Genomic DNA, 72,089 nt, shown 5'->3' on the forward strand with positions numbered 1-72,089 from the left:
TTCCAAATCATTTGAAACCGCGGCAGCAAGTTCTAGTCTCCCCTTCCATCAAGTGTATATGTTTTGGGGATATATCGGTAGATCTGTTGACTATCAACGTGATGGTTCTAGGTTCAATCCTCGGCTTGGGAGAGGTGCTAGTCTAGTGGCACTGATGAGTTGTGATACAACGAAACAGGACTGCATATCGATGACTACAAATATATTTTAAGCCCCCCCTCTTTGGGTAGAGCACTGTCGTAAATAATCTCACCCGCTACATAATTGGCTGAAAATCCGAGGCTCACTGTTTGTTTATAAATAAGCGGTTTGAGCACTATAAAAGTGGTGAACGGATGTTTGTTTAAAATAGACATTTGGCGAGGGTTTTTCGCGGGCACCGCTCCCGTGGGTCGATCGGTAGAACTGCTGACCATCAACACGATGATTCTAGGTTCAACCCAAGGACAATATGTCGATTATATATATATATATATATATATATATATATATATATATATATATATATAGTCATCCACATACAGTACTGTTTCGTTGTATCAAAACTCATTAGTGCGGCTATACAAACACCTTTCTCCGGCCGTGGATTGACAGTCGGCAGCTCTCACCATTCGGCTACGAATCAGTGCCGTAAATATTTCTCATAGAGTGTGTATTAAATCCACACCCTCCCGTCGCAAAGTTCTCGAACCATTAGCTTGTTTACACACAAATTAATAGTGGGCTTCGCTTAATCGCTTTTAAATACGCGTCGGCTGAAAATATATTTACAAAGTGCTCAACCCAAAGAGTGGGGCTTTAATTGTCATCCACATACAGTACTGTTTCGTTGTATCACAACTCATCAGTGCGGCTAGACAAACACCTTTCCCCAGCCGTGGATTGAAGTCATAAGTATGAGTAACTTATAATCATATTCTTATTATTTCCCGTAGTGAGGATCGAACCTTCAACCTTTAGAAGACTGCGACTTTGAACTGATTATATTTAGCAGTTTTATCCATTGCACCACAAAACCTCGCAAAACATGTCGAAAAAAAAAGGAAAATATTTTTATATGGTCATTTACACTGGTAAGGATGGGGGCTAGGATTTTTAAAAAATAAAGGGTAAATATGGATTAACGTAAAACTGAAAATGCTTTCTGCTAGTTTTACCGATTCTTTTAGCGAGCCAGTGTGAAAATTCTTTAGGGGGTAGAGATAAGGAATATAAAATTAATTGCTTCTATTTCTTTCTCTACTCGTTTGACTATTCATCATAATTTATAACCCTGGCAAAGCCATTATCCCAGCACAAACTGACATGCGACATATCCGCATATAAAGTCGGGATATAAAATCAAAAGTAAATTCCTTGATATGACGTGTTTGAAATGAATTTCATCCAAAACAAGGCACAGCGCCACTTTGATGCAGGGGAGGGGCTACTATCGGGGACACAAATTACAGGGATACTATATAGGGAGATGAACAGCAAGATGTCTGTTCACATTACACTTGAACTTCTGCATGTCAGTACAGTTGGGAAAGCAGGATCCCGGAAGGGAGTTCCAAAGTCTAGCAGTTCTGGGAAAGAAACTATTGGAGTAGAAGGCTTTCTTACATTTAAGGGTCTATACTATGTAGGGGTGGGATTTAGCTACTTGTCAGGTTTGTCGGGGTATTTACGTCGAGAGGGTACAAGTGTAGGTGTGTCAGAAATTTCATGAAAAATATGAATAATTTCACCACGTTTTTCCAAGCTTATAACTACTCGAAAAATGTAATTCAAGCCCTAATTATTTTTCAATTAAAGGAGCAAGGACCAAGGTTTCATAAAAAAAAACAAAAAGGAAAAACAAACAACGTGTTTTTTTTTTTAAAGGTTTTGAACTTCGGACTTTACAGGTAAATTTCTAAAAACACTACATTTTTTTTTTGTTTTAAATTTGAATATATTATTTATTGATCTTTTATCTTCAATTTGTGATATATAAAACTTTGGTGAGTAAATTAATTATTTACTTTTTAATAGACACTTGAAAATGGGGGGGGCGTGAATTAAAAAAAAGGTTTGTCTAAAATATTATATTCAGTTTATTGAACAGAGCATTAAATTTCACATTGACCCTGAAAATATCGTAAAAATTGAATCGATAGAAAAATTTTGATAAATTTTTAAAGTTTAAAAATTGAAAAATACTGAGCTCGTAAAATTCAGTTAATTTCATTACTGTTAATTTCTATTACTTTTGAAACAACTTTAATAGTTTATTTTGGAAGTATAATCCATAAAGAAAATAAACAACCCACTTTTAAAAGAGAAATTTTTATATTTTATTCGCAGTTTCGTGTTAGGGGTGTAAAAATATCGACAAAAATTCTGATACACCTAGTACAAGTGCTTGTTGTTCGTCGGAGTATTCACCATTAAAATACTTGCAGAACAGGCAGAGGGATGCAACATTTCGTCGATGGGACAGACAGAGCACAATTGAACTACGATCCTCGACTTTTGCATTTTAAACTTTAATTCAAGTCATAATATACAAAAACAATAATTCTATAAAATCAACAATAGGCTTTTTACAATGTTGACTACGAGGAGACATGTAAAGCTTTCTTCTTGTAAACTGCGATGGGTCTCCAAGCAATCAACGATTTGATTGAAAAAATGGACGCTTTCACTGATTTCGATGACAATACAAACATGGAGGTGTGAGATATTCGTTAGCCATGATTTAATCCCTGGCAACACCGTGTCTCTGCTAGTAATAGCTAATTTTCTTTCATAACATAAAAAAGTTCTAATTACGACTTGGGGAAAAACAAAAACAAAACAAAACTAAACCTGATGATTACATAAATATTGGCAAACAAAAGAGTACCCGATTCAAAATTAGCAGCAAACGGTGTTTGATCAGATTCTTTTTCTGATATACATTGTCAGTAATATAAATTCCGGTGAGAGTTTCAATTTTCCAAGTTTATTTATTTATTAAATTGTTAGGTGAAAGTACAGAATAGTTCACTAAGACACTTCCTATTCATGTTAAGGGTGGATTTGTAAATAATGATGTGATTCTTTCAGCACGACTAGTAAGCTGCAGATTATTTAGAAAAATATTCTTAAAATTTTTTCCAGTAATATGTTTTATTTTTTATTTTTATTTTCAAGTAGTTATCGAGACTCAAAATATATGACCCTATCATGTCAGGCATTTATTTCTTAATCTCATATAACGCTCAACACGACTTATTTTTTTAACTGAATAAACGTTTTAAAATCTATTATAAAACAAACCTAATATTCCTATTATGCAAAAACCGTTTAATTTGATTATTTGTTAATATCAATTAGTAAATCAATTTTTCCAATTTTCTGTTTAATAACATAACATAATAATGTTTTTTTTTTTTTTTTTTTTTAAAGTAAAAAATCGTTTTGGTGTAAGAAAATTTACAAGCAGTGGCCACCAGCAATTAAATCATTGAATTAAGTTTCTATTTTAAAAATTAAATAAATAAATTGAATCTAGGTAAATATGGTAGCCATGAGGTTTTATTCATGCGTTTCTAAGATTATTATACATAACTATTTATTATGAAAAAATTATGAAAAAAAAAAAAAAAAATGAAAAAACTTCTACAGAATTTGAACGTAACCAAACCAACTTTTTCAAAATTAAAGTTAAACTTAGATTAGGGTTAGTTTGTTTACAGTTGGGGTTAAAAAGAAAAATTCAGTTCAACTTCTGTAGATGTGAGTCAAAAAGACTTTTATTCAGATTTAAATAATAATATTTTTTCTATATTCTTGCGGAAAATCGGAACTTAGCTACTCCTTGGCCTTCGGGACAAGATCAAAGTGTAGTATCTGTTCTTCAGATGCTGCACCTCTATTTCTTGTTCTCTTTCGGTGGGGAGGTACAATCACTAATTTTTAACGTTGGACATGATTAGCCCCTTTTTTTGTTAAAAAAATAAAAATTCAACCCAACTCCCTACCAGTGTAAATGCCTATATAAAATATTTATTTGCTATTTCTTTTTTTTTTTGGGGGGGGGGGGCTTTGCCCTATTTAAAACTAGAAGGATGGGAACTTAGCCCGCACTTTTCAAACATTCTTAATTTTCTGTCTTCAAAAAGCCATTTATACCTATTTACTCATTTTTGCCATTTTTTTATCAGTACCATTTTTTCCGGTGCCATTTTTTCCGGTGCCATTTTTACCGAGCACCGGGACTAAGCATTTCCTGTCTTTGCAATAATCAGCTTTCGTTCGTGTTAGATCCTTACAGCAAGTGGCTTCATGCCTTGTCTCGAGCGATTTCCATAAATAAAATAGTTACACAATTTTCATCACATTATATTCAGGCCACTAAACTGCGGTTTTACCGATATTTTTATATAAAAGGGTACTTCCGCTAGTGTTATATTTTTCCTTAATTATTGTTTTTTTCTTCTTTCTTTTCTATTTTATACTTTGCTTTCAGTTTTAATTCGGGTTGAGATGGGGTTAAGAACGATCGTCTCTCCTCTGTCGCCATAACGTTCTTAACGGTGTCGCCATCGCTTACACAGCCGTGGCTTCTATTTTGTATCGCTAATCACCTCATCAGCACTTTCCCGCTCCCTCGGCCTTCCACCAACGCCGTCTATCGGTGCGCCACCGCCACGCTACCGCGCACATGTTGGCCAAAATTAAAACAGTCCCAAACCAGAAAAAGAGTCGAGGGAAAAGTTAATGAATTTCAAGAGATACGAGGAAATTGGTGGAATTAATGCAAAGGAATATTGTAAGGCGACGAAATTTATTCCGGTATTTTAATTCGAAGACGAGACGTGGAAGAGAGGGAGAAAGGTTGGTGTATAGGAATAAAGGGACGTGTGTATATGCGTGCATGTGTGCGTAAAAGTTAGAGAGAGAGAGCGAGAGACAGAGAGAGAGAGGGACAGAAAGGGGGAGAGAAAGAGGGGGAGAGAGAAAAGAGAGAGAGAAAAAAAGAAAGAGAAAGAAAGAGAGAGAGAGAGAGAGAAAGAGAGAAAAAGAAAGAAAGAGAGAGAACAGAAAGACAGAGAGAGAGAGAGAGAGAGAGGTTCTCATTTGAGGGACAAGAAAAGACGAGAAAGTCAAAAGTAAAAAAATGGGAAAAGAACGAGGAAAAAGAAGAAAAGAAAGCGATCGACAAAAAAAACAAAAAACAAAAAAACAAAAACAAAACAAAAAAACAAGGCCGATAGCCATTAGTCGGGTACTCTAGTATATTGAATGAAAGCGTGAATGTAGGATTGACATGAAATTCTTAAAGATAAGCTAAAATGACCGAAAAATGGGCTGAAATTACTTAAATAAATAAAAAGTAAATGACTTAAAATGATATTAATGAACTTAAGGATGAATTGAATGACCTTAAGAATGACTTGAATGCTTAAAAAATAACTGGAATCCTTCAAAAACAACTTAAATGATCTGGAGAATGACTTGAATGGCTTTGAGACTAACTGGTTGTAAAGTGGGTGATCATTTTACATTAAATTAATACAGAAAAGTGATCCCCCACTTAATATCACAATAATACAGCATGTAGTAAGATCAGATACTACACTTTGATCTTGGCCAAAAGGCCAAGAAAAGGGTATTTATTTGCTCCCCCATCGAGCAAATTAAGCACAAGGCCGATTTCAAATGTGAGGAGTGAAGAGGAAATGGGGATCAGCTCCCCGGGGAGTAGGGGAGCTGGATAGTGACAATTTGTATGAAGGGTTTCCCCTACATTGACCAAGGTCTTATATGTAAGGTTGCCCCCACATATGGTCTTTGCTTGCAGTATCTGCCGTTTAAAGAAAAATTACAATTCAAAAAATTTCAATATAAAATTAAATAAATTTAAAAAGTAAAATCTCCAAAAGACAAAACAAATTTAGGCACAAGGCCTTATAAGATCTGGGGAGGGGAGTGTTTCAGGGTCTTTGTAACTAAAGTAAAAATTGGAGTCTTTGGCAACTTACTCTTGACTGGCAACATTTACCACAATACCTCATTCACTCTGTGGAATCTAAACTAACTAATGAATTCCCAGCGTTTTAGCCAAAAGCATATATTTACAATTTCTCTGTGTGTGTGTGTGTGCGCGCGCGCATTTTTTTTATTAAACATAAATGTGTATGTATGTGTGGAAAAAGTTCAATTAAATAGAAAAATAAAAGTTCTTAATTTGGTATCAAATACTTCGTGCTGGGGAGTGGGGAAAACAACCTAGAAAAAATGATCAAATAAAATTGCCTAGTGTAAGTACTTAGATCGCTTACTGTTTTCTGGGGCACTGAAAACAAGCGGGGGGGGGAGATCCCTAGTGGGGATTGGGGTGGATTCTTATCAGGTATTGGGGGAAAAATAAATGAAACACCAAAAAAAGGGGGGACGGGGAGGTAGAAGGCGACCTATGAGTAAGGGTTGACCAGGGGTGACAAAACAAAAGAGGAGGGGTAGTGGTAGGGTAGCCTCTGAAGGTTCTCTAGTGCCAAAACAAACAATCGGGGGACCAGATCTTATTTGTACCACCAGTCAAGAGTCTCTTTAATTTTCTGTTGCTAATCTAGCGGGATCGGTTCCGTAGGACCCAGTACCGCATGTGCCAGGCCTATGGTGGTAACACAAATTCAAACTTGGTGGCTCATTGGATGCACAAGTTAGTGTCATGCACCCATCTCCTGTCAAAGACAACTCGAGGCAACCTCTTCCAATCGCATCTTCAAGCAGATGTTTAAATTAGACAATCAGATCCTGATCTGGAACAGATATCCCTTCGCAGACTTGCTTGAGGCGTGTGATCCATATGACAATTCTCGCTACTGTTAGGATCGCCAAAAAAACCATTCTTTTCTCCCTAGGTAGTGGCGGATCTATGTTATCGACAAAATAAGACTCGTTGAGTTCAAACAGGCACTTGGCATCGATGCGAGCCGCCACATCGTTGACGTGCCCTAGGAGTGTCTTAAGCCTGCTGCAGCGAAAAAAAGCATGACTGACTGTTTCTCTCATGTCTTCGTCGCAGCGCAGGCAATAGACCCGGGTCTCTTCTTTGTGCAAGTGGAGTTCATCAAAGAGGGGCAGTGCGTTCTGGACAAGTTGCCAGGTGAGGGAAAATTCCGAGTTGGTAAGAAAGTTCTGTCCCGGCGCCCAACTTCACTGGGAGCAGATCTCCTCCAACGACATCCCTATCCGCTTCACTAACTCTCGATAAAGCCTGTTCCTAGACTGTTTAAGGACACTGGTTTCTGGCAATGCTTTATGTCTGGACCGACATTCGGCGTAGAACGTTTGTTTCCCCCTCAGTCGAAGCTCGGCGGAGACCAAGAGGTCGGGTGTGAGATTGGAAAACGAGCCTCCAACCGCAGTGACCCATGGAACGTCTACATACAGTGAACGACTCAGGAAGGCCAACCTTTTTGCGTGCTTGTGACGCAGGAGATCGGGCTGTCCCAAACTTCCCTCTCTCGGATTTTGAACACAGATATCTCTGCAAACATAATGCTTACCCTCGTTCCACAAGAGTGAGTCGAGGTGCTCCTGTAAGCTGATTCATCGTTTTGCAGGGAGGAGAAGTACAGACAGACGGTAAAGGATGAGTGGGAAGACGCCTCCACCCGACCCTTCAAGGACAATTTCCTTCAAACCCAAGTCTTGACAGTGGATTTGACCTTGATATCTACTTCCGACCAGCTGGAGACCTGGTCCGAACCACACACCGAGTATCCGGACCGGGCCGTTGGTCCAACTGAAGATGCCCGGAAGTGAATTTACTCCGGTCCAGGCACCCAACCACAGACCCAGCGACTTACTGCGATTGAAGACAGCCCCTGTAACTTCTTCATATCAAGCAAGCGCCTCGGTGACCGCTTGAATGTCTGTGGGGCAAGACACGAACATGGTGACGTCATCGGCGAATGCAGAAACTCTGGCTCGTGTGCCTCCAGGGAGAGCTATCCCATGCAGCACTGGTGTAGTCGCCTCGTCCCTTAACTTGCGAAAGAGGGGTTCCAACGCCAGGACGTACAACAGAGGCGACAGCGGACAACCCTGTCACACCGACCAAGAGACGGCGAATGACTCCGACAGCTTACCGTTAATCTGTACCACTACCATCGGTCTGTCATACAGTACAAAGATCCACTTGCGGAAGTCCAGATTAAAACCGGCTGCCTCTAGCAAAGATCCCAGGAACTGATGGTCCACCCTATTGAAAGCCTAGGACTGATCCAAACTGATCAGCGCGGCCTTCGCATCGTCTTCTGTCCCCTCTATGATCGTGCGGATCAAATGAAGATTGTCCTGTATCGATCTCCCCTTCATACCATAGCTCTGGTCTTGTTCAATCAAGTCAGTGATGACAACCTGCAAGCGATTCGCAAGAACCTTGGCCAAAATCTTTAACTCTGTGTTAAGCAGAGTGAAGGGCCTGAAATCGTCTAAATCTTCCTCCCTACCATGCCCTTGACCTTTCCTCAGCAATGTGATCACTCCCTTGGTCACCTGCCTAGGGATGGAACCCTGGACAGCCTCAAGTAGAATTTGTAGGGTAGACCGTCAAGTCCCGGCGACTTGTTGCAGCCGATCTGCTTCAACGCAGTGATGATCTCATGTTCTGTGACAAGACCATCACAGCTAGCCACTCGAGCTGCCATGAGGCAGGGCGAGTCAGCCAAATAGCTGCCAAACTCTTTGACCCTGAGTCTGGGTAGTTGGGTGAAGCGCTCTGATAGATGCTCCCGAAACACCTCACAGATCTCCCATGTCGAAACAAGGGTATGCCCTTCAAGGTTGTTTACTTTTCGAATGTACCCATCCGATCCACACCTTAGAGCAGCCTTACACTCAACAGCGTCAACGTTAACAGCCTCGTTCGAGACTTTCATTAACCTAGCCCTAACTATCTGGCCCTCGTACTGCTCACTAGCCAAGCGGTTGAGGTCTTGTTTAGCTAGCGCTATCTCTAGGGGGCCCCTCCCCTCCACCGCCAGGGTCAGCCTATTCTCTATACGCTTCTTGGCCTTAGCCTTATCTAGCATGAGGCGTTGGCTGTACCAGACCGAGAAGCTTCTAATCTTAGCTTTGAGACTAACCCACCACTTACTCCTGGCGACCGCCCCCACTAATGCCCGCTGGATTAACTCTGTAACCTTCAACCGGTAGTTCTCCAGCTCCAACAAGGTGCTGTTGAACTTCCAGTAGCTGGCCAGTTTAGGCCTAGAGCTCAAGTTAAAACGGGCCATAACTAGTTTATGGTCCAAGTGTCCTAAAAAATAGGATGTGGGGCAAGATAGAAAGTCTACATAGCCTCTTCTAACTAACATCCGATCCAAGTAAGTACTTGGATGGGAAGGCGCATTAAGATGCCATGTCCACATCTTCCGCCCCGGGTGATCCAGGCAAAATCTGTCGACCAGGTCACACGAAGCCATCAGGTCAGACAGACTGCTGTCACACCACACCGACCCGCTAGTCCCCTCGACCTTATCTATCTTGGGATCAAGAATGGCATTCAATCACCCATTAAGACTACCCTCTCCGGATCATCTATAAAGCCCTCCACCAGTTGAAAGAAGGAAGCCCTCTCCACCGCGGAATTAGGCGCATGAACTGTGACTATCCGAAACACACTGCTATTAACGGCAACATCGTTGACAGTCGCCCGCCCATCCTCGTCCGCGTGAATAACATTCGCAGACGCTGATAGGGTGCGATTTACTAACAAGGAGATTCCATGACTATAAGTATTGCCATATGCTGAGTAAACCTCGTAATCGCTCATCACCTGACAATCTCTTTCACAAATAAAGTGGGTCTCCTGTATAGCGGCAATATCTACCTTGAGGGACACCAGATCTCTCAGCACGTGCGTGCCCTTGCTTCGACATCTGAGGCCTCTCAAATTATAAGTAGCCAAGTTTAAAGACATGGTCACTTACCTTATTCAGTGTCACACATGGGCCTAAAATCCTTAGGGGTGAGGACGTGGCAGGCCTCTCCAAGGCTTCCAGTGAGTAAGTCTGGCGAGGGTAATCCATCCTTGGCCACACCTCCCACGTCCAGGGGAAAAGTGAGTTTGAGTGCCCTGTAAAAGAAGGGGTGAGCATAAACAGGGATTCTTCCCTCGCATTTGTATATGATATTGTTCAGTGAGGGATGCTCCCTATCCACCAGCTGCTGTCCTGGGATAGCATCCTTTGCTGCGTCTATTATAGCCCAGAGGGGTTCAGTCCTAGCATCCTTGTTGACCCTAATGAAAGTGGTCAACCGCCGATATACACAAAGTTTCTCAGTTTGTTGTACCGGACCTTCTGCTGGCCTTTGAGGTCAGCTATTGGTTGTAGAGGATCCAGTTTGAAAATCCTTTCCCCTGGTAGGAAAGGGAGTTTTTTTGTCCGCTCCGTGCGGACTGGTGGCGTAGGTTTTTCCTTGGCCGGGGGAGGAGGAGGAGTGGGGGTAGAAGTGACAGGAGTTGCGGATGTAGGTTTTTGAGGGTTGGTGTCTACCCTATCCAGGGATGTGTTGCGTGAAACTATTCTGGGGGAGCTTGGGCAGGAGGGGGTTAGTTCTACTGGCTGATTGGGGGTAGGGGTGTTGGGAGTTCAGCTTCTGTTGTTTTGTCTTTGTGGGTGGGGGTGTCTCATTTAGTCTTACTGTCCTTCCTCGTCTTGCTCGTCTTTTTGGTGACTGTTGCTGTAGCCGTTTCCTCTGCGTCTGTGGTCGCCTCTACTCTGTCCGATACGATCTCTTCCTTGGAATCTTGGAGCTTCCTTTTGTTTGAGGAAGAGGATGCCTGCGTTTCCATCAGTGTGATGTTGGGTTGGGTTTTGGTCACTATTGGCCTGGGCAGGTTTTTGTTGGCTCTGCCTTTCTTAGTGACCGTCACCCAACCTGCTTCTGCTACTGGACCGCCGTTTACTGCGACTGAGGCTGTGACTTGTGTTGAGGCTCAGGCTTCTGCTGAAGTTTTGGCTGGTGCTTTAGTGGGGGCTTTTCCCGGGGCTCTGGCTGGTTGTTTTTTGGGACAGTCCTTTGCTATGTGTCCCATTTACTGACAGTTCCAGCAGTGCGGCCTTCTCCCCTGCACGATCAGTGTCATGGTCCAGTCCCCAAAGTTGAGCATGGCCAAGAAGGGTGTCAGATTCGACCTTGTTCAGGACCATTTATACTTTGTAGTCCCCGGTCATCACGTTGCTTTGATAACGGGATGGGACGACAGCTTCCATATCGCCGTACTGGCTCATTATGGCCCTGAGCTCCCTTTTGGTTATGTAGCATGGGACATTTAAGACTGAGACCGAGACGATTCTTTTATTCAAATATGCCGGCTGGAGCCGAATATTTCTGGTTCTGTGGTCGGTCTCAGCCAGTCTTTTTGCCTCTTCTTGACTGGGAAGCAGGATGTTCCACATGGCGAAACTTCTCCTGCATACGTAGCTGACCGGAGGTGACCAGGGAGAGAACTCTCTTCTCCAGCTCTTCGATTTGTCCCGGAAGAAAGAGAAGAAAAGAAAAAAAAAGTTATGGTGAATTTAGATGAAGGGAAATTTATAAAAGAGATCTGGAACTTGTAAGGAATAAGAACGAAAATCGATGTATCTCATTAAAACCAATATTATCTATTAACTGTCATGTCGAAATCAGGAAAATATCCCAAAATTATGAAAAATGATTACTTGTACACTAGCAGATTGAAAAGCTCTATAATCACACTCAAATTTCAGTTATAGTAAAAATTTTGAGAATTTTTCAGAAGAAGAAAAAAAATCGAAATATTGAATTGTAATTCAAACCAATGGCATCTACTTAATTGTCATGTCGAAATTATTAAAATATCTAAACATTATGAAATTTGATAAAATAGAAAATTAATTATTAAATAATTAAAAAAAAAAATTGTAAGTCATACTTAAATAATAAACAGATTCCAAGCTATGAGTTACTTCCCCTGGTTACATTACATTTACAAAATAATAATAGCGGATCAATGGATCGTGAAATCTTGAAAGTACGTTTTTATGTAATAATCTTGTTGCCGTCCTTACATCTCGATAAATGATGGAGAATTGCGTTTGAAGGTTATCATGTTCAGTTGTGGCAGCTGCTTCCGTGACTGAGCAGATCGATGCGGGAGCGGTGGATTTTGTTGCATTTCCTGCAGGGGTACCCTCTGTCAGGCTCTGCCAATGCTGCTGCTAATGCTGCCCTGTTGCGTCTGCCTCTCCTCTCCTCCCACTGTTCATTTATTTTCTCATCACTCAGCCGGACACACTTCTTGGCTTTGACCTTCCAGGGATCACGATCTGCAGCTGAGGATTCGAGGTCAGCAGGATTGATGTTGCCGGATTTTAAGTCCCTTTTACACCCACCTTTAAATCTGAGGAGTAGCCTACCAGTTGGTCTGCTATCGGCTGAGAGCTCGCCATACATGATGCCATTGGGGATTGGGATATCCTGCATGCGAACGACGTGCCCTAAACAGCGCAGACATCTCTGGGAGAGGAGGACAAACATGCTTGGAAGGTTTGCTTTGGCGAAAACGTCTCTTTGTTCGGAACGCGGTCCTGCCTAAGATCTTTCTGAGATTTGCGCAGGTGGAAGACGTTTAGTCTGCGCTCTTGACGCGTGTGGAGGGTTCATATCTCACTGCAGTAGAGTAAGATGCTGGGGACGCGTTTTATGTGATAATGCAGTAATATGCTATTGCTTGCAACATTACAAATAGATAAAATTGATTTTAGTTGAAATTTACATGAAATTTAAATGGCTAACATATTTGACCTCTATAAAGCAATTTTCGTTCCTATCCAGAGTGCTGGATTTCCCCCACGTTAAAAATCGAGCTTGTGTCTAACTCTGCCACTCGTGGGAAGGTAACTAAATGGGAACGTTGGTTTTTAATAGAAATTCAATTTTACAATTTTCGATTTTTGTTCTTATTCTGAATAGGGAGTGGTGTCATTTAAACGAACGACCTTTTTGTGCGCCAGAATTTAATTTTCTACATAGTCACCACCATTCTCAATGCACTTTTGTTTGGAATTCAATGACGCACGTCCAAGACAGAAGTTGAGTTCTTACAGTCTCGCAACGTCAATATCTGCAACAAAGATGAAACTTTCAGGACAGGAATGAATAAGTTCTGCCATCAGAAAAATGAAATTTTTAATTTTATTTGATCCATTCAGGCGGAATAAAAACAACAGGAGGCATTACTTTAGAACGTCTTTTGTATAATGTCTTTGTTAGAATGGGGGACGTAAGTCGATCGACACACTGAATGCTACTAGGACTGAGCTTCTTTTATTTAAAAAACTACAAAAACTTTCTCAAGCTCCGAAATAACACTCTTCAAACATCACATTTTAACATTCATAGACAACATGATTTACAAGAAATGCATAAAAAACATTGCCAAGTTTGCTGCAAAGGTCGGCTCCCTCTACCATCCAAGAAAACTACTAACACCAGAGTCTCCTATATCTTTATAAAGCTACAATTTGACCATCTATGGGGAGTATTTTTGCCACGTATGGGTGGGTGCATTTACGATTAGTCTCTCCCTTTTAGAAAGGGCCCACAAACGAGTCTCAAATCTTATATACCCTGCGCTATCAGGCAAATTCCAACCTCTGTCCCATCACGGCAATGTTGTATATCCGTGCCTATTTTACAAGTTTTTAATTAAATGTGATCTGCTGAACTCATAGCCCTTGTGGCCCCCCATCGACACATACACACCCGACTTACCCGACCAACAGCAAAATCCCACTCCTTCACTGTTGAGATCCCCAAATGCAGGAAAGACGTTTACTCTAACTGCTACACTTAGGAATTCACCCCCTGTTTCATGATACTCTGACAGTATTAAACTGCTGACGTATAAATGTTATGTGAACACACATCTAGCAGCTCAACTTCCCATAGTTAACGAATCCAAATAGACAGTAAATCCAAATAGTAACACCTTTTGTTCGAAGTGGCAGTATTCCATGTTAGGGATGAGAAAGGGTAAGAAAAGGGGACAGTGATCTCTGCTTTGTGTATTTGTATATGTAGGTAAACAAAAAACAAACAAAACAACTACAAAACTACAAAACAAAGACTCAAAATTTTGTATCAATTATCTCGTTCAGACTTGTTAGCCGTCTTCCTTCTGCACATGCCGTTGTGTCCCGCGGTAGACATTTATCTTTGCTATTGGAAGGGTTGGTAAGTAGAAGTAGTCAGATGAGTGGTGCTGATTTGGAGTACTAGGAAGTAGAGAGGAGGATGTAAAAGGTAAGGTTTTAATAAGTGTATTCGACATTTTAAAATCTTTTTAGAAGAAGCAGATTAGCGACGCTAGCGTGCACTCAGATTGACGCCGTGTTCATTAGGTTGATACGTCATTTCGCGGGTGTTTGGGGTGTGAGAGGTGAGTTTTATTAATAAAGAGAGAGGGAGATAGATAGATAGATAGATAGATAGAGAGAGAGAGAGAGAGAGAGAAAGAGAGAGAGAGAGAGAGAGAGAGAGAGAGAGAGAGAGAGAGAGAGTGAAAGAAAGAGGGCAGTTAAGAGGAATGGAAGCCTGTGAAGTTACACATTTGTCTCTGGTACTAAATAACTGACCACCGATGCGTATTAATAAACGTGTAATAAATCGTCATTTTCTATTTTTAAATACAACAGCAGAAACGTAATTATTCAATAAAAATATGGGCATTTTGCAGTTTAGACCACAACACAAGAATTTGTCAAAAAGCAAATATACAAAAAAAAAAACAAAACAAAACAAAAAAAAAACAAATGTTACAAGAAAATTACTCTTCTACGTACCTGGAAAACTTGCTTCTTTTAAAGCGATTATTTACTTTTAATCACAAATAATGTCGAGTGTTGAGTTAGAGCAATAAAAAATGTCTAGTAGTAGTAGAAATCCACTCAATAGTGTCACTAATTGTGCGAAAATACAATGTTCAACTAAGATTTTATTTGATTTCCGATTTTAAGCGAGTACCGAGACTGTCGACATAATCGTCTAAACTTCGCCATTTTTCTTGTTCTAACTTGTGTTTCTAAGTAAAACAAAGCCTTTAAACGCTTAACATGTTTGTATTAATAAAAGTCGTGTAATCGCAGCAGCTGCTGCAGAGAACCTGCTAGAAGATTTCGTGGAGAATATATATATATATATATATATATATATATATATATATATATATATATATATATATATATATTTATTTATATATATTAAGAACAGTATATAGAGTCCAAGCAAAGCCGGGCTGAACTGCTAGTATATATATATATATGGTGCCGGGAAAACTCGTCTCCGGAAAACTCGTCCCCTTTCGCTAGGTAGGAAAACTGGTCCCTTATTGAATAAATATCGATTGAAAACACATTTTATGATCGTTCTTGACGGAGATATTGTTTTTTAAAATAGACTATAGCCCCGCCCCCTCACGTAATATTTCAAAAAAATATTTTTACTTGTTTAATGTTTTTCTTTTTTTTTTTTTTAAATAAAATCGATTTTCGGGTTTGTATTACTGTACACATAGATTCGAAAAAGTAGTTAAAAAACAAATATATAACAAATAAATGTTATCAAAGGCAAGATAAGTTACTTTTCTATTAAACTGGATATAATTCTCGTGTTTTTATTCAATTTAACATGTTTATTCAGCTCGAAAAACATGCAGTGTTTACCGATGTATTGGACAATTCAAAATGGCGCCCGACTCTCTCTTAAACACGGTAAGTTCGGGAAAAGGTGTTATAAATAATAAACTAGACAAAATACTATTAAAAAAACACCGACTATATGTCAACCTATGTCACGGTAATATATATTGAGCGAATTTCTAACAGTATTTTGTCTGTAAAATTTCAAATGTTTAGACCAAAAATTGGCTGAGTAATTTGGGAGGGACCACAGAGGACATTTTTTTTTTAAAATTTTGCCCCCATTTTGCCCCCTGAACATTTATTGTTTTGGTCTCAAATCAAAATAAAAAAAAAAGTTGGATCCATGTCCAAGTAACCTACATTTAAAATTTCAAGTGTTTAGACCCAAAATTGGCGGAGGAGTTTGGTAGAGTTTTCAAAGGTCAAATCATTGAACTTTGACCCTTTGACAGCCAAATTTCTGTCCGAAAACTGATAAAAATAATTTCCCAAAATCTCGATCTGTAGACTGAAATTTTACGGAGAAGAAAAAAAAAACTGAACTAAAATTGTTAAATAGAAAACAGAGATCATCAGCTGCTTACCATGTAGCTGTTTCGAAGATTTAAAAAGAGGACAGCTGTAAAATACATGGCTCTCCAGTGGAAGATACCACTTCCCCATAAAAAAATGTAGAAACAATTACTATTTATACTAACACTAGTAGGGAGCCTGGCATTGCCCGGTCGTAAAATACGCTATATTTCTCGGAAACGATAGAAGTATCAACACGTGACGGGACGGACCAGTTTACCTGGGTAAAGACTTTTATCAAAGAAATGCACCATCCTCTTTGTACCCCTAAATCTTGGAAACCTTTATAAAACATCATCAATCCTAAAGTCTCGTTGCACTTAAATATAACCGATGTTTTCTTTTCCACAACCGTTCTTTTTCAACACTCTTGTTCTCTCTGTAATTTCGGAGGTGCCCCAAAAAGGGGACCGACCGAAATGATGACCCTTTTTCAAACGTCGTTAAAAGCTATGGCATAATCTTGCCTTGGATAACATGTATTTGTTATATTGTTTTTTTAAATTTTTTTTGACAACTATTTCGAATCTATGTGTATAGTAAAAGAAACCCGAGTTCTTTTTATATGTTCCAGAACAAACCGAAACTCGACAACGCTTATAAATTAATAAATAAATAAAGATAAGATTTGAACGCGATGACTACGACCTCAGTCGTGAAGACTTGAGTGGTTTAAGATAGAATCGTTTGAGGACCCTTTAACAAACATCTGTTTAGATGATTAAAAAAAAAACAAAACAAAACAAACAAAAACGGGCACTATCTTGTGTAGTATCGGTTTTGCACCAACGAAGCGTGCCAAATAAATAAATAAATAAATAAATAAATAAATAAACATACAATAAACATAGAAGCGGAAAAAAGGAAAGAACGCGAAACGTCGTCGGTTTTATTAAGTTTTTCGAGAGCGTTCGACAAGGAGCGTCTCCGTTTAACACAATGACCGGAGACAGTTAGCGCCAGACATATTGTCTTTTTCAAAAGTCGTTTTCCTGAATAAAGCAAGCAGATACACGACGCTTTTTTTTTTTTCAACGGTCGCCAAATTTTACCCCGATCGACAAAATATAAAACCAAAAAACAATTAACGGCAAAGTACTAATAATACAAGAAAGCAAACATAAAACAAACAATAAATCCAGTAAATAAATAAATAAATAAATGAATAAAAACGAAAACAATTCGTTGATTTTTCTTTGTAATGATCTCATATGCAATCGTCTGTTTAGTTAACTGACACAAATTAATTTCTTCAAACAACGATATTACCATTGAATTAAACAGTGTTTATTCAATATTTTCATACCAAAAATAAGATAATTGAAAAAAATAATGTGATTTTTATGATAACACTTTCCGATATATATATATATATATATATATATATATATATATATATATATATATATATATATATATTGCGGATTTCGGAGTCGGTCTCCATTCTCTTACGCAGACCTTCTTCTCTCTGTAAACAGAAAGAATTCGTTAGGTCATTAGACTTATTTGTATTTTACGGTAACCCACACTGAGGATTGAACCTTGGAAAAATCAATTGTAGAAAGTGATATTTATCTGAAGGTTGAAGGCTCAATCCTCAGTGTGGGCGACCGGAAAAAGAATACAATTGCGAATTACTTCAGACCTCTATCCAGTCATGGTTGATGGAACAAGGCATGCTACTTCCATGGAGTTAAAAAAAGGTTCCGCTCGAAATTCTGTCAAAATTCCCGAGTTCGACAGAAACATTCCCGATTTCGACAAGATACACCTGAAGAAAGTAGAAGGTTACATCGACCGAAACGCTGTGAAAATTACTTTCAAGATGAATGCAAATAATACGAATAACTAGCAGTATCAGAATTTTTGGGGAATTTTTGACACCCCTAACAGAAAACTGCGAATAAAATATAGAAAACTCGTAATTTCTCTTTCTAAAGTGGGTTATTTATTTTCTGTATAGAAAATACTTCCAAAATAAACTATTTAAGTTGTTTAAAAAATGATAGAAATATTATTTTTCATTTTTTAAAAAACTGTTTACAAAGTGCGTGCGTGCGCTCAGGGAGCCATTTTGTTACGTAATGAAATCAATTGATTTTTATGAGATGAATATTTTTCAATTTTTAAACTTTAAAAATCTATCAAAATTTTCCTATTCGTTCAATTGTTACGTTTTTTTCAGGGTGAATGTAAAATTTTATGCTCTTGCCGATAAACTGAATATAATATTTTAGACAAACGTTGTTTTATAAATTCACCCCCCCACCATTTTGAAATGTCTATGAGAATTTTAATAATTAATTTTGGTTGACACGTTTTATATATCACAAATTGAAGATAAAACATCAATAAATAAAATACTCAAATTTAAAACAACAAAAAAAATCACTTATCTGTAAATTTACCGGTAAAGTCCAAAATGTGAATCCTTCTTTTTTCGATAACCACGTGTTTTTTTTTTTTTTTTTTTTTTTTTACGTGGAAGCTTAATTTTTGTTTAGAATTTTCCAGTCAATATTTTTCGGTCAGTGTATTTTTATATTTAATTCCTGGTTTCCTTTTTTTTCGATATAAAAAAAAGACGATACCATATAATGCAAATTTATAGTATAATAAATAAAAAAATTCAGGTATTTCTTTAAGATATTAAAAAAAAAAAATTTACATTTCATATCTTCGTCATCCCGTAATCCGTGTAAATCCAAAAATGAAAGACCCAGTTTTCATGTACGATAGCGTAAAGGCAACAACATTAAAAAAAGGACGATAAGTTATCTCCCTTTAATAAATTCAAATGGAATTTCTTTGTCTTTCTGCTTAATTTCTCACATCTTTGAAGAATTTATAAGAAATTATTTGATTAAAATCTTACTTACATTGGAAAATAGGAAATGTCAATCCTAAAGTGTTCTGTTTATATTTTTGATATATAAATAAACATTCGTTTATTTTATACAAAACGGAATAAAAAAAAACTTATATTATAAAGAAGACGTGTTTTGGTTTGTTATTATTGTTATTATTACATTAAATATTTGTTTAATCATATAGGGTAAATATGAAGAATTTCACCCTTTATTCATATAGGGTCAATATGAAGCCACCCTCGAAAATTCCTTTAAAATTACGGCCAAATCTGTTCATTGCAATGTGGCCATAAAGTGGGTGCCCATTTGACGTCACATCATTATAGAAAAGTGACCCCCCACTTTGTGACCATTTGTAAAAATTTTTATCTTGGAAACTACTAGTTTCATTTGCCGTATATATAAATGGTTATTTCCGTTTTCAGCGCCCTCGAAAACCTTTAAAAGTGGAAAATTTGAAGGAATATAATCCCATATCGAGATTACTAACGTTTCTAAAATAGTGTTTTTTTTTACACTTATAGGCTTCCGTAGATAACAAAGTGACAATCTTAACATCCGGTTTCTTTACACTTCCTTGAAAGACACGGGTTGTCGCGATATGTGTTGTAAAAATCCTTCCATTAAAAAAATACATGGATTATAATACATAAATATGAATAAATTCTCATACAGGAAGATTAAAAGAAAGCATATCTTACTCATTAACCAGGTAAGTTACATTTTTTGTCAGTTAAATTTATATCGTAAGATTCAACTAATGTTATTGTTCGACATTCCGTGAAATGTTAAGTGAAGAAATCCAAGGAAAAATAAATAAAATTGTTTATTTCTCTATTAAAGCTTTTATGATATTAAAATTTGGTCTTTGCTCGTTTTATTGAAATAAAATTTACGGGTTTAAATTACGTTTAAATATTGTTATAATCTGATAGACAGATAGGTGTCTATTCAAACAACTATTTCTTATGGCGACTCGGCTGAAAATTCTGATACTGCTAACGAATAACCAATCATCATATCAAAAATTCAGAAATGTTAAACTCTGTTTATTTTAAACTATTTCTGTTCCTTTTACCGATTGCTCAAACGGTTATGGCTAAGGCTGGGGCGATAAAAGTTTTGATCCTGATTCTAGCTGATGGTACCATAGTCCTTTTTTATTTATAAACTTCAAAAATTCCTACTATATATTGAGTACAATAAAAATAATCAACAGAAAATTGGCTATGATAATAAATACGAAATCTGCATTAATTAGAACGTAATAATTAAGCGTATTTTACGACCGGGCAACGCCGGATGCCCTGCTAGTATACAATAAAACTATACTTTCAAACAGCCGTAAGCAGTTATAATGTATTCATGTATATGTTTTGTTTTATTTTGAACGTTATTTTTAAATGATTGCAATCGACTAAAATACACACACACGTGTGCGCGTATGCGTGAGCGCGTATGCATTAGACAGAAAGTCCTGTGTTATACATAGCGCCATGCTCAATACACTCTCATGTGGTTTAGTTCTCTTCCACTGCAAGAACTTAGGCATCGGAGTCGGAAAATGGGATGGAGAAGTCAGCGCACCCGAGAAAGGGAACACTCACCTGCAAAAAGTGCCCGGGCAGCCTCGTCAGCATTCCCCGTTAAACCCCTTCTCAAAGAAAGAAGGCAAGGCCTGGGAGGGTTGATCTCCTAGAAGTGCACAGAATTTAACTTCCACCGTAATACCACCGGGGATCAAATCATTACTGGAATGGTCTAATCTCTGTTGATTTTGGGGGTCCGAGGATAATAATCCCTTCAATGGACTCTCTTTGGTTCGTTTTTGTTTTAATTGCATTTTCACCCCCAAACAAGGAGCAGTGCCATTTTGATGCAGGGGGCTACTATGTTGGACATAATTTTCAGGGATACTATGTAGGGAGTTGAGAAGCAAGATGTTTATTTACATTACATTTGGATTTCTGCATTTGACGACAATCAGGAAAGCAGGCACCCGGAAGGAAATTCTACTCTCAGTCCTAAGGAAGAAACTATTAGAGTAGAAGGCTTTCTTACTGTGTAGAGGTGGGATTTTTCTGCTTGTCGTGTTTGTCGGGGGTATTTACATCGAGTAGGGACAATGGATTGTTGTTCGTCGGAGCACGTACGATCAAAATACTTGTAAAACCGGCAGAAGGATGCAACATTTCGTCGATTGCTTTACGGCGTCTCATCCAGCGGCCATTACGTTTTTCTAGAACTACTTCATATTTTAATAATGAATGCAGTAAGCCACAAGTGTTACTCCCTCCTCCACCCCTTTCAATTTTACCTCCTCCACCCACTACTCTAGCACCTAATACTATCACTACTACTATTAATAATAACAACAGCCATTTTCGTTCACATCTATCCTATTACTCTTTGAATGCTGAGCCATTGCTATGATTGCCGTATTACTAATATCGTTGCCGCCGTTATGTCTATCAATTGGGCGGCTACTTTAGTAAGCAAAATTTGATTGCGGCTGTTTTTGTTGTTTGTTTTTAATGTTTTATATGGGAACAGTTTCGCGTTAGACAATCACGCTTCGCTCACGCTCAGTGTGCGAGACGTGTTAGCCGAGGTCCATCGACATGTTAGCATGCCGGGTTCGACCAAGTATGATGCATGACTAAAGTTCCTTTTCAGGGACAACCCATCTATGGCACACGGAAACTTCGACATCATTGACTAAGAATAGACACCGCCAAAAATGGCCGAAAAATCAAGTTGTTTTTTAAAACGAAATTACATTTATTAAAATCCATTATTTCTGAGTAACTTTTTTTTTCCAGAAAGATAAAACCCTGAATTTTATCATATAAAAAGCAGAATAATGTAAAACTTTTTCTACTGTTTTTAACTAAATTTTAAATGTTAAATTTTCCCCAAAAGTTGACAATTGACCTTTTTTGTCCTGCACAAAAAAACGTATATTAAAATAGTTAAAAAAAAAAAAAAAAGAAAAGAAGGTTTTTGAAAGAATTAATTTGTTTATTTCTTGTCTAACTAAGATTTAGGGAGATTTTCTATGAGAATATGCAAAAATATTATAATATAAGTACCTGGATTTCAAATAATTCCACTTATTCATATAGGCAACCAGTTACTTCGCGTCGATTTGATTTACATTTGTACTTGTTAAAAAGCAAACTACGGAAGACCAAACAGGCAAAAAAAACTTATTTTTCAGTGACGAAAATGTCAATGTATTATTAACGCTGAGGCTGGTCAGTACCAGATAGGTGACCATTTGTATGAGTTTGGTTTTTAATGTGTATGTGTGTGGGGGTCAGGCTCCCCAAAATGGGAGGGGGCTATTTAAAGCAGAATAAAAAAATTATTTCAGCGCGTTTGGTCCACCGTAGTCGAAAGGCGGCAAACGTTTTCAAACGGGATCGAAAAAATGATGATATTTTTAACACAAAGGGCACAATATTTATCGATTTTTTTTATATCGATTCTTCAAAGCATTCCCTGTTTAATAATGGTCATGCATTATTCGGCTCGCTAAAAAAATATTGTTAATTTATTTATCAAAGATTCCAAAATGGCTTTTTTCGTATAAATATTAAAAAATTTTTTTTTGTTTTGGTTAACTTAAATTAATTATTTTACTTAACACATTCACCGAATTTCACACTTCAAAACTCAAATGCGGAATAATTAAACACAATCGAATTTCTAATATTCAGACGTCAAACTAAGGTATGCAAACAAGTTTTTTTTTTAAAACTATATTTCTGTCCCTTACAACAAGACAATATGTTTTGCTCAGTTTCAGACGATTATTTTAAGCATATTTGGAACCCCTCAAAACAAGTGGGGTTTGGAAGCAAAAAAAAAAAAAAAAAATAATATATATATAAATATCGTTTATGAAAAATAAGTCCACTGTTATAAAGTTCATTCTTCTCTTGATAAAAATTTCGCATTGATTGGATAATTAACTGACTTTTGGTAGATTTTTAAAAAGACGGTCCGTCCAAAAGTACTTACCTGCCCCCCCCCAGTTTTGGCGGTACCTAACCTTGTGACTGGGTTCGAATTTCCCGACTGTTAGTAATTTTGATAGTATTTATTATTATATGATATGTTATTTATTATTATATGATATGTTATTTATTATTATATGATATGTTATTTATTATTATATGATATGTTATTTATTATTATATTATACTAGACTACTCGTGACCCGTTGGGTCAGTATGTTATATTAGCTATGGAATTAATGTATGAGCGCGACACTTGTGACGTAAAGAAAATACTTTTTTGTGATATAACAGAAACATTTCTATGAAAGTATATTAAAATGAAAAAACAATATAGATAGATTTCTATGAGTTGTTCTGTTTATAATTGTTTCTTTTTGAAAACAAAAAACAAAAACATACAGCCATTGAATTATAAGTTGTTTGCCATACTTATAGGTAAATGTGCACTGAACTGATACCATGATAAGTTAAATTCAAATTTTGATATATATTTGAATTTAAACGCGAAAATAAAAGAAAACAATTGGGACGCTGAAAACGTAAAAGTAAAACAATACGTTTTATTGTCACGTTGATTATTTATTTGTAACGCAAATCTAAAAAACATATTTTCGGGGTTATTTATTTATGTTGGTAGTGTAGAAGAAAATGTATGAATATTTTTAAGAAAGGTGTATTAAAAAATGTAAAATAAATTAAAAAGAAAAATGAAGGCGGTGGGTAAATCGCCGTTGTAAAATGCTCTTACGGTTGTCAACGGGTTAAAGTAGATTTATTTGTTAGAAAATTACGTTAAAATAACTTAAACGTAATACGGAAATGAACGATGTAAAAAATATGCAGAAATTATTAACAATTGTTTATTTATTTACTATCTTGTGCGCCGCACTTTGTTCTGAAAATTATAGAAGTCCCTTCAATATTGTCACCATTCTTTATTTTACTACATAGACCGTTTCCATAACTGCATATTGATAGCCCTCAAACATATTTATTCATTTATTTTATTTATTTATTTACTTTTCTGCTATGGCAGATAAATTTTGTGCTTTTCGTGTGGTTTTATGATTTTGTCAGTAGGACTTTAAGTTAAAGATAATAAAATTAGTTAAATGCTCTAAAAGTTAAAATGAGCTTCATTTTACGTTGAATTTATATGCGAAACTAATCACTTACTTAGAATTCTAAAGTATTTTTTTTTGCCGGGTGTTTACATAAAAAAAGTGAAAGCTGATTTATGGGGAAAGTTTGATGGGAGAGTAGCTAAGGGTCTTGATCTACTTTTAAATGTAAATATAATTTCTTTTTAATTTTACTTCTGAATGTTTCCTTTCGTGCCATTTTTGTGCCATTTTTTCTTATTTATCCATTTTTGCTACATTTATCGGTGCCATTTTATTTCTGTTATTTTTACCTAAATTCACATAAACACACACAAACACACACATATATATGTACACATACATACACACACGCATATATTTGAAGAGGGTAAAGAAGTCTTGAAGGATTCTTTAAATATGAACCTATCAAGACGTGTGAACCTTAGCATGTACAGGGAGCTTAAATATAATAATAGAATTACTAGTGGGACCTGTGGAAATTCCACAGCGGACTCTTTCACGTGTAATATATTAATGTTGGCATTCTGTGGATGTTCAGCGTAAATGGAGACGCCTTCATATATTTAAAAAAATTTTTTATTACATTTTCACCACAAGCAAGGCAAATTGCCACTTTGGTGTAGGGTGCTACTTTCAGGGCTAACATCTACTGCGGTACTATGTGGGTATTTGGGCAACAAGATGTCTGTTCAAGTTACACTTGAACTTCTGCATGTGTTTACAGTTGGGGAAGCAGGGACCTGGATGGAATTCTAAAGTCTAGCGGTTCTGGGGAAGAAACTACTGGAGTAGAAAGATCTTTTACATCTAGGGATCTCTACTGTGTGGGGGGTGAGATTTAGCTGCCTGTCGGGGTTGTCGAGGGTATTTACGTCGTGGGGGCACAAGTGCTTGCAGTTTGTCAGAGCATTCTCCATTAAAATACTTGTAGAACAGGCAGAGGGATGCAACATTTCGTTGATAGGACAGAGGCTAAAGCTTAGATACCAGTTTAGAACCTATCAGATTGGCGACTCTCTTTTGAACCTTGTCTAGGAGTGAGAGACTAGTAGCAGATGCACCAGCCCAAACATGACAACAATACTCCATGCATGGGTGAATGATGGCCTTATAGAGGTACAGAATACTTTACGGTGTTAGTAATTTTCTAGCACGGAAGAGAGAGAGCCTACCTTCTTTGCAGCGGCCTTGACAATACTTTCAATGTAATTGTTCCGACTCATGTTTCCTGTGAACGTTAGGCCAAGGAGTTTGAAAGATGTACTCTCAGATAAAGAGTCGTTGGCCATTGCTATTTTTGTAGCTCTTGTTAAAACTGCAAAAGTATTAATCTAAGCTAAAAGAGACGCTCGACGTAGCCCGGTCGTAAAATACGCTAAAATATAATATTTTAATGCATGCAGATTTCGTATATATACTCTATATATAGAGATAATTTTCTATCGATTCTTAATTCTTACAAAGTTGTGATTCCAAAAATAAAAAAAATATATTCATATGAATCGAAACCAAAACTTATGAAGAATATATATATATATATATATATATATATATATATATATATATATATATATATATATATATATATATATATATATGTCAGGTCATGTCATATGCTACTGGTACCATGTAACCCAGTACTACCTGCCTCATGGTCGGGTCACCGGCAACTAAACTGGTTCCCCCACCAGACGTGTTTGGTGAGGAGGGCGGCTGGTCTCCCTGAAGGATTAAAAACAAGACCTTTCAAAGGGCGAATGAACCCTTTTTCGGGGTCAACGGCTAACTAGCACCTTGTATATTTGTGTGTATGTATATGTGTGTTTGGGTGGAGAGGGCTCCCGTAAGCCGTGGTGAAGGCAACCTTCATAGGAGAAGCAAATCTTTGATTAAAAAAAACATAAAGCGGGAGACCAGTACTCGCATTAAGCTACTCTGCAATTTAATTTCTTGCTGGCTATCTTGCTCTTGCTTGTTGTTCGATCTCAACATTTTGAACAGAGAGAGAGAGAGACTTAGCTGTTGTACAAAGCTAAGACTCTGTAACATCATCTTTGTATAGATACTCCCTCAGGCATTTGGGCTCATGGACTTAAAGTGTCCGAGGGAGTAGCACTCGTCTGGCAAAATGTTGCAATCATATATATATATATATATATATATATATATATATATATATATATATATATATATATATATATATATATAAACTTTAAATCCTTCAGTTATAATCGAAACCTAAACCAAAACGTATGAAGAATTCTTGGTAAAATGATTTATAAAAATAATTGATGAGTTGAGTTCCATCAACTATAATCGAAACCGAAACCAAAACTTATGAAAAATTTTTGGTAATAGTATTTATTACAAGAAATGGAAGTACATAACAATTAAATGACACGGATGTAAGCGTTACGCAGATAATAACACACACGCTATCGCATTTATATATATAGATAAAGCAAAGGAAGCCATATATTGCTATGCATAGATTCATTCGTCGATGTATTAAAAAAACTACAATTTACGTAAAGTGTAAAAATAGCATATAATACCTATCCTAATAATAGTTTATCTTTATTACAACGACAAATATTTCGATGTCTACAATGTTATATATATATATATATATATATATATATATATATATATATAACTACTTCATTTACTCACATAAAATTAATATACGAAAGTATAACTTCATACTTAAGCTTTAAGTATTTACTTCAAAAGTGCTCAATACGTAGGTAGAGCTAGTTAGTAAGTTATAAAATATATATGGCGATTAAGCTACACTGAATATTCCACGTTTTATCCACTGAAGAGTCCTAGAGTGGATGAAACGCGGAATATTCAGTGTAGCTTAATCGCCATATATACTTTATAACTCTCTCTCTCTCTCTCTCTCTATCTCTCTCTCTCTCTCTCTATATATATATATATATATATATATATATGTGTATGTGTGTGTATTTCTATCTCTCTATGTATATATATATATATATATATATATATATAATTATAAAACTGAAATAACCTTGTAACGGGTGTTGTAACACAACGTCCGGTTTCCGACTTCCGTTTGCGCATGCGTACATAAACATAAACCCATAACAGCATAACAAATAAACACAAATCGCTACTTATGTAGAATTTGACCTGCGCACTAAAATATTAACGTTATTATTTAGAAATTATTGTTTAACATGAGAAGGGTGGGGATATTTTGCAACTATTCTGCATTATAATTATACTGTCGCAATTTTCTTACAAGTAAATAAACTTTGATCCGTTGACAACCATCAGAACAAGTTACAACGGCGATTTCCCCACCGCCTTCTTTTTTTAAAATTTATTCTTCATTTTTTATATACCTTTCTTAAAAAAATATTGATACATTTTTTCTACACTCCCAACATAAATAAATAACCCCAAAAATATGTTTTTTTTTAATTTGCGTTACAAATAAATAATCAACGCGACGATAAAACCTATTGTTTTACTGTGTATGTTTTCAGCGTCCCATTTTGTTTTCGCGTTTAAATTATCCAAATAAACAATTGCTAATACTTTCTGCATTTTTTTACACCGTTTATTTCCGTATTACGTTTAAGTTATTTTAACGCAATTTTCTTACAAAAAATCTACTTTAACCCGTTGACAACTATAAGAGCATTTACAATAGCGATTTACCCACCGCCTTCCCTTTTTTTTTTATTAATTTTCCATCTTTTTTCACACGTTTCTTAAACACATTCATACATTTTCTTCTACACTACCAACATAAACGAATAACCGCGAAAATATGTTTTTTTTGGTATTTGTGTTACAAATAAATAATCAACGCGACAATAAAACGTATTGTTTTATTGTGTACGTTTTCAGCGCCCCAATTGTTTTTTGTTCGCTAATAGAAATCTATCTATATTCTTTTTTTTAATTTTGATATACTTGCATAGAAATGTTATGTCACAAAAAAGTATTTTCTTTACGTCACAAGTGTCACGCTCATACATTAATTCTATAGCTAATATAACATACTGACCTAACGGGTCACGGGTAGTCTAGTATATATATATAAGATTGTTTATTTATTTATCTTTTATAAGCAATTCTGTGGTGTTTTTTTTACTCCCTGAGTGCTTGAAATGGAGGTTATCTGCCCTTTGTTTATATTCTAGTCGCTCCCACATTTTTGGGACGTATTATTTGTAATTAATTAATTATTTAAATATTTAATTTAATATTTTCTACGTGCATAAAATTAAGTTATCTATAGACATGACATGTTTCGACGTTTCACTTCTCGTCAGTATAGCTAAACTTATTGAGACTATATATATTATTATTACATTTTCACCCCAAATAATGCGCAGTGCCACTTTTATATCGTGGGGCACTATAAGAGACATAAGTTGCAGGGATACTATGTAGGAGGTTTAGCAGTAAGATATCTGTTCACATTATACTTGAACTTCTGCATGTCAGTACACTTGGAAAAGCAGGAACTTGGAAATGGAACTATTAGAGCAGACCTAAGGATCTCTACTCTGTAGGTGTGGTACTTTGCTGCTTCTCTGGTTTATCGAAGGTATTTACGTCAAGAGGTACAAGGGCTTGTAGTTCGTCGGAGCATTCTATGTCTAAATACACTGTATGTGAAATTGCAAAAATTTAGACCAAAATTTGGCTGAGTAATTTAGTAGAGACCGCAGAGGTCAAATTTTATTTTAACTTTGACCTCAGTTTTGGCCCCCTTAACATTTATTATTTTGACTCAAATCAAATTAAATGTTTGATCAAAATCTAAGTAACCTGCAGTGAAATTTGTAAGTGTTTAGACTCCAAATTGGCGGAGGATTTTGGTAGATTTATCAAAGGTCAAATCGTTAAACTTTGACCCCTTGACAGACAAATTTCTGACCAAAAACCGATTAAAAAGATTTTCCCAAATTGCAATAGCCCCTTATGTGGAATCTCGAGTCTAGACTGAAAATTGACAGATTCGTTTTGTAGTGAAATGTCCACACACACACACACACACACACACACACACACACACACACACACACACACACACACACACACACACACACACACACACACACTTATATATATATATATATATATATATATATATATATATATATACTAGCAGTTCCGCCTGTCTTTGCTCGGGCCCTATGTACCGTTCATAACTTCATGTGCATATGTATATATTAAAAAGTGTGAATATGTAGGTAATGCCTTCTATATAATAAGCTTCCTTAACTATCATAGAGAAAAGTTGGTAGAGACCGCAGATGTCAAATTATTTAAAGATTTGATCCCAATTTTGACCCCTTAACATTTATTGTTTTGGGCTCAAATTAAATTAAAATGTTTGACCAATATCCAAATGAATTTCAAGTGTTTAGATCCAAAATTGTCGGAGGAGTTTGGTAGAGCCTGCAAAGGTCAACTCTATAAACTTTGACCTCCTGCAGTTCAAATTTTCGCCCAAAACTAATTAAAAAGCTTGCTGCATGTCTGGATACTCTTTATGTAAAATTTCAAATGTTTACATCCAAAATTGGCTAAATAATTTGCTAGAGACCGCAAAGGTAAAATCTTTTGGATATTCGACCCCTTGGAAGATTAATTTTCAGCAAAAATAAAACGATTAAACCCTTGCACTATACACTTTATGTCAAATTTTTAATGTTTAGTCAAGAAATTGGCAGAGGTCAATTTTTTTAAACTTTGACCCCGATTATGACCCTCTTAAAATTTATTGTTTTGAGCTCAAATCAAATTATAAAGTTAGATCCATGTCCAAGGAACCTACATCTAAAATTGAAAGTGCTTAGACCAAAAATTGGCAGAAGAGTTTGGTAGAATTCTCAAAGATCAAATCGTTGAACTTTGACTCTTTAACAGCCAACTTTCTGGCCAAAAACCGATTTAGAAGATTTTCCCAAATCTCAACCCCTTTATGTCAGATCTTGAGTCTTTAGACGGAAAATTAACAGAGTTATTAGCTAGGGAAGTGTATGCATACAGACATACACAGACATTTTCACACACACGCACACACATATATATATATATATATATGTATATATATATATATATATATATATGCCTACATAACCCCCCCGCCAAGTTAAACAACGATGAGCCATGAGCCAGTACCAGATAAGTGACCATTTTGGAAATGCCCGAAGACCTATGCGTTTGATACAACACCTGCATTTAGTTTCATGTGATAGTCGTCTTGACCCTGTCTTACTATCAGGACGAAGTGTTTTTGGACAATACAATGTGGTAGATGCAAGTCCCCATACTTTAAACTGTAATATGCAAGTCACAGCATCATCAACGTCTGACTTGGACGTAATTTGGGAAAAAGGAAAAAGGAGAGGTAACAACGTTTTGTAAATACAGAACAACTGTTTTTTAGGCCGTATGTTTTTCCGTAGATGAAAAATATTACGTAATAACAAATTGCCGAAAGAAATTATGGTATTTGTAGCAAAATGCGCAGTTATTTATCATGTTTTTTTTTTATCGATTCTTTAAAGCATATTCTAAAGAATAGTATAATGGCCATATTAGGCCCACTAAAAGAAAATTAATAATTTATTTTTCAATGATTTGTAAATAGTTTTTTCGTAAAAATAATGAAAATATACCGTTTCTTTGCTAATCTGAAAGATAATAACTATTAATAACATATTCAACGAATTTCACACTTCGAAGCACAGAAGATGAAAAATGAAACAATAAAATTTCGGATTTTCAACATAAAGATCTGATGCGTGCGCAGTTCATATTGGTCAAACTGCTTTTTAGCGACGAAGCAAGTTCAATAGGTTAGGCAGTGATGGTAGGCAGTACGTCCGTAAGAGGAAAGACGGAGTGCTCAGTTTCAATGCTGCAAGGTGGTGGAGGTTCAGTTTTGGTGTGGGCATTATTAGTACCAATGGTCCAGGGCCTATAGTTCGCTTGCAAGGTCGAATTAATTCGACCAAGTACATTAATATATTGACTGAGCATTTTCTACCCTACTTTGGTCGAAATTTGGATGATAATCCCACCTTCAAGTAGGATAATGCTTCCATTTCCACAGCTGGCAATGTCAAGAGGTTCATGGAAGAGCATTATATTCCGTGTTTGGATTGGCCTGCACAATCTCCAGACTTCAATCCTGTCGAAAACATATGGTATTACATCAAGCAACAGCTACGCAATGATAAAATTTCAAATTTGGAAGAACTTTGGACAAAAATTAAAGAAAAGTGCGATGCCCTTTCCCCAGAGTATTGCTGCAGTCTAATTCAAGGAATTCCAAAAAGATTACATGCTGTCAAATTGCAGAAGGGCTATGCTACTAAGTATTAACTAGTTCATTGTGTTCCTGTTGTATTTGTGTTGCATTAATATCCTAAAGTTTCATTTAAATTATAATTTTCCATTGTGCGAACTTTCTTTTTGCCTCCTACATTTTTAAGCTATTTTTTAAAATTGACATGAACACTAGAATATTTCAATTAAAAGTCAAATATGAACAGGTAAAATTATAGAGGAATCAAAGGCGAATCAAATGAGGTATAGTTTGTTTAAACAGTTATATTAAATTTAGCTTTAATTTGCAGTTTTTGAAAAAATTACAAGTGCGGACTTTTTGCCACCTGTGTATATATATTCTTGATCTTAATTGTCTCAATACTAATATATACAGTATAACCCTGATATAAGAAACACATATATAAGTGTAAGCTGGATATAAGAGAACTGTAGAGACTAGAGAAGAAGTCTCCTATATCCGGGTTATATATATATATATGCCCCTCCTCCCGCTGCTAAATCTGCTCGTTCACTCATGTTTACTATCATTCACACTGAGGAAGATCGAAGGATCTGTCGAAAATTATGTGCTTTTGAAGGAAACATTCTTGACACACAGAAAATAAATACAGAAAAGATGTAAACATTTATATGTTTTTCGTATTGATTTTTTATTCATACATATTTAGAGAGAGAGAAAGAGAGAGAGAGAGAAAAAGAAAGATATATATATATATATATATACATATATATATAGTAATTTATAAAATTACTTTTATTAATTTTATAAATTACTAACTAGCTCTACCTACGTATTGAGCACTTTTGAAGTAAATACTTAAAGTTTACGCATAAATCTATACTTTCGTATAGTAAATTTATGTGAATAAATGAAATAGTTATATATATATATATATATATATATATATATATATATATATATAGAGAGAGAGAGAGAGAGAGAGAGATTAATTTTTATTTTAATGTTGTTTTCTGCCTGTTAATTTATGATTTTTGTTTCTTAAACTTTAACTTTCACACTTTTAACGAATACATGCACACGTATACTTTTAATTTAACCGTAAAGTTCTTCCGATTGAAGACCTAACCAGATCCAGGGGGCTGTTGGTGCGCTGGCCAGCGACGAAATGATTAAGTACCATTCTATGTAGGACAGTTCGAAGGGGTACTCAATTCTTAAGAGTCATGTTTTTAGGGTGTCGGAATGCGAATGAGGAAAGATTTTATAACTTGTTGCGAGTTTGCGCCAATTCGCACCTCGGCTAATGTGAGAATTGGGTGTTTAGCATTAATGGAAGCCGGGTGTTGTTGTGGGGGATATGGTGCGGTAAGGAGTAGATTGGCAAGCGCTGTGAGCTGGGATAGGTTTGGAGAGTAGGGGTGTTAGGTGCGTCCTCAACTTAGTCGGAGCACACGCCAGCGTGACTGAGTGGGGTTTGTCACGCATCTCTGCCTGATTAATGGAGGCGCCTTGTCGTCCGTAACCGAATTCTCGGTTGTCTATAAAATGGGCTGACAAGAAACATGGTGGAAGAGAGAGAGAGAGAGAGAGAGAGAGAGAGAGAGAGAGAGAGAGAAAGAGAAAAGAAAGAGAGAAAGAGAGGGAGAGAGATACAGAATGAGTGTGAGAGACACGATATTGTGGCGACGAGTGATGAAAAGAAAAGAAATAATGAGATTGTCTATCTAACAGCGTCATGATGGAAGAGAGGGAAAGCTTGAGCAATAGAAAGAGAGAGAGAGAGAGAGGAGGGGGGACAGAAAAAGGGGAGAGGGGGAGAATGTAAAGCAACAAAGAGCGATGGGTAAAGAAAGAAAAAAGGAAGAAAAAGAAAGTAAAAGAGAGATAGAAAGAGAGACTGTAAATAGAAAGAAAGGGGAAGAGGAGCAAAAGAAAGAAAGACAGAAGAGAGAGAGAAAGAAAAAGAGGCAGATAGAAGTAGTATAGCTGAGAGGGGAGGGAAGAAAGGTGATAAAAAGTAACGACCCCCCAAAAAAAAGAAGGAAAGAGTAGATGAGAGAAAAAGACTCCTCTTACGAGGTGCCGATTTCGAATCTCGCTAGATTCAGCCACTCTGATGAGTCGTGGACGACGAAACAGGTGTCAGCGGATAATTATATTTTAAAAATAATACATATGCCGCTCCCCATTAAAGGGGTACCAGATTGGTCAATGGGAAAATTATTCCCAACTAGCATTTAGGTAAAAATGCACTTTCGTATAAATACTTGAATTTATTCAAGAAAGTATCGCTAAAAAAAACAAAAAACAAATAAAAACATGTCATCCACTGACAGACTGTTTTCGCTGTATCAAAACTTTTCAGTGTGGTTAGACAAGCAGCCACCCCAGACGAGAGTTTGAACAACGGTTATATCGTGTAGTTCCTTAGGGATCAATAACAAGCAGTGCATAATTATAGAATGTTTATTCACACAAAACATTTTGGCTGCATATACAATATACTGGCATCAATTGTGATGGATGGCTCTCGTCTGGGTGAGGCCCCGTGTTTTGACAAGCTTCTGGGTTTGACTTTTACTCCTGATCTGAAATGGAACACGTACATCAAGTCTGTTGCCAATGTCGCTGGAAAGATGGTTGGATCCTTCTACCGCTCCAGAAGATATCTCACTACTGATGCAATTCTCTATCTATATAAAAGCCAAGTGCGTCCAAGGATGGATACTGCTGCCATATCTGGGCATGAGCTGCTAAAAACAGCTTATCCTGCCTTGACTGAGTACAAAATAGACTTCGTGGCTTAGTGGGGGATGCCCTTTTCTCTACCCTGCAACCACAGAAGAGACGTTGCGAGCCTATCCTTGTTTTATCGTTATTTCCATGGCAGGTGCTCGTCTGAACTCCAATCTCTGCCCCCCCCTCGCAAATCTTTCACGAAAAACACCCGTCTAGCTGAATCCACTGTGAAAAATGTCGCCCACTCTCTATCTGTGCCTAAATCAAAACGCGGATTCCATGAACACAACTTCTTTCTTAGAACTGCACGCCTGTGGAACTCTGTTCCGTCTGCCTGCTTCCCAACGGACTACAACTTGGATGTGCTCAAGTCCAACGTTAACAAATTCCTAATGAACCGCCCCCTTAAGTAAACACTTCATCAAATCTCCACACTAACGTAATGTACTTGCAATAACCCTTATCCCTGAGTGCCTTCCGGGCCTTGAGAAGTGATGATCACTGTGTAAAAAAAAGAAAAATACACATACATGTTTCTGCTGCATGCACATCATTTTAGAGTAAAAACTTTTCCAGTTATCATTTTTTTAAGACCAGACCTAAAGAAACTATTTCTTTAAAATAAGGTACAGCATATACATGTATGCACATATGTAGCCAGTGATGTTTGTATAATAAGTATACTATATATATATATATATATATATATATATATATATATATATATATATGTGTGTGTGTGTGTGTGTGTGTGTGTGTGTGTGTATGTATGTATATTAGCGATAAAAATAACACATAAGTAATCAAGGACGGTTAAAACTTTGAACTCAAATTTGACCCCTTAACATTTATTGAGAAATATGGTAGAGACCGCAGAGGTCAGCTTTTTAAAACTTTGACCCCCCCCAATTATGACCCCTAAACATTTATTGTTTTCGGCTTAAATCAAAGTATAACGTTAGATCCATGTCCAAGTAATTTATATCTAAAATTTCAAGTGTTTAGACCCAAAATTGGCGGAAGAGTTTGGTAAAGTTCCCAAAGGTTAAATCGTTGAACGTTGACCCCTTATCTGCCAAATCTCTGGCCGAAAACCGATTAAAAAGATTTTCCCAAATCTCTATACCCCTTATGTCAAATCTCGAATCTATAGACCGACAATTGACAGAGTTATTTGGTAGAGAAGTGTACACACACACACACACACACACACACACACACACACACACACACACACACACACAGAGAGAGAGAGAGAGAGCCATTTTCACTTTTATAGATATATAGATAATGAATAATGTTTCGCGGTACAACCGTTCGTCAGTATACCTTGACTGTTCTAGCATTCGAACCTCAGACCATATGTGCTATAGTTGAGTGCGTTAACCGTTATCCCACGAGGTCACATATGACTTTACGCGTTATTTTTATCGTTTATAAACTTCATTTTTAAGGTATTTTTAAACGATAATTGAATAAGGTTATTAGCGTCTGGTGGCCCCAAATGGAAAGGAAAACGCCTGACCAGTCTGTCAATGATATCTCTCGAACGAGTCTCTGGATTATCCAGAATTTATTCGAGAGTTTGCTGCCATCAAAACACGAGAAGTTGATTTTTGTTGAAGGTTTATGACATCTGCACGAATATATTTGTAATTATTGATTTGTTGAAATACAGGTAGTTTTTTTTTAAAATAAATTGCGATGTGATCGTCGATCTATGCACACGGTATTTTACAGTCTTTTTTATATTTCTTTACCGTGACGTCACATCAAACACAACTTGGCATTTGCATACAGCCGCGAAACGCATGTCCACGTTCTGTTACAGTAGTTTTGGCAAAGAATCTGATGTAAACCTTCCATTTGAGGTCGGGAGTGAAGGCCTCTTCTTTTATCTGTTTTGTATCCATCACAACGTAAGTTTCTATTTACTTGCCTCCCCACGAGGGCAAGTTAGACACAAGGTCGGTTTTTAATGTGGAGAATATCCAGCTCATCAAAAATGGCATCTGGATAGGAACAATAATAAAAAAATGTCTTAATCTAGAAGGATTTATTCTCCACTGACCGAGGACAGAAAAAATTAAGTGTAGTATCAGAACAGATACTACACTTTTTTCCTAGTCAAAAGGCCAAAAGTTGCTCAATAGTGTGTAAGTCAATATATATGTTGCTGGCATGTTAGACAGCATATCTATATAAATATTTACCATCGTATATTCCGTTATGGCTACACTAGTATACAAATAAAATCCCGTTAAATATTTCATCGGGTAGTTCCTCAAAATTCTGCCTTATTTTTTTTATTTTTTTCTATTATTTCTACAAAAGCTGGCTTCCATCTACCGTGATAGAACATTATATATACTTAACAATACTCTACAAAGCCATCGTTCGCCCATGAATGTAATACTATTGCTACATCTGGGCTGGTGCATTTACCACTACCCTCTCTTTCTCTCTCTCCCTCTCTCTCTCTCTCTGTCTCTCTGTCTCTCTGTCTGTCTCTCTCTATTTCTTTCTTAGAAAAGGTTCTCACAAGAATCTCTATCCTAATAAGTTCCTCACTATTAGATAAGCTCCAACGCCGAAATTTTGTATCCCTGTACACGTTTTACATGCGTTTTAATGGAGTGTGCTCTGACGAATTCGTAGTCCTGGTGACGCCCGACGTAAATACACCTGACTAACCCGATAAGTAGCAAAATACCAGCCTTATAGAGGTCACATTATGCTAGTCTAATAGCTTCTTCCTACTGGACCCAGGAATTCCTCTGTTTCCTGCTTCGCCGACTTTACAAACACGCAGAAGATTGGATGTAATAGTTATGGGATAAACTGATCTTCTTGTTTTGAGAATAGTGAAATCACCCACAGGATACATACATAGTTACATCTGAACATTGCTAGAGCGATTTCTGGCAGTTATCGCCCCAAAACTCACGACGTATACTTTTGCTGATATATTTGTTGTTAATTATACCACTGTGGTTGTCTTGATTATTACCGGTGTACAAGGCAACAACACTGGCGACGAGGAAATTGAAACTTACCCTTCTACAATAGTAATGATAACATACATCTTGTTGCTCAACTCCCTTTTTAGAGTGTCCATATTCTCAGTAGCCTCCTTCGTCTCAATAGCAATGTGCCCTGTTTGAGGTATATTGCCAATGTATATTACGCCACGAGTACTCTAGTATACAGATAAAATTCTGTAACAAATTTCATCGGATATTTTCCCAAAATGCATTCTTAATTCCTTTTTTTCTCGAATCGATGTCTGTGGCTAGTCTCAAAAGACAAAGGATACCCCCTGTAGGGGTAGTTGCGCATTTAATTGTGTGGCAAACGTTTGTGCAATCACCAACCACAACCTTCCTGAGTTGGCACTGCTTGAGGCTAGTGGCAAGGGGAAGTCCAAGACGACTGAAAACAATGCCGAGATAAGCAGAGAGCACATACAGCACCTAGAAGTACCAAATGGTCACCCACCTGGCACTGACTAGGCTCATCGTTGCTTAACTTCATCTGATCCTTCTACCATGCTAGAAAACTACCCACACCTTACCTTGTACCTCTACAAAGCCATCATTCGCCCATGCGTGGGTTATTGTTGCCACATCTGAGTTCGTGCATCTACAATTCATTTCACCATATTAGACAGTTTCAAAAAGATCGAAACTCTGTCACTTTATTTATTTTATTACATTTTCACCCCAAACAAGGCACATTGCCACTTTGGTATAGGGGGCTACTGTCAGGGGCAATAACTACTGGGGTACTATGTAGGGATTTGGGCAGCAAGATGTCGATTCATGTTACACTTGAACTTCTGCATGTCAGTACTGTTGGGGAAGCAGGGACCTGGAATCGAATTCCAGAGTCTAGCGGTTCTGGGGAAGAAACTATTGAAGTAGAAAGATCTTTTACATCTAGGGATGTCTACAGTGTAGGGTGGGATCTAGCAGCCTGTCGGGTTTGTTGAGAGTGTTCACGTCGTGGGAGCACAAGTGCTTGCAGTTCTTCAGAGCATTCACCACTAAAATACATGTAGAACAGGCAGAGGGATTCAACATTTCGTCGATGGGACAGAGGCTGAAGCTTAGATGCCAGTTCAGGGCCTATCAGGTTTGCGACTCTCTTTTGAACCTTGTGTAGGAGTGAGAGACTAGTAGCAGATGCACCAGCCCAAATGTGACAGCAATACTCCATACATGGGTGAATGGTGGCCTTATAGAGGTACAGGATACTTTCGGGTGTTAGTAGTTTTCTATCACGGTAGAGAGAGAGAGAGAGAGAGAGAGAGAGAGAGAGAGAGAGAGAGAGAGAGAGAGAGAGAGACCGAGCCCGAGCCCAAGCCCACCTTTGCATTGCTTATTACATTATTGCATTACTGGTCTTGTTTTACAAGTATTTTTAATAGAATGCGTTCAGTTGAAAAATTCCGATTAACCCAACAAGTAGCAAAACCCCACCGGAAATACTTTAATAGATTCTTCCTTCAAACTGCTAGACTTTGGAATTCCACCTGATCAAGGCTTATTGCTACTGAAACGTCGAGAGATAATGCTGGCTAAGTGGTTACCGCAGACACTGACAACCTAGATGCACTAAGTTCGATCCACTTCGATCCGCACCAATATTTTTTTACTTAGAATATTGATAACCTTCATGTGGTCCCTCCTGTTTTTTTTTTCGGGACACTATCCTAACTAGGAAGATATCGTAGAAACCAATGTAAACCCCCCACCGAATAATCTGATTCTTACGAAATTAATAGCCAAGACGTAAGCGACTACTACGATTGGAAGACAGATTTATTAGTGGACATCATAAATGGAAAATCGTCCATCAAAATCTTTGTTCACATTACATTTAAACCCCTGCATGTTACTACAGTCGAGGAAACAGCCTCTTTAATTTCCTCAATTGTTTAATAACGATAGCCGCTAAGGGTTTTCTTGAGTTTAGGGAATAACCAAAAGTCACAGGGAGCAAAGTCTGGACTAAAGGGAGGGTGAGGAATTGCCTTGATGTACATCTTGATAAAATAGTCTGTGATCTCTTGGGATAAAGTTCGCAAAAACTCTTCATTCCTGACATTGTCTTCCTTGAATCTCTTTTGCTACGCAACAACTGATGTTTGATTCATGCAGATGGTTCAAAAGCAGCCTGAAACATTCCATACGCCTCTGTAGCATTTTTTTTTTAAGTATAAACAGAATTTTATTGCATATCATGCTTCACGTCAAGGTTGCATTTCAGAAATTCACCAACTGCGATAATTAGACTTTAGTAGAGCGTATTCCTATTTCTGCCTTAGCTGTTCATTTGAAACTGCAATCACAAAAATTTGTCAGTCATCTCATAAGATGTATAGCAATAACATAGTGAATTTTCAAGAGTCAACGACAATTTTAACTGCCTGTACGAAATTGTCTGGAAACTTCTTGAAAGCACCCCGTATCAACAAAACCATTTCGCAATTCGGATTCTCCTGATTTGTTTATTCTACAAAACTTTAATATTCCTCGATGAAACATTTCGTACTTTACATTTTCGATGTTCAATTTTAAATGTTATAGTGATATAAAACTCCTATATATTAGGTTGGTGCAAAAATAATGCCGTTTTTTTTACGTAAAGTTGAACGTAAAAAAACAACATTATTTTTGCACCAACTAAATAAACGTAAATAAGTTCTTGATGAGCCGTTCCATATAAGTTATCTAATTTACCAAATTTTCATTACTAATGATTACTATATTGTCCAATTTCTACTGTACACTCTTTAACCCTTATCCTTGAGTTGCCTCTTGGCCTTCATAATGTGGTGATGCCTTTGTAAAAAAATAAAAAAAATAAAAATAAAATAAAATCCGTCCGGGTTGTACTGATATATGTAATTTAAACCCTGTTTTAAATGCTAGATTTGTGAATGCGCACCGTATACATTCGAATCCAAGAATCGTTAAGTAGTACCGCGAAACATGTGTTTTTAGATAAGTGAAATCATAAATGTTTGTTACTTTGTTTACATCCAAAAACAATCGGCGATTTTTTTTAAAGAAAATATTTTCCAGATCTCCAAGATTGGAGACTTCGATTGGCTGAATGGTTTGCTAAAGACCACAAAGGTAAAATCTTTTGAATATTTGACACCTTGGCAGCCAATATTTCGGCCTAAAAAACACGATAAAAAAGCTTTTTATTAAGTTGGTGCAAAAATAACGTATTTCCTTCTCTCTCTCTTTCATATATATATATATATATATATATATATATATATATATATATATATATATATATATATATATATATATATATATATATATGCCCGTTTCATTAAATAGCACAGATAACTCTTGCTTGTTTTTCTTGTAATCCTCCTTTTCTCTTTGTCGGACCATTTTCCGAGCATTTTTTCCGAGTGATAAAAGAAATTATATATATATATATATATATATATATATATATATATATATATATATATATATATATATATATATATATATAATAAAAATAGTTGCACACTATTTGAAGACATTTATTTTGAATAGAAATTTGAAAATTTTTGTAAACTTTAAGTGTCAGGAAAATAATAAAATCATTTTTATGTCCTTTTGTTGACGTTGTAAGTCCGATATTTCGCTAAAAATAGCCTCATCAGGGTAGTTAGTCAGTCCGTGCTTTTTTTTCTTCTTCATTTTGCTGTTATGGAGGAGGTAAGTCCTGGAGAAGAAATTTAAAAGTACGAGCTGTACATTTTTTGACGTGTGCGTTCGCTCCAGTTTCGAGCAGGAATATGAAATAAGAAAATAGTTGCACACTATTTGAAGACACTTATTTTGAATAGAAATTTGAAAATCTTTGAAAAAGTGTCAGGAAAATGATAAAACTATATATATATATATATATATATATATATATATATATATATATATATGGGCATTGTTAAAACATTGCTAATTTTTTTTCTTTTTTACGTGTCATGGCGATGGTAAGGCTTGGCACGTCTTCCTTCAGATGTTGGTAAAATATAAGGTTTAAATATACGATACAGTAGAAGGCGCCGGTCGAACGCGTATGTATTAAGTAATAGAATGTCCACTGTTTACAGTAAGCACTGTTGATAAGGAATACAGGATTTTTTAAAATTTTACATGGAGGTCACCACTTATCAAGATAGGCTTGCAACGTCTCTTCTGTGGGAGAGTAGCTGCAAGGAAGAGAAAAGGGCACCCCCCAATAAACTACGAAGTCTATTTTGTACTCTGTCAAGGTAGGATAGGCTGTTTTTAGCAGCTCCTGTCCAGATGTGGCAGCAGTACTCCACACTTGGACGTACTTGGCTTTTACACAGATAGGGAATTGCATCAGTACTGAGATATCTTCTGGAGCGGTAGAAGGATCCCACCATTTTCCTAGCGTCCTTGGCAACAGACCTGATGTATGTGTTCCATTTCAGATCAGGAGTAAAGTTTAAACCCAGAAGTTTGTTAAAACATGGAACCTCTCCAAGACGAGAGCCATCCATTTACATTGATGACAGATTGAGATCAGAGCGTTGATGATGTAAAGAAAGAAGCTTGGTTTTGGATGCATTAAAAGTGTCAAGCCACCTCTTCCCCCACTGTACCACGCGCTCAAGATCAGAAGAGAGAGAATTAGAAAGAACTTTGTCATTTACGGCCTTTGATGTGTTGCCATAGATGGTCGTGTCATCAGCATAGATGTCAACGAATGATTTAAGTGTTTTGGGAGATCATTGATGTAGATTAGGAAGAGAGTTGGGCCCAGGATGGACCCCTGAGTAACTTAAACATTAATACTCTGGGCCTCTGATCTCTGCCCATCAACCACTACTCTTATGAACCTATGGGAGAGAAATGATTTAATGATTCAAACATTTTATGGTTTAAAGCCAAATTAATGCAGAACCTTTTTTTTTTCAATAAATAAACATAAATACCAACATCTGAATGAAGACGTGCCAAATAAGTCCTTATACATAATATTCAGAAATAAAATAGTTTGATATCTATTAATTCTTTTCTTTAGTTGTTTCATGACGTTTCGGCCAACTATTCCTCTGACCTTCGTCAGGTGGTAACCGCGACGGATAGGAACTCTGAATCTCCTGACTGCATTCACTGCAATTACTGCCTTCAAAGTTGTCGTCTCACCACGTTTTGGCCAAGTAAGCCTCTGGCCGGCTTTGGGTAGAATTGGAACAGCTATCTTCAGACAATCCTCACCTGGAACCGTAGAGATTCAACGTCTCTATGAATTGCGCCGAATTGTCTGAAGATAGCGGTTTCAATCCTACCCAAAGGCGGCAAGAGGCTTACTTGGCAAAAAAAAAAAAAAAAAATCTAAGAACACATGAAGTACCTTCGTGTGAAATTTAATAAAAATCAGTCCAGCTGTTTTCGAGTCCATAAGGAACGAACTCACGCACACAAAAACATTTTTTTTATTTATTAGTTGATATTTTTATCAATTAACTTTTTTAAATTCGTTCGCTTTTTACACAGTGGGTTCCATGTTCTTATCCTGTTTCAAAGATGAATTTCAGATTATTTTCTTTTGTCGTTTGCACTTGCCATATTCTAGCACAAGGTCATTATTTCTGAGCGCTCTCCTTGGGACATATATAACATAACACTATTCGTTCACATTCGCTATTTTTGGTGTCACACCACTGTCGATTTTGTCATCGATTTTTCATTTCGCAATGAAATACGCTTTAATCATTGGGAATATTTGTCAACGTCATTACACCAATTGTTGCTTCAGTCACGCAGAGGACACAAAACACTTCCGGTTCTTACGACAAATATCAAGCAGAAAACGCGGGAAATTGCGAAGCAGACGGCGCTGGCTATTTTGGACTATTCATCGTTTAGATTATATGATCGGTGACCAAATGTGATTAATAATACAGGGTGTCCCACAATGATCTGACACATTTGTTGTTCAAAAATAAATAAATAAATAAATAAAATAAAATAAATAAATAAAAAATAAAATAAATAACTAAATAAAAAAAATGAAATAACAATTAAATAAAGAAAATATTTTTCTATTTTTTTTTTAAATGTACGTAGAATGCCATTTTATTTCACACAATCTTAAATATTAAATCGGCCAAATGTTTCCCATCATTGCTAACACACGGTTGTAGATGTTCACGAAAGTTTTCAATAACTCGATAGATCATTTCGGGCGGAATAGCAGCAATTTCAAAACGAATAGCTCGTTTTTATTCTTCAAGAGATCGAGGGCGGTGACTGAATACTTTTGTCTTCAAATATCACCACAAGAAAAAATCGCAGGGGTTTAGATCAAACGATCTTGCGGGGCAACCAATATCACTACGCAACGAAATCAAATCAGTTGCAATTCATAAGGGTATTCTATAAATAAAAACATACATCAATAGAAATATAAATGAATTTTAACCCAATTAAAATAAAATAGCATTCAACGTAGATTTAAAAAATAAAAAAAATATTCTTTGATCCGACATATTTGAAGGTAAAAAAAAAAGAAAAAGAAAATGAATGGCAATTATTTTTTTTTACTTTCATATGTGTCGGATCAAATTTAGGAAAATACAGTCCAGGAAAACTCTACCCGGAAAACTCGCCCCTTTTTGATAGGTAGGAACTGGTTCCTTATTGAATAAATATCGATTGAAAACACATTTTATGATCGTTCTTGAAGGAGACATGGTTTTTAAAGGTGACTACGCACCTCTATAATATTAAAAAATATACTTTTACTTGTTTACTGTTGTTTTAATATAATAAAATTATTTTTTCTAAGTTCGTTTTCTACCTAGTTTTGAACGCTTTTAGTGGTTCAACTTATTCTCAATATTTAGTTAAAAAACCAAGTCATGTTGAATGTTATTTTTGAACAAAAAATATCCGATATGAGAGGATCACGTCTTAGGAGTGTCGATAATCGCTCAAAAATAAGAAAAATTAAAGAAAATACTGAGGTAGATATAGTTTTAAAACGAGCCCCTTACCTTCCAAAAGAAAATAAATTTGTATATTTTTTATGTAATGTCAAAGATCACTGCTCGGAAAAAATCAAGCTACCGAAAGTGGATACGGTTTATTATGTAACGAAACCGAACAAAAGACCCGACAAACGAAACCATATATTTATTTAAAAAATTACTTTAGTTTTTATCACTTCTTGTGTTATTACAGAACAAACAAACATGCGAAAAAGAAAACTTTCTTGTATTATCAAATAATAAAACAAATATTTTATTTAGAAAAATTAATTTAGTTTTAACACTTTTGTGTTCACGAAACAACAAAAAGCACTTGTGCAGTATGCGGACGACAGCCATCTTTTCTTGGTACGTTTCACTAAACTGTCACCTAACTCATTTAAAATCGGTCAAAAACCATTTAATTTATTAATTTGTTGCTGACCTTTCAAAATTATTTATTTGTTCGAAAAAAAAAGGCTATTTTACTTTTTAAAAATTCAATGCCGCTTTCATTACAAGATTGTTTTATTAAAATTATAGTTGCTTACGCAGACTTTTAAATAATTTTTTTTTACAATTATTTATTGATACATGTTTATGCAATAAGTGTTTTGGTTTTCTAATATTTTTCTGTTCGTAAAAAAATCATGTTTGTTACTTGTTTGCTGCGTTATTTGACCAAAAAGAAATTGGAGTTATCGCCCCTCAGCAATAGCCGCTAACTGCATACTGCAGAAATGCCCCCTAACTGACATTTAAACAAAAACATTTCTTGTATTATTAAATAATAAATAAAACATTTTATTCAAAATACTTAATTTAGTTTTAACACTAAGATAATACTTTAATAACTTATTTTGTATAATAAGTTTGTATTTCATAATACAAGAAGTGTTTTCTTTTTTGTTTCGTAATAACACAAGAATTGTTTAAACTAACTTAATTCTTCTGAATAAAATATTTGCTTTCTTTGATATTACATAAGTGTTTTTTTTTGTGTCGTAATAACACAAAAAGTGTTAAAACTAAAGTATTTAAAAAAATATATATACGGTTTTGTTTTTCGTGTCCTGACTCCATGATGCAGTTTAGCCTTTTTTTAACAAGAGTAAACAAGTAAAAACATTTTTAAAAAATATTATGGGGGTACATAGTCGCCTTAAAAACACTATCTCTTTCAAGACCGGCCATAAAATGTGTTCTCAATCGATATTTATCCTATAATGCACCAGTTTTCCTACCTACCAAAAATGGACGAGTTTTCCTGGTACGGGGTTTCCGGAGACGAGTTTTCCGTGGACGAGTTTTCCGGGCACCGTCATATCATTTTGGAACACCCTGTATTATCAAAAGATTATAAAAGTTTTTTCTGCGTGAAAGAACCGTTGCTTAAATTTTTATTGAAAACGTAAGTTTAAGAAGCCCGTTCAATAATACAACAATACAATTTAAAAAATGAAATATTTTCGGCGAGCAAAGAGCCTTCGTCAGGATAGCAACAGTTTGTACAAATTTCTCTTTCCATATTCTCATGGCATCGTGTCGCTAGCAAAGCGAGGCCAGTGCACTGTTCTTCAACGGTGATATTTAAAATATCCAAGTCAAAGTACGCATGATCGAGCGTGAATTCAACTATTAAGATTTTTTTCTCCGTCATAGAAGCGCCGTTTAAATTAAAATTTAGAACTTAAGCTTAAGAAGCCAATAAAATCAGATTTTTTTAAGATAAAATAAACAAACATTTGGCAATGTTAAAATCGGAAATCAAGCATCAGCCTCAAAAATAATTTTGATTTGGTTGCTTTAACTGAAATATTGCCAACTCTATTTTCGCACCTTTTCCAATAAAATGTACTGAGACCTGTAATTAACAGTCTCGTTATTTATATAATTTTCGTCAATAGAGAACAACGTTATAATTAATTTATTCCGAGTAACTCTTGTTTTTGTTAAAAAGAAATATATTTGTTTTACAAAAAATAAGTTTTATATTATTTATTTTCAACATTTTGTAAGCGTAAATGTTTATTTATTCCTACATTTATGCATAAAAAACGTATAAAAAGTTTATATATATTATTTTTATTGTTTTTGCGTTTGTTTTTTACAGTTACATTGATATCATTAACACAAACAAGTTTTTTTCGTAATATATGAGAAAGTACTTTTGGGAACTCATGCACTTATGTTACCGTTGTAATTTAGAAAGCCATTCTCATCAGGGAGAAAAGAGGAAGTTTTGTAACTATTTCGTACTTTCATCTAATAATTTTAAAAATATCATAAAACTCGAATTTCACTTGTGAATACAATTTAAAAAATAGCACGGTAACATAAGTGCATGAGTGACATTTTTATTATTAACATCTATGATTTATTTAATCAAAATATAGATAAATTTAGACTATTTTTACTTGCTAATTTTATTTTAATATTCGAATAACAATATTTCTTTTATTAAATGTACAAATATTTATAATTCATAATAAAAGGATACTCTAACTTAACATCTAAATCTGACCCGCAAAATCGCCACGGACATGGAATATGTGCCTACATTAAAGATAGCTTTCAGTGTGTTAGGGATATCTCCAGAGAAGACCCTAATTTACCTTATATGTGCGTCCGGGTTGCAGTTGCTTACAGCACTGCATTTATATTTGCTCTCTATCGCCCCCACAACAGCATATCTTAAAAAATTGACCACATCCTGTCTGCTCACCCTTCAGCTAACATCCACATTTGTGGTGACTTCAATGCCCACAATGTGGAATGGCTGACGCACTCTAACAAGACAGATGATGAGGGGAGGTTCTGTCATGATTTTGCCATAGCCTATGACCTCACCCAGATTGTTCACGAACCCACCCGAGTGCCCGATACTTCCGGTCAGTATGCAAGCCTTCTAGACCTTTTTCTCACAACTTCCCCTGAGCTATGTTCAAGTTCCGTTCTGTCTCCTCTGGGATCTTCCGACCACTCGGTTGTATCAGTTAAGATAAAAACGAAATATCTTCAGATATACATCTCCACCGTACTGTATATCGATACTCTACGGCTGACTGGGATAGCTTCCGTCTGATCTACCTCTGCATTCCATGTTTAAAAAGGATGCGTCCTCCATAGTATCAGACCTGACCGAATGGCTAATTGTAGGCATAGACCAATTCATACCATCCAAAAAATTCCAACAAAACCCCTAACAGCCAGCCATGGCTCTCCCCAGAATGTGCTGCTGCCATCGCGCACAGAAATCACTTTTTCCATAGCTACCAACGTAATAGATGCACTAAGACTAAAGCTGTGTTCAGGACTGCCAGCAACCACTGCAAAAGAGTAATAAAAAAAATGCAAGAGAGCTATATGCTCAGTCCGTTAAATCCAAACTAGCTGAGCAGCGGCTTGGTTCCCACCATTTTTGGCAAATAGCAAACAGGATCCTGAACAGAAGCGTGCGTTCTATCCCAACTATCACCAATGGACCTGAGGTCATCTCGTCAGCATCAGACAAGGCCAAACTATTTGCCAAGAACTTTGCAGCTAATTCTACCCTATGCGATGGAGGCCATCAACTCCTTATATTTCCTCCTATAATTGACAACACACTCTGCAACATACAAATATCTGTACGTAAGGTCGCCAAGATAATCAAGAACCTTGATTCCAGTAAAGCAACTGGCCCTGACAGCATTCCGATCATTGTGCTGAAAAAGCTTCAACTAGAACTTGCCCTCATACTTACAAAACTGTTTAAGCGTTGCTTTAAGGAGAAGTGCTTCCCAACACCCTGGAAAACTTCATCAGTATGCTCTGTATTTAAGAATTCAGGTGATAAGTCATCTCCCTCTCAGTACAGACCAATAAGTCTCCTGTGTGTCATGAGTAAGCTGCTGGAATCCATATTAAATAGAGAAATAGTCAACCACCTCAGCAGAAATAACCTTCTTAGTGACACGCAATATGGTTTCCGTTCTGCCAGATCTACAGCAGATGTGCTAACAGTTATATCTCATAGGATTAGCGAATCTCTCGACAAATGCTTCCTCTCTAGGGCACTTGTTCTTGACATATCAAAGACCTTCGATAAGGTATGGCATAAGGGCCTACTTTCTCTCTGAGAGGCTCATAAGAGTAGTGGTTGATGGGAAGAAATCAGAGGCCTGCAGTTTTAATGCTGGAGTCCCTCAGGGGTCCATCCTAGGCCCAACTCTCTTTCTGATATACATCAATGATCTCCCAAAACACATACTTAAATCAATCGTTGACATCTATGCTGATGACACGACCATCTATAGCAACACATCAAAGGCCGGACATGACAAAGTTCTCTCTAATTCTCTCTCCTCTGATTTTGAGCGCGTGGTACAGTGGGGGGGGGGCTGGTTACTTTTAATGCAAATAAAACCAAGCTCCTATCTTTACATCATCAACGCTCTAATCCCCATCTGGCATCAATTGAAATGGGTGGCTCTCGTCTAGAGGAAGCTCCATGTTTTGATAAGCTTCTAGGCTTGAGCTTTACTCCTGACCTGAAATGGAACACTTACATCAAGTCAGTTGTCAAGGTCGCTGGAAAAATGGTAGGATCCTTCTACCGCTCCAGAAGATATCTCACCACTGATGCCATTCTCTATCTGTATAAAAGTCAAGTACGTCCAACAATGGAGTACTGCTGCCACATCTGGGCAGGAGCTGCTAAAAAAACTCTATCCTGCCTTGACAGAGTACAAAATAGGCTTCGTGGCCTAGTGGGTGATGCCCTTTTCTCTTCCCTGCAACCTCTTTCCCACAGGAGATACGTTTTATCGTTACTACCATGGAAGGTGCTCGTCTGAGCTCCAATCTCTCGTCCCCCTCGCCAATCTTTCACGATAAACACCCGTCTAGCTGAAACCACTGTCAAAAATTTTCCCCACTCCTTATCTGTGCCAAAATCAAAACGTAGATTCCATGAACGAAGCTTCTTTATTAGAAGTGCATGCCTGTGGAACTCTTTTCCAGTTGCCTATTTCCAACCTGACTACAATCTGTATGTCTTTAAGTCCAATGTAAATAAATTCCTGATGAACCTTCCCTTTAAGTAAGACATTTTATCAAATCTCGAATACTAACGTACTGGACACGCAATAACCCTTATCCCCGAGTGGCTTCCGGGCCTTGATAAATGGTGACTACCTTGTAAAAACTATTATTAATCATTAAACTCAATAATAACACAGGTATTGCACACAAGGATAGACAAAAAATTATGTTAAGTTTTTTTTTATTTTGTTTAAATATGGAAACTTTCTTGTCAAGTTATGCATCAGTAAAACCTGGATTAGTTGAATATCAAAAATAAAAAAAATAGCATTGCTGCACTGGAAACCATTTATGCTTAAATCAAGAAAAATATCTCATTTGTTATTAATGTGATTTCTATATTGAATTTTATGACTTAAACAAATACGAATTTGAAACTGACTTTCTGAATAAGGACTTAATATTTATATAGAAATGACTTATGTAAAAAAAAAAGATAATAATAAACAATCACCATTTAAGCCTGGTATTTTTATACATCTCCTTTAGCACCAAGACAGTTATTTACGCAACGTTTGAAGATCCAATCGTAACATCAAAATCACATAATATTTTATGCATTTTCTATAATACGATCGCTTGAACTAAAAATGATGCATCATCTCTGTAAATCTCATCATTTAAGCCCGCTATTTTTTTTATAAATCTCATTTAGTATGTACAGACATATCTGGACAGTTACCCAAGCAGCATCCGAAGATCCTATTATAACATCAAAATAACAGAGACATAATGTATACATTAAGTAAATATTTTTCATGATTTATTTAGAAAATACTCAATACAAAAGTAAGGATTGGTAGAAATCCATCATATCAAGTAAATGATTAAATATAATGAAATGTAAATGAGTAAATTTTTGGATTTAATTCACAAAAGAAAGCAAAGTATGAAAATGTTTATATGATGCAAATTAATGCCATTATTATATTTATCTCCTTTGAGAAAAGACACAGATTTGTTTCGCTTAACTGTCATACGAATAGATTTTATTAAGTACATAAGCATCAGTTTTATTAACATGTACGAATTTGGAACAGACTTTCTGATAAAAAATAAACAATATTAAAAAAAGCTATTACTGGTTTCATCGTGTTACATATAGTTGGGAATTGTATTTTTTTTATATAAGCAAACGAACAGAATAATTGATAATTTTTTCTTCTTGTTCGTTTGAAATCCAATTTTAATGCAATTGTTAAAAAAGAAAAAGTATTTAAAAAAAATTGCAGATGATAGAATACATTTAAAAACTGTATAGGGGAAAATACAAATAGAACAGGTTAATAGATACACATATATTTTAAATGAATAATTAAAAAAAAATCAATCAATATTAACGTTCATATAAAAATCTGATAGCAAAAAAAAAAAAGAAGCAAAACACAACAAAAAACGTTACTTCAATTAATCATTTTAGTGCCATTGAGCATTCGTAGGATTGACACAGAAAATAATGTGCATATCGAATGACGACGTCGTCAGTATTGTGTAACACCTAAGTAGATACACAGAAAAATTGGACACGCACTGCAAATGCTAGTTTAAACTTAAGCATGACAGTCCAAATAAAATCTCATTTCAAATTTTAGAACGATCGACCGCCATGAAACGCCCCTCCACCAACACACAAAGCTTCTTATGTAAAGATGAACCTAGCAAAAAGAAAGCAAGACTTTTGCCGATAGTTAAGATCATTTTCAGATCAGAATTGTTCGCGTCGAAGATTTACTCAACCCCTTCCCCCTACGTTCTTCCGCCTTTCCCCCATGTCTCAGCCTCGTTTTCAGCCGTGGACTGACGACGACAATACGAAACAACGGATCGGCAGACAGAATGGCGCCAACGGTTTTACCTCGCTCTATAACGGAAGAGACAGTTTTTTTTGTGTTTTGACGAAAAGTAAGCGAACGTTGTGTCTTCCCAAACGTCTTGTTACATGCACTGCCACATTTTTACTTCTGTAAATACCAAGCAGTGATTGTACAGAAAGATACGTCGATTATATACGATTTTGACATATATATATATATATATATATATATATATATATATATATATATATATATATATATATATATATATATAGTCATCCTCATACAACACTGTTTCGCTGTTTCACAGCTCATTCCTGTCCGTTTGCTTTTTTATTTGTTTGTTTGTCCACAATTTGATTAATATATACAAAAAGTCCAGTACATGTTTCATTCATTTCGTATATATATATATATATATATATATATTAGGCACCGCAAAAAATGGCCGCAAAATCAAGTTGTTGTTTTTTAAAACGAAATTACATTTATTAAAATCCATTATTTCTGAGTAACTTTTTTTTTTCCAGAAAGATAAAACCCTGAATTTTATCATATAGAAAACAGAATAATGTAAAACTTTTTCTACTATTTTTAATTAAATTTTAAATGTTAAATTTTCACAAAAAGTTAACAATTGACATTTTTTGTCTTGCACAAAAAACGTACATAAATATTAAAAAAAAGAAGGTTTTTGAAATAATTAATTTATTTATTTATTGTCTAACTAAGATTTCGGATGATTTTCTAAGAGAATATGCAAAAATATTATAATATAAGTACCTGGATTTCAAATAATTCCACTTATTCATATATGTAAATAGTTATTTCGCGTCGATCTAGAGTCTAGATCGACACTGTTTACGTTTGCGTTTGATAAGAAGCAAACTATGGAAGACCAAACAGGCCAAAAAAACTTATTTTTCAGTGACGAAAATTTCAATGTATTATTAAGCTGAGGCTGGCCAGTACCAGATGGGTGACCATTTGTATGAGTTTGGTTTTTAATGTGTATGTGTGTGGGGGGGCAGGCTCTCTAAAATGGGGGGGGGGGCAATTTAAAGCAGAATTTAAAAAAATGATTTCAACGCGTTTGTTCCACCGTAGTCGAAAGGCGGCAAACGTTTTCAAACGGGATCGAAAAAAATGATGCTATTTTTAACACAAAGGGCACAATATTTATCGAATTATTTTTTTTGGTATCGATTCTTCAAAGCATGCCCTGTTTAATAATGGTCGTGCATTATTCGGCTCGCTAAAAAAAAAATTGTTAATTTATTTATAAATGATTCTAAAATGGCTTTTTTCGTATAAATATTAAAAAAAAATTTTTTTGTTTTGCTTAACTTAAATTAATTATTTTACTTAACATATTCACCGAATTTCACACTTCAAAACTCAAAAGCGGGATAATTAAACACAATCGAAGTTCTGATATTCAGACGTCAAAATAAGGTATGCAAACAATTCTTTTTTTAATCTATAATTCTGTCCCTTACAACAACACAATATGTTTTGTTCAGTTTCAGATGATTATTTTAAGCATATTTGTTCCCACTTCAAAACAAGGGGGGGTTGTAAGCAAAAAATATATATATATAAATATCGTTTATGAAAAATAAGTACACCGTTATAAAGTTCATTCTTCTCTTAATAATCGCTGAAAATTTCGTATTGATCGGATAATTACCTGATTTTTGGTAGATTTTTAAAAAGACGGTCCGTCAAAAAGTACTGACCTGCCCCCCCCCCCCAGTTTTGGCGGTGCCTAATATATATATATATATATATATATATATATATTATGATTCTTGCAAAATATATACGATTAAGAGGTGACGTCATTTGCATATTACATTAAGGAAACTCGATTTTATTAATAGCGGTGTGTTAGTTATCATTTATAGTGAGAGAATTGTCTTAAGTGTTCTGTTTAAATTTATTATTTAAATTTGACTTATATTGATAGCATATTTAATGAAATTTATTTTGACCAACATCAATTTTTTTATAACCCGGTTCGAGTTATTTCCCCTGGGCGCGAACTTTTTGTTTTTGTTTCCTTTTTCGGCGGGTATTAAAACTAAAAACATTCTAGTATTAATTATTGAATTAGTTTAAATAAAATAATTTCCATGATTTCGCAATTAACGTTGTGGTCCAGTGGATTTTTATTTTAAAATAAACAAACAATCCAATTCAGCTACGATTCTTTATTTAAAACAAGAAAAAAATAAACAACTTTCATTTACGTTTCCACCAGTTTTTTTATTTCACTTTTTTTGACATCGAAATTGATTTTTTTCCTTTTAATAACACGATAAGTCATAATTCATCATTTTTATGATATAAAAACGTGTATTTCGGTTAACACAAATTCTATTTTGGTATTTTTGAAATATTTACAGTTTTTTTTTCGTTGCAACAAATCGTATAACACATCTTTCTAGACTGAGGTAATATAAAAGAAATTCGCTTAAACTGGAATATACTCATAAAAAGTGCTCAATATCCGGAGAAGAGCTTCTCTTCGTATCCTGTCAGCCAAAATATCTGGTGGAGAGTTTGTCACGTACTTCTTTTTTTCGGGGTGGGAGGGGGGAATTACATTTTCCTGTTTTCATTCGTTCTTTTTTAAAAATTTTTGTTGGGGTAACGATAGAGTTGACATATAATAATGAAAAACTGCTCAATATCCTTAGTATAGCAGGTGTAGCCTAACCGAACTTCAAGTTCATCCTAACATCTCTGGGTATCCATGCTAGTATATATATATATATATATATATATATATATATATATATATAATAGGCGGAAGTCTCTCGAGAGCTCTTTCAGCTATCATCTCATCAGGAGAAAATCGATAGCATAAAAATAATAATATTATGTCGAAAGTAAAGAGTTTTATGGGGAACTATTGAATGTGTCAAAAATTACGGGGACACTAAAATAAAGTTTATTAACGTTTAAAAAACAATTAAAATAATGACACAACGAGGGGGAAAAAAACGGGAGAAAAGATTCACAGTTCCCCAAAGAGAAACAATGCGTTAGATGTTTCTTTCCGCCGGCACAAAGAAGGTTTCCGCACCGCAATAGAGACAGACTCCAAAATCTTTAAATGGTTTCTGGAGTCCGCTCTATCTAGCACCTCGAACCATTCAATTTTATATCTGTCGGCACAGCACGGGTTGTCAACCATATGCTGGCCAATAGCAGAGTCCAAGGCTGCAGAAGGAGGGAGACTACCAGACCCCACCCTTCCTTGTCTGATCTTCGATGGAACATGCTGGTTTATACGAGTCAAAAGATGCAAGGATGTTCGCCCAACATAACTAGCATCGCACTGGCATTTGAATTGATATACAATATTGCTATTTTGGATGTAAGGCAAACTATCCTTGCGAAAAGAAGGAAATGCAGGTCTCGTAGTATATAACAAACGCAAGGACACAGAATAAAAACAGCCATAAATACTTCTGCGAATCTGTTTGGAAAGTCTGTTACTCTTTTCCCCAATCCACGGTAATTATAAATAAACCGGGCATTTCAAAGATCCAAACTTTTTAGGGGATTTAAAATCCACAACTTTTTTGAAAATACAGTCATCAATAAGGTCAACAGGATAACCATTATTGATGAATATTTCCCTGATCTTATCGAGTTCGGCGCCCAATCTGTTAGGTCAACAAATCATCAGGGCTCTATGTACCAAAGTATTAATTAAGCCGACCTTACGTGATTTTGGTACAAAAGACAACCAGTTCACATTTTTTACGCTATCGATTTTCTCCTGATGAGATGATAGCTGAAAGAGCTCTCGAGAGACTTCCGCCTATTACATTTAAAACTTTATTTAAATTCTGTTCTGTACCTCTAAACATTTATATATATATATATATATATATATATATATATATATATATATATATATATATATATATATATAATTTTTATTAAAGTTTTGGAAGCATCATTAAAAAATTCAAAACTTTGCAAAATCTAACAAAACTGTTTTTAAGAACACATTAATATACAAAAATATTATTAAAGATTGTAAAATGTTAACTTTTTCGCTTTGCCTTTCTTTTATTTTATATTTCATTTTCATTTTTATTTTTTAAGTATAAACATTTCTTATTAATTTCGGATCATACCAGGTCCATATTCAGAGAGCGAAATAGATTCATTACTTTTTCCCTGCAAGTAAAATCCCCGTGCAACGTATTTATATAACTTACTATACATTTAAGAATCGATTATATAAATTGAATTAAAAAAATCTTAATGCTGTAATATTTTAAGCTATAAATTTGTTATATTTTTTCACTAGAATATTTTGTCTAATACTTTCCAGTTTTAACAATTAATCCTTTACTTTTCCATGTTTAAGCTTAACCATATTACTTTTTATGCTCGCATTTTATTTTTGTAATCCATGATTTTTTGAGACCTCCAGTATATTCACTTGTTCTTTGTTTGATATCAGTCTTATTTTTTTGCTCCATAAACATAACATACACATATGTAATTACAACGTACGGCACTCGTCTGCTTTCAATAAAATTCCCTCAATTATCTCCCTTCCATTCTTTTATTCTTTCTGTTTCATTGGTTACTTCTTTTTTCGCGAGAGTTGGGTGAATTGTTAGAAAAAGTAGTCGCTGAAGTGACGTTGTTGCTATGGAAACACATCATAAAAAATGTCGCTCACATCCTTTTTTACGACTTTGAACACAAGTAAATTCGTCATAATTTTGTTTTACTGAACGAAAATGTTTTTTTTTCACAAGAGAGCTAAGAAGGTGATCTATAAACTGTAATAGTTGTTTGAAATTTTGTCGAAAAATGAGTACCATTTAACCATATATTCAATTCGTATTTTCGTCGTTATATGAAATTATTAATCGAGTAGAGAAATGCTGTTATTTTGTAAAACACCTGCAAGAATGACGTTACATTTGTTTTTGAATCAGTTGAGCCTGTTTTTTTCTTTCTTGTATTGATTGCTTTCCTACAGTTTATTTCTTATCATAAGACTTTACAACAGAAGTATTTGTGGGTAAACATATAAGGTTGAGAAGAAACTTTTTGCGGAAGTTTAATTTCAATTTCAAATGACGTATTTTCAAGTAAGTTTTCGTTATAACACCTTATTTATATACAATTTTATCGTTTAAATTACAATCGTTTTAAAACATTGTCTTTTTTTTCAGAACGTTGAATACAAGATGGAAAAAACAAACAAATTCGTACAATTTTCTTATTTCAATTCAAGCTAGGCTGAAAAGCTGCTGAAACAGCTTATGATATCAACGAAGCAATTTACCCTGGAACCACTATTGAACGCACTTTGCAACGGTGGTTTAAGAAATTTCGTGGCAGCGACGCGAGTATGAAGATGATGAGTGTAGTGGTCGACCATCGAATGTTGACAACGATCATTTAAAAGCCTTAGTCAGAGCCAATCCCGGCACAGCTGTTCGAGAACTTACTTCTGATTTTGACGTTACGTATACGACGATTTCCAACCGTTTGAGAGCGATTGGAAAGACAAAAAGTAAAACTTGAAAAATGGGGGCCTCATGAACTGAACAACAACCAAAAGAAACGTCGACCCATGTAGAATTTGAAAGATTTGGGCTACGCAACTCTGCCTGAAATATTCTCCAGACCTCTTGTTGTATTGTTTTTTACATTGAGGTTACCATATCAAGACCCAGAGGCTACTCGAGGATAAGGGTTAATGGGTATACATTAGTCATTGTGATTTTAGCGTAGTAAACATTAGTGGCAATTTCGTAACTTGGGTTACTTAGGGGGACGGTTTAATAAGAACTTGTTCATGTTGTACTTGAAGACAATCAAATTGTAGTCAGATGGAAAGCAGGCAAACGGAATAGTGTTCCACAGGCGAGCAGTTCTAAAAAAGAAGCCCTCTTCATGGAATCTACGTTTGGGTACAGGCACAGATAAAGAGTGTGGGAAATCGTTGATAGTGGTTCTTGCTAGACGAGTGTTTTTTGTGGAAGTTTGGCGAGGGGGGGACCATAGATTGAAGTTCAGATGAGCACCTGCCATGAAAATAACGATAAAGCAGGGACAGATTCGCTACGTCTCTTCTGTGGGAAAGAGGTTGCAGGGAAGAGAAAAGGGCATCCCCCACTAAGCTACGAAGTCTATTTTGAACTTTGTCGAGACAGGATAAGCTGCTTCTAGCAGCATCTGCCTAGATGTGGCAACAGTACTCCATCGTTGGCCGAACCTGGCTTTTATATAGGCAAAGAATGACCTTAGGAGTGAGATATCTACTGGAGCAGCAGAAGGATCCCACCATTTTTCCAGCGACTTTGGCAATGGATTTGATATACGTGTTCCATTTCAGATCGGGAGCAAAGGTCAAGCCCAGAAGGTTTGTAACCTATTTGTGTTGCGCAGGGGTTCTATATATGTGTATACTGTCTGTTTCGTGATATGTTGAATGTGTACGTAGCACTAATAAATGTCTGTTGCGTTCTTATCATAAACGGACAATATGTATGTATGTATTTATGTATATATGTATGTATATATATGTATTTTATACAGCATAATCGCGTTAACACACCGGTTCTCGTCAAAGCACCGAAGTTAAGTAACGTTGAGCCTGGTTATAAAGCTGAATGTCTGTGTGTGTGTTTGTGTGTGTGTGTGTCTGGTCACGAATAGGCTCCTATATGGTTGACTATTTTAAAAAACTGATTACATATAATGAAAGAAGATTTATCGAGACACAGGAATGGGTATGTTTGATCTAGCAGAACGGTGGTTCATTAAAATTGTGGGGACTGCGTTCGCTCCTGGTCCACAAAGTATGGAAATAAAAAATAAAAAAATAAAAAAAACAAACGTTTACAAGTGTTTTTGATATAGATGTACATAAGAATACTTTTATTTTATTTTTGTTTTAACTTAAATAGGGATGGTATAATAAAATTGTGGGGTCTGCGTTCGCGCCTGGCCTCCACAGAATGGAAATAGGCACAAACTTTAATAAAGACTTTTCATATCTATCTGCGTAAGTATACTTTGATAATTATGTTTCAGTTTGAGAAATATGGTATAATAAATTATAGGGTGTTCGTTCGCGCTTGACCTCCATAGAATGGAAATATGTCACAAAGTTTAACAAGGTTTTTTAATATATATCCACAGAATATTGTGATAAGTGTTTCAGTGTGAACAGGTATGGTATAATAAATTATGGGGGTTATCTATTTTAGTTTTACTTTCATCATATTTTGCTTTGGTTTTGATACCCTCAAATTCGAAGCTATCTCTTTACAACCCTTCCTTTTCATAACCTACCACACTTTCATAAATCAGAGTCCATTTTCTGTAGGCTGATTTTGAACCCAGTCAACGACGGGTACTTTTGCTAGTATATATATATATATATATATATATATATATATATATATATATATATATATATATGTGTGTGTGTGTGTGTGTGTGTGTGTGTGTGTGTGTGTGTGCGCGTGTGTGTGCGCGTGTGTATACGGCATAATCACGTTGACACACCGGTTTCCTTTACATCATCGAAGTTAAGCAACGTTAAACCTGGCTAGTACTAGATGGGTGACCATTAGAGAATTCTAGGCGCTGTATGTGCTTTCCGCTTATCTCGGCATTATTTCCAGTCGTCCTGAACCTCCCTTTGCCACTGGTATTTAACAATGTCGAATCAGGAGAGGTGTGGTTGGAGATTGCGCAACTCTTGCTACAAAAAAAGTTCACGCACAGGTACCCTTACTGTGAGTATCCATAGTCTGTCAAGACTTAAGGAAGCCTTTTAAATGTGTGTGTGGTTGTGTGTGTGTGTGATATGTATGCGTGATAAGATATATATATATATATATATATATGTGTGTGTGTGTAATGAGATATATGTATGCGTGTGATGAGATATATGTATTCGTGTGATAAGATATATGTATGTGTATGATAAGATATATAAGAAGGATATATGTGTATGTGTGTGATAAGATATATAAGAAAGATGCTGTAGTTTGCTTGAAGCATTGTGCATAGTGTATAAGGAGTTGTGTTTGAAGGCTATATCAATGCGGTTCGTATAAGCCAGTGTAGGTTGACCATACCAAGAAGATCTTTTTGGGTCGAGAATACTATGTGATTCTTAATATTTAATTAGAGTTTACTTGTAGTGAAAACCCCTGCACGAAGAGACACCCAATGACGTTAGAAATCATTCAAGTTATCTCCTGTAGGCATTCAAGTCCTGCAAATTGATCTGATTCTCTATCTCTGAAGATGTTCGTCTATCACATGCGAAGATGACCGTGTTCTATGCAATTGTTCTATGGGTTCGAAGATGTCTTTTTAGGCCGATTCAAGCTTTGAAGTATTTCCCGCATGTTGGACACTTTGTGAGATAAATCTGTATCAAAGGTGCTGACTGTTCTGTCTTTTCTAATGCCATGTTTCCTCTTACGTTCTTTATTGCGTGCGGATTTTACAATTATAGCCATTTTGTGAGTTGAGGCACGCCAGTAACATCTGTCTTGGGTTAGTTTTTTTCCCATGAGTTAAAATACTGATGTAATGTAATAACCTAACATCCCTTCATAGATAAAATGAACTATCGATATATTGACCCTCTCACGTGACTGAGGCAGAAGAAAAAAGACAGGAAAGGAATAAGAAAATATGTCAAGTAACTCAGATGTCACCTGTATTCCCTTGTAAATAAACCCCTTTGTCTTTCACCCATAACCCCGTGTTTCTTGCTGTATTCTTATTTAAAGTAAGTATTTAACAAATACTAACCGTAAAGGAGCTGTTTTGGGAGCCTTGAACCAGGCATGCCGCATATGTGGCATTGCTTTAACATGGCGTGTACTGACGGAAGGTTTAAAAGCGCTAAAACCTCTGTATCAGGTATCTTGTCTTGCCACTCGATTGTCAACAATCTACGGAGGCAGGTCACATGTAAATGGTTCAGTTTCTTGGCATGTCTAGCATATACAGTCCAAGTTTAACAAACGTACATGGCGATAATAAGAATCACAGCTCGGTGTACTTGAGGTTTGATGACCTCTACGCTTCCACACAGTCGTTCTGAGGTGTCCAAAAGCAGCACTAGCTCTATAAATCTACTATCAGATCGTGTAATACGGTACTGTTATCATATTCGGACTGGTAAATCCCTGTTCCATTTAGGGGTCCTTAATAAGCTGCAGAAACGTATCTGTAATTTGATTAGCCTCGCCCTTTTATTTTATTTTCTGTACCCTCTCTTTCTCTCTCTCTCTCTCTCTCTCTCTCTCTCTCTCTCTCTCTCACAAACGTGATGTTGCTAGCCTTAGTCTTTTCTATATATGCTATTATTACATGTGTTATTTAAGCTTGTCTGATCTATTCCCTGGTTCCTTTGTTTGAGCTCGTTTGACTCGTTGGTCTAATGTTCTCCATCAATTCGCTGTTTTGATACCTCATTGTACTGCAGCTTCCTATTCCAGTAGCTTCTTTCCAAAAAAATTCAGGCATTTGGAAGGTTAATTCGGTTGACTATTTTCCTCCTACCTATAGTCTTGCTCTTTTCAAGTATAAGGTCAATAAGCATTTCCTATCCTTGCAATAACCATCATTCGTTCTTGTATAACCCGTTACATCAAGTGGCATCATGGCCTGTTTGGAGCGATTTCCATAAAAAAATTTGGACAGTCTGGTGCATTAATACATAAAGGATTGTATTACACAATTTGAAAAAAATATTAATGTTTTGCCATGAATTTTATATTTGGTGAATCATAAACAGAATAATTTACTTCAACTAAATTTGTACATGCAATATTTTTCACTTGTGCCATGTGAGCTTTTTTCCCCGGACGGCTTTGTCCCCGCAACCGCTTTCCCAGCACTAAGTAAGAAAAACACAAAGATTAGCTGTTAATGGCCTTCGTCTGTTTTTTTTTTTTTTTCATTCTTCTATTTCTAGAGGCTTGCGTTTATCTTAGATTGTCATTGAATCTTTACCAAGACACATCAAAAGCGGTAACTTCCGGTTGTGGACTGTGCCAGCCGGTCAGTTAAGTGCATTAGTAAAGACAGTGTCCAGAATAGTTATCACCGGCGTCACGGCATCCTTGTAAGGCTGGCTATAATCGGTACATGAGACTCGGGTCAATTTCTTGGTCAAGACACGGGCGCCATTAATGCCGAGGGCGAAACCGGAAAATGATAAAGCCGTCATCAAGACGTATGATTTAAAAAAAAAACGAACAGAAAAGAGGAGAAGGACGAGAAGAAGGAGGAGGAAAAGAGGAAGAGAAGGAGAAGTAAGAAGAGTAAATTAACGCCAACAAAAAAGAAAAAGAAAGATAATGTTAACTATGAATCTGACGTCACGAAAATAGTTATTATTTCTACGAATGCATAGGTTTCATTCAATAATAATAGTTTTCCACAGAAAGATTGGTTTGATTTGATTTTACGGCACATCAATCCTTTTTGTATTATTGGACATATTGTTTAGAGTGTTTGCTAACAGGCCAATAGATCGGGATTCAGATCTTGAGTGATTCATACCAAATCCTTGCTAAACACGTTTTCTTTTCTCACGTTCACTCCAAAGGCATATCGCCACTTGGACGTAAGGGGCTACTATTTGGGACCATGTGAAGAAGGATTAGCAAGATGTTTGTTTACGTTACATTTAAACTTCTGCATGTCAGTACAGCCAGGGAGGCAGGTTGCATGGAAAGGAATTCCAAAATCTAGTTGTTAGAGGGAAGAAACAATTAGCGTATAAAGCTATTTAACATTTAGGGACTTCTACACTGAAGCGGTATGATTTTGTTGTTAAGCGGGTGTCTCGGGGATATGTACGTTGAGGGGGCACAAGTACAACGAGTTCATCAGAGCACATTGCATTAAAATATTTGTAAAACAGGCATTGAGATGCAACATTGCGGCGATGTGACAGGAGTTGGAGCTTAGTTGACAAAGTGGCACCTATTAGATTGAAGGCTCTTTTTTTTTTAACCCTATGCAAGAGTAGAGACTATTGGTAGATGCACCAGCCCAGATGTGGTTACAATACTTCATGCATGAGCGAATGGTGGCTTTGTAGATGTACAGGATACTTTCAGGTGTAAGTAGTCTTCTAGCACGACAGAGGGAACCTACCTTTTTTTTACATGGGAGTCACCACTTATCAAGACCCGGAAGCCACTCGGGGATAAGGGTTATTGCGTGTACAATAATCAATGGGATAGTATCGTAGTAATCGTTAGTATTGGAGATCTGGTAAAGTGTCTTACTTAAGGGGGCGGTTTATCAGGAATTTGTTTATGTCGGACTTGAAGACATCCAAGTTGTAGTCAGGTGGGAAACAGGCAAACGGAAGAGAGTTTTGATTTAAGCATAGATAAATAATGGGGAAAATTATTGACAGTGGTTTCAGCTATACGAGTGTTTTCCCGAAAGATTGACGAGGGAGAGGACCAGAGTTTGGAGCTCGGACGAGCACTTGCCATGGAAGTGCAGCAGCAGCCTTCGCAATGTCCTCAATGTATTTGTTCCAGTTCATATTGCATGTGAATGTTAAACCGAGGAGTTTGAAGGAAGATTTCTCAGATAAGGTGTTATTTGTCATAGATATGTGGTTGGAGAGGCTTCTTGTAATTGTTAAAAGAGAGCTGCTTAGTCTTACTAGCATTAAATGGTACCAACCATTTACGGCCTCATTCCATTACGTTCTGGAAGATATTATCTAAGGATTCTACAATTGTTTTAGAATTGTGTACATCCGTTTTTCCCTCGTGCATGCAAAAGAGCGTTGTAAACATCATAAAGTGAGAAATAAGAGTAAGCTGCGCCCTCCCCTACATCACGGTGTGCACCAACCATTAGCCTTTCCCTATTAGTAAGAGTAAAACAAAAAACAAAAAACGACCCTTTAATCTAATGGGTCCCGTACTATCTACCAAGCCCCCATCCCTGTCCCATCGCCGCAACGTTGCATCTCTGTACTGGTTTTACATGTACTTAAATTAAATATATTCCAATGAACTCGCGGTACTGATACCCCTAACACGTAAATACCAACAACCGACCCGTCAATAAACAAAAATCATCTATCTCTTCATTACAGAGGTACCCAGCTGGGGAAGGACTTTCTACGCTGATATAACTGGTAGCCGGTGGAATTCCCTTCCTGCCACTGTTTCTATGATTGGACCTACAAGCAGAAGCTTCAATGTACCGTAAAAATATTTCGCTGCACAACTCCCCACTAAAGATGCCCCTTTATATATGATTTCTAATCCACAATAGCTACTTCTACATTATAAATGTCTTCTTTACTTAGTGAATAACAAAACAAAACAATCTCACCTCGTGGATTAAATAAAGGACTAGTGCGAAATTCCTTATGTTTCGATTCAACAAACAATGGGAATAAATACATAAATATCTTTTAAACTGAAATATTTCAAAGATCTGATAAAACTTTGCATATCTTTCTATTCACAATATTGAGTCCAACAATTGACGACTGTTTCAAAGAGTTGTTTAGGCAGCCGGTTCTACAATAACAGCCTCAATAGAACAATAACTGACAGTAGACACCTAAAAAGATCACTATCCTCCAGTTCCCGAAGATAACAGTTATAACCGCCATAAGGTGACAGTGCCCGCCATTGGATGACAGTGATTGATACTGACCACTATGCACTGGCAATGACAGTTGCAAAGGCAAGTAAACGCACTAAGACACCACTAATCACCAGTGCCACCAGCGCCAACATGACAGTAGAATCCGCTAGCTAGCTGCCATCAGTTCCCGACATTTTCTTGAACCAAGAATGGCTACAGTTTATCAGTAATTTACCTGACTCACACACGATAATGCATTCGATAATCAAAGAATAAGTGCCTTCACCGTAGCTGTTTTGGCTTTGTGGTATATTTCTAACCGGCAAGGCAGATACGCGATTCTGCTAGTATATATATATATATATATATATATATATATATATATATATATTGCTAGTATATATATATATATATATATATATATATATATATATATATTGATTTTTTTTTGCGTATTGATATTCATATTAAAAACTTTTTTTCTTTTTATTTAAAAAGTAAAATACATATCGGTTAGGGAATTGCATTCATCCGCCGAAGATCTAGCTAATTTGCATATTCTTTTAAACGGTTTTCTTATGGGATGATCATCTTTAGTTAACTATTACGTGTAATTATATTCTTGCATAATTAAACATGATTTATAGTTGCGTTCAATTTACGTAAAAAGTTTATAGTAAACACAAACCGCTTTCTATGTATACGTATATATATTTGTTTAAACAATTTGCCTACCAAACTCGGTTGTCAGTTTTTGGTTTAAACTTAATATATAGGGTATTCGAACTTTATATAAATATATATATATATACACGCACACACACACACACACACATATATATATATATATATATATATATATATATATATATATATATATATATTAGTAATGGTATGATTCCAAAAATTTTCTGATTCCGATTAATTACCGATTGCGCACTAAATTCACAGTTACCATAAAAATATGTTAAATATGCATATATTTTCCTAAACATAAAAATATACATGTAGAGGATGATCAATCGATTTTCGATTTACCAATGGTTAAAATTAATAAATATTTATCATTTTATTATTACTACTAGTAGTGGAAGAATTTGCTTTAAACTTAAGGGAATTAAAAGAATAGTTTTGACATCGGAAATGTTTCCGATACCGATGCCTCAAATATCCGATTTATATATATATATATATATATATATATATATATATATATATATATATATATATATAGTTTCAGTGCCTCCTCAGAATTTGAACCTAAGCACACCGACTTTTTCCAATATATATATATATATATATATATATATATATATATATATATATATATATATATATATACTAGCTGTACCCTGCCACGCGTTGCAGTGGCTCAATTTGGTGTAATGGAAAAATTTAATAAAAGAGAAAATGCATGTTTCTTATATTAGTACAGCAATCCACTGCAAAAAGTGAAAAAGGCGGCGAAACTGAAAAAAATGGTACTCTTGCAGAATTTGATCTGGATCCTCGAGAGTTTCTGTCAATCATTCATGTTTTGGACTTGACCAACAATCAGTGGATGAAGCCGAACGTAGCAAAAATGTTGAAACGCTAAATGCTTTTTTCTTGTTGTTGTTTTAAAAAATGTGAGTTAGTAATTAATATTTGGTTGATGGTGGGGGAGAGGGGTACTATACACAGATTCAAAAAAGTCGTTCAAAAACAAAGAAATGAAAGCAAAGGTAAGGTAATTTACGTTTCTACCTAATTGGATAATTGTTTAGTGTTTTTATGTAATGTAAAATGTTTAATTGGCTCCAAAAACAGAAATGGTCGCGGATTCTTTTGAATACGTTAAGTTTGGGAAAGTAAGTTGAAAACTAAAAACTATACAAAACAGTGCCTGAAACTCACCGAACATACGTTACCATGACATAAGCTGGCATAATCGGTAGGTTTCTGACAGTATTTTGTATAGTTTTTTTTAGTTTTAACTCACTTTCTCTAACTTAAAGTAATCAACAGTGTCCACCACCATTTGTAGCTTTCAAATACACCAATAAACACTGTTTTTCGAGCCGACTAAACGTTACATTAAATGAAAAGGGTTTATATTACTAAACACAGATACAAAGAAGTTGTCAAAAAATAAATATATAACAAATAAATGTTATCAAATGCAAGAAAAGTAAGTGTTCTACCTAACTGGATAAGATTTTAGTGTTTTTATGTAATGTATAATCGGTTCAAAAACATTCAATGTTTATCGGTATATCTGAAAAATACAAATGGCGGCAGACTGTATCGAACACGTTAAGTTTGGGGAAATTTTGGGAAAATGAGTTTAAACTAAAAATACTGTTAGGAACTCACTCAATATATGTTACCATGATGTAGGCTGGCATATAATTGGTGGTTTTAAACTTTTGCTCGATACAGGTGATGACTTTTAAAAATCCCTTTTAGTGATTACCTGGTTTGAGGATATTTGTACAACTAAACGGCAAATCTGCTCAAAAAAATCCGGTATTATTTTACTTTAAGGCCCGTTTCACGTTCATATATAACGAAATATTTTATTGTAGATTTCGGTGTGCTAAAAACGAATTTGCAAACCGTTTACGTAGCAAAAAAAAAAGGTTTTCATAACATTCATGAAATTACTTTTTCGAAAAGCGGGTGATTACTTTTCAATGTAAATTTAACTTAGAATGAGCACCCACTTTCGGGCTACCTGAGAGAGGGGCATTTTTCTGTTTCTTGGCTAAAAAGTTTTTTGTTTGATTTCTTTTGCATGGTAATAACCCCTGAACTCTGGGACTATTTTCCATTTAACAGCCGTAGCCTTCGTTTACGCTATGCGTAAGCATAAACGAAAGCTGTTTAGCCAATAAACATGGGAAAAAATCCCCCTTCTCTCAGGTGGCTAGAAAGTGGGTGCTCATTTTAAGTTAAATTTACATGGAAAAGTGATCGCCACTTTTTCGAAAAAGTAATTTCTTCATATCATAAAAGGTATTTTTTTGTGACGGAAACGGTTTGCAGATTCGTTTTTAGCACACCAAAATCTACAAAAATTTTTTTGTTATTTACGAACGTGAGACGCACAGCCCTTAATGGAAAATTATATCAAAAATCCGGGGGAAAATAGTTTTCAATAAAAACAGCAAATGAATTCGATAGAAAAAAAATGGATGCTATTTTTTTTCTTTCTGTGTGTTTCTTGGCTAAAAAGTCTTTTTGTTTGATTTCTTTTGCATGGTATTAACCCCTGAACTCTGGGACTATTTTCCATTTCACAGACGTAGCCTTTGTTTATGCTATGCGTGAGTATAAACGAAAACTGTTAAATATGTATTCGCGTACCAAACTGCCTTGTCAAAAAAACCTGTAAGCCAATAAACACGAAAATAAATGCCCCTTCCTCAGGTGGCTAGAAAGTGGGTGCTCATTTTAAGTTAAATTTAGATGGAAAAGTGATCACCCACTTTTCGGAAAAAAAATTTCTTCATATCATGAAAAATATTTTGATACTCCTTGGGCGTTGAGTTCCATGGCGACCCGCAGAATTATTTAATGGTCGTTCCCTTAGTACCCCCCTAGTCAAGGCTAACGCATGTGCACGTAACATTTTTTTATTTATTTACTTACGTGGTGGAGTTTCTATACTGATAGGTTTTTTGAAATTTTTTCACTGGATTATTATTGATTGAACACTAACCAGATTATGAAAAAAAAATTGAAAAAAAAAATCATTTCAACATTTGAAAGGGATACTCACTTTTTAGTTACCACGTTCTGGTAAATCGGTCACTTTTTATTTATTTATTATTTTTTTTCTAAATACGGAAGTGTCTTCGGGAGATATAAAATGATCGCATGTTGACGAAGCAATGTATCGGGAGGCGTACGGGATTAAAAATTATTGGTAAATTTTTAGATTAGGTCCACCTCTTCAATTTTCTTTTAAATGACGACTTGAAATGGTTTTCGACTATGCTGAATACGAAAATCGCATCGAAATTTTGCAGAAATAAGTAGTTATCAAGATATAAAAAGTTGTATTATGCATTGTAATCTTTGGCGGCCATCTTTTTTACGTGTGTGTATTTGTTTATGGCGCGTGTGCACGTAAAAAGATGGCCGCCGAAGAATACAATGCATAATACAACTATTTATTTCCGCAAAATTTCAATGCAATTTGCGTGTTCAGCATACTCGGAAACCTATAAATGTCGTCATTGAAAGGAAAATTGTGGAGGTGGACCTAATCTAAAAAAATACCAAATTATTAAACATTTCTCCAGCATGTTAGTGAAATTTATAATACTTTAAAAAAATTAAAAAGAAACAAAAAAGTTTTGAAAAAAAACTCACCTTTCACAAAAACAATTTAAAAAAAACCACAAACTGACTAAATAAGTAAAAAAAAAAAAAATAATTAAAAATCTCGAAACTTTATTTTTATGAAAACAATAAAAAAAGTCCTGTTCTCTCTATTTTTTTTTTCTTTGAGAAACAAATATATTTCTGACTTACAAATGCGGTAGAGACTCATTATTTTTACTTTCTATGGTTTTGATATACCGCGTTTTTATTGCTTACAAAATGGGTGACTGATTTATCAGAACGTTGTAACTAAAAAGTGAGCACCACTTTCAAATGTCGAAATAATGATTTCTTTTTTACATTTTTTTTAATAATCTGTTTAATTAGTGTCCAATCAATAATAATCCAGTGAAAAAAAATTCCAAAAACCTATAAGTATAGAAATTAAGCATGGGAGTATACAGCAACGTCGCCTTTCGCACTTTTACAAACATTTTTAAAAAAAAAGTAACTAAACCATTTATTGATAATTTGTCACGTGTACAAACATTTATTTATTTACGTAGGCTTAACTCCTTTCATGAATAAGAAAAGTTTTACTCTTTAAGAATAATAAAAGAAAAAAGTTACTGACATTTATAAAAGGACTTCTTTTCATGAAGGCCAGAGGAATAGTTGGCCGAAAATTCTTGAAACAACAACAATAAATAAAAATGGTGCTAATGCAGAGAGCTATCCGCGCTATTTTTTAAATCATATGTCCACGTTTAAATAACGTTTTACGATATGTTTTTTTTTTATTTATTCAATTGTAAGGTACAGAATAGGTACAAAACATCCTTACCTCCCCATGTTAAGAATGACTTTTTAAATAATAACATTATTTCAGCACGGATCACTCTCTGCATGAGTAATCTTATATAGAAAAACAAAAAAAAAACTCAAAAGCAAGCAACAAACTTTTTTTTTGGCCTTATATAATAAAGAAAAGATGTGTAAATTAAAAAATTTGGAAGATAAACAAATAAAATATGTTTTTTTTTGTTTTTTTTTACTTATCGAGTTAACAGAAAATGAAACCTTTCGTCAATTCGTGGCTGTGAAATGAATCGAACCGGAAGTTCAGTTTTATCAACAGAACAGATTCGCAGAAACGATTAAATAAATATATTTATTTTATTTAATATTTTAATTTTAATTAGCTAAATTTATTTTAATAACATAAAAACATACCTCGACTCTAAAAATGGGTTGTCTGAAAATTTCAAATAAATTGGTAACGTATAAACATGGTTTTATTTGTTTAGAACGAACCAACTTTACATTTATATATATATATATATATATATATATATATATATATATATATATATATATATATATATATGGTTATCGACATAGAGTCCTGTTTCGTTGTATCACAACTCATCAGTGCCGCTAGACTAGCACATCTCCCGAGCCGAGGATTGAACCTAGAATAATCGCGTTGACAGTCAACAAGTCTACCGATCGACCCACGGGAGCGGCGGCCGTAAATGTCTATTTAAACAAACATCCGCCCACCACTTGTACAGTGCTCTAACCACTTTATTTATATATATATATATATATATATATATATATATATATATATATATATATATATATATATATATAACTGTTGCTTTTACAGCATTATTGCTTCCAACAAAGCCTTCATCAGATGATGAATCGGGGTTCAGGAATGGTTTCGGGGTCGAAGCATCATCACCCCTATCCCAGAGCACCCCAGCAGTATATCATTGTACCACTCGACTTTGTTGAATTGTTGTCAATCTGTGGGATTACCATATCCACGCTGATACAGATAGAGCATTGTCTTGTATTTTCTTTGTGCATTTTTACCTGTTTGACGGAGAAAGATCAAGATTATTAAAGAACGCGGAGGTTGAGTTCGCAATAAAACCTCGGCATCCAACATTGACAAGAAATACAACGGTTTTCCAGCCATTTCTGATACACTCCTCTCGTAGATCTTCATATGTTTCCAACTTACGCTAATGTGCCCAGTCTAACTTGTTCGTAGAGAAGTGTTTTACAGGGTACAATATAAGTAATGCCCTTTTATTGAGTGAAACAAAATTACAACTTTTTTGAATATCTTTTATTTTTTTAATATGAATGCATTTCAAACGTAAATAAATGTAATAGGTAAATACAAGATTTATCAAAGATCTTAATAAAATGTATCAAAGATCTTAATAAAATTTAAAAAAAAATGTTTTTTGGTATCAAAATTGGCCAATAAAAATAAAATCAAACCAAATTTAAAGAAAGAAAAATGATGCCAAAGCTCTAAACTTTAAAATCTAGTTCAGATGTTCAAAACGTTCTTTATGTTTCATAGAGTTTTTAACTCTACCATCGACACTTTTACAAACTTTTCGACACACCTTATGGTAATTCTGTGAAAATTATCTGAAATTGCATCTTTAACTCACGAATTGTTTTCGACTTATCTTCCAATAAACTCCACAAAAATCTGGTGGTGTTAAGTCTGGTGATCGTGATGGCCATTCAATTGGTTCCCTTCGTCCTATCCACTTACCTTCAAATTTTTCATTTAACCATTTTTTTTACCTCTTAACCCATAACAGGGTGGAACTTCATCCTGTTGAAAAAAAAAATGTTCTGATTTTCAACTCTTGACCAAAATTCCGTTCGTAGCAACTGCAAATAATTATCTTGATTCACGGTACTTTCACAGAATATTGGCCCTATTAATCCCATACGAGAAATGCCGTCCCAAATTGTTACTCCTGGCAAATTAATATCCTTTTCCAAGATGACATGAGGATTTTCATTGTTCCAATAGACACAATTATGGCGATTGCTTCGCCCATTTAGCTTCAATGTTGATTCATCTGATAACCACGCTTTTTTCAGAGAAAAGTTATATCTTCATTAACTTTATTCATAAAAATTTCAAAAATTGCAATCGTCTATCTTGATCTCAATCATGAAAACTTTGAAGCACACGTGCAATGTAAGGTCTCATCTTTAACTTCTCAACATTTTGCAAACACTCTTTATCACTGATTGCTAATTCTGCAGAAAAAAAAACACCTACTTATTTTTTTAAGAGAACACAGCAACGATTCTTATAGTTCATTGGACTTTTCTAAGCTTGTTGCAGCAATTGGTATGTCCACTCTTTTAGCATCACTTACACTTCCTGTGGATTACAATTTTTCAAATCAAGCTTGGGATATTTCGGCTTTGCACTATTGAGATGTTAAATTCAGCTGATAATAGTCTTGAAATTTTAGCATCATTTTTAATGTTTTGATAATAGAATTGCTTTTAATCATTTGGTAATATCATGGTTTTATAAAATATTTGAAAACGAAAAATATTTAGGAATTAGTTAAGGAAAATATACATGTAAACATTATAAGATATAAAAAGGCATTACTTATTTTGTACTATTATATATATATATATATATATATATATATATATATATATATATATATATATATATATATATATATATATATATATATATGTATGTATAAGGAATGAAAAATACCAGCGGTGGTTGACGTTATATTTTAAGAAAAATAGAAAAACCGAATGAAATTATTAAAAAATCAACGTTTCATCCTTATTTCAGAGGACATCTTCAGGATAATTGAAATAAAAATGTAAGAAAAGAAAAAGTCATAGATCGTGCGAAAAAGACAGTTTTTGAATCCTACCCATGTCGGGAAGGACAAACATGTGTGCGTATGTGAAGGTTGGGTTGTTCGATGTCTATATATACACTTTTAAAAAATGCGTTAAAATAAATATGTAATATGTAGGGAAAATAATAATCAAAGAGC

The 72,089-nt window shown here is 35.4% G+C and overlaps 1 pseudogene; it reads right to left on the reverse strand.

Annotated features, from left to right (window-relative positions):
• Positions 1–5,496: 5,496 nt before the first annotated feature.
• On the reverse strand, positions 5,497–5,622 carry LOC145246270 (U2 spliceosomal RNA; annotated as a pseudogene).
• Positions 5,623–72,089: the final 66,467 nt, after the last annotated feature.

Source organism: Euprymna scolopes, chromosome 23 (genome assembly GCF_053919585.1).
Source record: "Euprymna scolopes isolate OS-2025 chromosome 23, ASM5391958v1, whole genome shotgun sequence".
Lineage (NCBI taxonomy): Eukaryota > Metazoa > Mollusca > Cephalopoda > Sepiida > Sepiolidae > Euprymna > Euprymna scolopes.